Below are 72,089 nucleotides of genomic sequence, written 5' to 3' on the forward strand. Positions count from 1 at the left end.
ATGCAGTGAGCACGGGACCCACATCTGGGCCTACCCTACCCACTTAGGGTGACAAAATCAAAAGGAACAATCGATGGACGTGATTTAAGGTAGTTTAGGAATTTTGCTATCTTGTCATACCACTAAAATGTTATCATTTACACAGAGCTCTTCCTCATTGGTTCATACCCTAAGATAGTTAAAGCTAAACATAAAAAAGGGGAATCAAACGAAATTAAATCGAAAACAAGGAAGATTAGAAAAGTCCTAATTTCAGAACATGACCTGAAATGATCCAGAAAATGTAAACATTGCATAGGTTTGCTAACTTGTTTTAGGAAAGGGAGAAGAAACTCAGGGGCATATTCCAAGAGGAAATCGACACCAGAACGTCACTTTTAATTATGTTCTGGAGGCGATATCTCCTTCTCCTTATTTACTAGGTACTTAACGTGACCTAACGCTTCCTTGTAAATAAGGCCCCTTTCACGCTTTACTTTGTGTGAAAGGGGAGTACAATCTGTTTAACAGCGGGCTTTGCTTTTAGACACTGCCCCATATTTACAAGGATGGAGCAGCACCAGAAACTAAGACCAAGTAAAACCTCCTTTTTGGATGGTGATACAAGGAGAAATTCTTAATTTCTCCTCGCATTTTGCTCTTTCTATGTATGCTGCATACGTAGAAACAGCAAATCTCCTTTGCAGATTGTTTATGTGCAGAAAGGTGTACCTTCCTGCACATAAACAATCGCCACACAGGGGTGCGCCGTGTTTTTGTAAATATGGCGCATCCCTATGTTTAAAAAATGTCAGAGCGTGGCTTTACCAATTTTGGAGTAACACCGTGCTCCGGCATTTTATTGTAAATATCCCCCTCAGTACATGCATGCAAAGGGCTAGATGGATTGCCTCGACCACTCAGACATATGATATTTCTACCAGCAGTGTTTTGGAAAAAGTGATACCAGTCAGTATTTTCATCAATGCCCCCCCCCCACCCCCGACGCCCTCAACGTGTGTATTAAGGTGTGGCATCGGTTATATATCTGCCATTACAAAGTTTAAACTTTATTATTTCACATTTTCAGTACTTATTATACAGTGTATTCCAAGTCTTTTAACATCCACAATGTGATATTGTTTAAATCTGACCTGCAAGGAGGACTCTGCAGAGGCATATCTGGAGAAGACGACAGTGGAAGCCTGTAATGTGGATTGCATGCATTCTCTTCTGTAGAAATGCACTTATTGACGTTTTTGTCACTGAGAAAGTGAATTCAGGTCCTGGGTTGACTTCCAACTTGACTCTCACTTCCATTGACATATTTTTTTCTGTTTTGTTTTTCATTGTGTCTGTCCGGTGTTTTCATGTCCCCTGACCTTCAAGTAAACTCGCTGTCTTGTTTCTGTCTGGATTGTAGTTGAGGACGCTGTGGAGACCGCATAGGAACGTTTCCAACATCAAACGGACCCACTGGTCGCAGAGAACCACATGTAATGCCAAAATGCTCCATCTGCATCTCAGCGAGGGCGCCAACAGTCACCTGGAGAGCTGTCAGCATCAAAAGAAGATCACGGGTTGAAATATAGTATAGCTTGCGACGCCGGTTCGCATTCTCTTTACTATGTGTTTGTTCAGCTTCGGTTTTTGCTGGTTTCGGGTACTCTGAGCGCCCCAGCTACCATTTCTCTCAGCTATGAGTCATGTGGGGACCTACCAAATCAAAAGGAAACACTGGCCACGGTGCACCGCAGGCATTGTCTGGAGGGTGGTGAGCTAAGCCTGCTGCCCATCTGTGCTGGTTTGCATATGACCGTAGCTCGAACTTCCATCATTCTTGACTTTAAATTGTAGTGGTATGCAGCGTTCATTCTTTTGGCATGTTTCACTTTTAGCTGTACCTCGTAAATAAAAATGTTACATTAATGGGTGCAGAGGGGCAGAGTGAAAAAGCTGTTGAGACTGTCATTAATCTCTACCCTGCAAAGGTCATGCATGTGTTCTTATATAATGAGAGTGAATTTTAAAACTCTTTTAGAAATGGGATTCCTGGTTGGCTGAGGTATGCACCCAGGCCAAGCAGGAACCACCACTCTAGTAAGGGTAAGCTAGATACAGGCTAAAAGATAAACTGTGCTCGCCCTCTGGTAGCTTGGCACAGAGCAGTCAGGCTTATCTAAAGAGGCAATGTGTAAAGTATTTGTGGAACACATAGTAACACAATGAAAACACCATGAAAAGACTCCACAAAGGTTTATAAAGATAGATTATTATATTATAGCCAAAACAAGAACAAACGACAAAATTTAAATGTATAGAATTTGAGATATTGATTTTAAATGAATAAATGCAGTGAAGTGCTTAGAAACAAGTAGCGCTGAAAAGGTTACTTCAGGTCATGCTGAATTAGGGCAAAGTCAAAGTTAGAGACGACCACGATGAAGCGCCTGCCGGCTACAGGACTCCTGCTGGCCCTGGTGAACAAAGTACCTTCTTGGCTGCAAACAGCAAGATGCGTCAATGTCGAGGCCCGCAGGATGCGCTGATTTTCTCCATGCAGTGAAGGCGATGCGTCAGTTCTGAAGACAGGTGCCATGTCGAACAATGCGCTGGATACTGCCAGTTGAGGATGTGTCAATTTCACCAAGATACGCTGTCCGATTCATTCATCTCTGGAGGCAAATTGCTGGTTTTGGCGCGATGTGCCGATTTTACTCCCGCAACCAGGTCGATGCTCCGGTTCTGCTACACGTACACAGGAGATGCGTTAAAATCTGTGTTGCAAGTCTCTGAGCCAGTTTAAGTGAGCAAGGCACAGGAGTAGGGTTAGAGACTTTGATATCCCTGAGTCTCAAGCAACAGGAGGTAAGCCAGCAAGCTCTTGAAGATCACTCGGAGGGAAGGCAAATGCGAGCTCTCCCTCAGCAGAGTCAGTGAGCATCAGGCAGCAGGGCAACAAACAGGAAAGCATACCTTCCCTATCAATCATTCAGTTGAGTCCTTTAATCAGCACAGCACAGCAGTTCTTCTGGCAGAGCTTCAGTTACAAATACAGTAGTGTCAGATTGTAGAGGGTCAGAGACCCAGTACTTATACTTAAGTGTCTTTTATGTGGGGGTGTCTTCAAAGAAGCTCTCTGAAGTGCACGCGTATCACTTTTAACCCAGTCCTGTCTGCCAGATTAACTGTGGGGGGTAATTAGTCATTTGTGTGGGGACAGGACAGCCTATTCAAGTGAAGTGCTAGCTCTTTTTTTTCATCCTGCCCAGACAAGGCCATCAGAATGCAGATGTATGTAGATGGGTACCCAGACACAGCTATTATTCCTGTGTTTTGGCTGTCTAGATGGAATGCACAAAGTATAGCTGTCACCCACCCCAGATGTTTATGGGAGACAGGCAAGGCACACAGAGCAGTAAGTGTAAAAAAATGTCTACTTTCGCAAGTGGCATTTCTAAAACTGAAATGTTAATTGCAACTTCACCAGTAAGGAAAATGTATCATTACTAGGGGTGGGCGGAATTTGCGAAATTCACTTTCGCAAATTATCGCGAAAATGTTAAAAAATTCTCCGCAAACACGCGCAAATATCGCGAAGATGCGGAAGTTTTTTTCCCGCCCGTTCGCGGTATTTTCTGCGTGGTCGCGGCTCGCCAATTTACCCATGCGGTTGCTCGCGGGCGCGGCCATCTTGTTTTCACTTGTCTCACGGTGCATGATCGCGAGAAGAAAGGCGTGATCGTGCAACGAATTACGTTACTGCGGGCGCGAACTGTCGCGAGACAGCGCAAATGGCTACCAACAATCCAACATCTCGTGGAGAACGCGACCGGATCGGGAAAACTTGTCGGCGAACGCGGGGATTCAGGTAAGGCGATCGCACGCACGCGAGAATGTATTATTTTACAGCGTGAGCAAGCAAAAAATGTCCGGTAAAATGCGGATTGCGTAAATTTTGACATTTTCGCGCTCAGACGCGGAACGCGAAAATGTCAAATTATCGCAATTTCCGCGAGCGGAACGGATTTTTAACCCAGGCCTAATCATTACCAATCCAAAGATATGAAACATGAAAAGGCTGCTCCTCTCTCATCAGGAATTACCACTTAAAGGGATAAAGGGGATTTCAAATGTTAGCCTATGAGAGGGGTAGGCCTCACAGTAGTGAAAAATAAATTGACACTACTAGGCCAAGTAAAGATTAAACACACATGTCCTAACTTTTAATTACATGGCACCCTACCATTAGGGTTACTTAGGGCTTACTTTAGGTGTGACTTATATGTAATAAAATGGGATTTTAAGGCTTGGCGAGTAGTTTTAAATGCCAAGTCGAAGTGGCAGTGAACTGCGCACACAGGCACTGCAGTGGCAAGTCTGAGACAGGTTTGAAAGGCTACTTATGTGGGTGGTAAAATTAATGCTGTCGGCCCACTAGTAGCATTTTAAGTACAGGCCCTTTATATATGGTATACCACTTTACAAGGGACCTACCAGTATATAAAATATGCCAATCAGTTATACACCAATATTATCATGTATGGTGAGAAGCACATGCACTTTATCACTGGTTAGCAGTGGTAAAGTGCTCAGAGTTCTGAGGCCAACAAAAAGAATCATCAAAAACAGAAGCTAAAAGGCAAAAAGTCTAGGGGAAGACCACCCTAAGGATGCTAGGTCTACCAAACTCTCTATTTGAAAATGTGTTGTTTATGCAGAAATCCCTGAATCATTTCTCTAGCACGCCTTCATAGGTGGCCCTAGGATGAGGTATAGGACAATTTTAATTTGACAATTCCTATAGATCCTTTTCGAAGATGATCAAAAATACACCTGGAAACAATTGTAATCTGTGTGTACATACATTATAGGTCATTCACAAAAAACTATGAATTCCTAGGAGGTAAAAGCACTTGGGCCTTCATTACAATCCATGTGTTAATGGTCTTAATGTATGGATTGGGTCAAAATGCTGAGTAAAATTACCTTACTCAGTTACAAGTCTAGGCACTTTCATCACAACAGTTTTATCGCATAGTAGAAACTCTGAGACAATCTCATCCTACTGAACACACTTAGCTGTAAGTGCTGCTCCTTCATCAATATAGTCAAAGCATCTTAATACAAGACCATCATCAGTGAGGCAACCAATAGAAGAAAAGCCCTGTTTAAGGTCAGGCCATCGAACAATGTTCCAATCCTCTTCTAGAACTCACAATCCCTGCTTCAGTTACAAAAATGCACCTCCTTCAACGTTTTTCTCACTGTGAAAATTAAAAAGACCAAATCCATCCATCCACAATGCTGAGTTCAACACCGTGAAGACAAGCATTTTACTCTTAGGTACTATCCTAAAAAGGTTCACATTCCATCTTGCCAATGGATGCCAGCTCATAGAAATGGGCATCACAAGAGCACAAACCCTCCCTATCTCCTGCGGAGTAGCAAACGGCCAATCCTCTCTCCAATCAACTCTAAGCATTATATTGAACCCAGAATTTATTTATAAAAACAACAGCATTGAGATACCTGAATATGTAAATGATAGCCAAGTCTACCTTAGAATATGCTCATGCAGCGACATACATGAATTCAAATCCAACTTCAGACCTATTCAAGTTTGGTTGTCAACTAGGTTCCTGAACCTGATCCACACTAAGAATGAATTACTTCTGCTCACCCACTGCTACAAACAACCCCAAATACAAGTATGGCTCTGTAACCAAAACCTACTACGCTTCACTCTCGAACAGACAGATCTTGCAAAATCATTAGAATTCACTTTCAACACTGATATCTCATGCAGACCGCATATCGCTGGAAAGACCAAGACAGCTTGGTTCCAACTCACATTCTTGAAAACAATGAAGCTGCCTTTTCTTGAAGATAACTTCAGAACAACTGTTCAAGCCTGATTCCTCTGTCACCTAGAAGGGAGCCACGTCCTTCTTAGCTTTCACACTGACTGATCTTTAACACCTTAAAGGTATTCTTCTTACAGTGGGACGTTTGACTAAGAGCTTAAAGAAATTTGATTACAGCACCTGCACATGCACGTTGAAAGAACTCTGTTGACTCCTGACTCCCTGTCCGGGTCATCTTCAAAACGAGCTACTTCACAAAAAGGCCATCAATACGGCCTCAGCTTACCTGGCTAAAACAATATTGCCCGTAAGTCATCAGATCAGTCACCAGGATATCACCGGGCTACAGATAAAACTCTGAAAGAAACGAAAAAACAGAAGACTGGCTTTCTTCTCTACACCCATAGGCTGGAACTCCATCTCTATTGACATCAGAACAGCACTGCCTCTTTTAAAGGTCAGAAACTCTGATGGCACACCCCTTCAAGAACACTACCTCTGACCTGATAATCACCAACTATGACACAATTGACTATCCTCTGAATGTTCCCCTTTGTCTTTATTCTCCATGAGACCATTACCACTTCCAGTGCTCATTTGCTCTCCAGCTAAGTTTGTGCTCTATAATTACCAATTGCTATGTACATTCAATTTTAGGTGAATAACCTGCATGCAGTAAACTTTCAAGCGATAAAATGCAGCTATTTCAAGCCATATGGACCATAGCTAAATATGTAGAAATGCTCTCCAGGTGGTTAATGATTAAAATTAAGTTAAAAACCCTATAAAACATAATTTTCTAAAGTGAAAGCTGCACAGAAGGCAACTCCCAGCAAATAAAATGGAAAATTAAAATCATGTTTTTAGCACAAATCCATCAATGTACAACAATGTCCCAAAGTCTGCAATAAGGAAGACCTGACCATTACCTATCCATTGGTGGTTTCAGGTAACTATACAGCTCCATAAATCCAATCCCCACAAACACTCATACAATCACAAACATTAACCTTATGCAGGCATTACACTATGTCAATTCCCATTGTTTACCCGGTATACTACAGGAGGAAGAGAAGCTGGCTGCACAGCACCAAAAGCAGCTAGCAATTCCCAAAGTTAAAGGAAAAGTGCAACAGTTCCAGGACAAGGATCAATCCCTATAACAGCCTATGGTCCTGACAATATATCCCTTTGACATGGCCACTGTATAGCATTCTATGGCCATGGTCCATGAATTGGTGAAGTATATTTTTTCAAAGATATTGAATTAGTACAACAGTGGCCCAGTGCATTATATATCCTACATACAGTGTTTAATTTGAGCTGGTGTTTGCCAGTTGGGCCCACCACCACTCAGTTATGGGGATTGGCACTCAGTTCCCCTTACCAGATGTTGACCACATACAACAGAAGGATGAAGGAGGAAGAGAAAGATGCAAAGACCTATTGCCTTTGCCAGTGTTTGTTTTTGGACCCTCACTGTTGGAAATCCACCAGACTCGTCTGCCAGTGATGTGTCAATGAGCCTATTTGATTCAGTCTGACAGTTCAAAGAGAACTGAGATTGCAGGATTACTGTGAAAAATGGTCAAGATTTACAGGAATAATGTGTGAACTAGACATGTAGGGTTCATCTTTAGGTCATTAAGCATATTAAGGGAAAGGAAGACAAATGCTTAACATTTTTCAGGTGGATATAGAAGAAAAAAACAGGCCAATAAGTATTTATTGTCAAAGGTTACACGAGCATGCATGGGACTGGAAGGCTACTACACCAAACCAAAATATGACACCCAGTCAGGGCTTTCATTGTCATATTTGCATGACCAGACCTGCCCCTATAATCACTAGGGACTGCGAAATTAGCAAAATCTACAAGCAACTAAAAGCAAATTTTCAACCATAGCAGAAATGTATTTTGCAAACTAAAACATTTATAAAAAGGACAGTAAAAGATAAAGGACAACTGATCGATAACATGACAAAGACAAGAGGGAAACGCATCCAGTGTCATCAGAACAAAAACAACAGCAGCATAGAATGTATCATAAAAAGCCACAGTCATATGCAATGCATGAAAACTATCAACTCACCAGACCATCAAAACAGAGATTGCAGCACACGCACTCTTCGGGGATTATCGGCAAAAATCAAGCAAACAGGCAATGGGGAGAAGATTACTGAGTGATCACAAACCAAGGTGTAACATGGCCATAAACAACCCTGAAAAGGACTAATGCGATTAAGTAACTGAAGAAATTCACAGACCTGCACGTACACTACTTAAACATTCTCGGATTGCTCGAACAGAAAAATCTAAATCATGACAAAACCTGTTTCTCATCTCATTCATTCAGCAACAAATACCATACTTTCAATTGAGCATACATTCATCAAACGCAGATAGACTATTTTTACAAGAAAAAAAAAGAACAAACGCTAACACACAGTATGGCACAAAAGTATTTGGTGGAAAATACCGTTCGCAGTGCAAGAATGAAAATACCTAAAACATTGCATTTCGATCCAGTGCTGGAATTGGACAAACGTTCTGATGGAACACATAAATTGGGGTTCAGGCTGTGGTGGTGGAAAAGGGATGGACTTATGCGGGGCAGTGCCATGAAAAGCAGAGTCCGAGTGTGCGCTTATACATTTATTTTATACAAAATTGAAAACAAGTAGAAAAGTGACAATACATGCGTTCTGGGTTTTTCACTGCTCTCAAAGAGGCTGCATTTTAAAATATATTAAGGAGGTATGGCACCTGGTGCAGAGATCTTATTGTGTTCTACATTTTTGAGGGGATAATAATAATAGTAAGACACCTCTGGTTGTTGCACTTGCTGGAGAGATCTGTGTTTTGGCTAGACACAGTTTTGACTCATAAAATAACATTGCGAGCTAAAGTGCCTGCTGCAAAGCACTTGATTAACATGCATATCACAGACTTTGTTTTATTTGACACAGATTATTTTGTTGATTGCCATTCATAAATTGCCATCTTTGCAATATAGCAGTGACCTATACACCAGAATCAAGGGGCTGAATGAAAACTGCAAGGTGTTTTTGCACTCAATCTATCAATATCATAAGGTTTCTTTGTGTAGAAATAATGACTTATTAGTACAGATGGCTCCAAGCACTGTACTACATTTTTGAATCCTAAAACCTACATTTTAAATTCTAGTCACTCTTGGCATATAGAGGCATATTTACAGTGAAATTTCTGAGCGTGGAGCTGCGCCAAATTTGGAAGCGCCACGCTCCGACATTTCCAAAATGCTGGGATGCACCGTATTTACAACACTACGGCAAACCCCTGTGTTTTCGCTAGCGCTGGTGCTAAAAGTAGGTGCCTAGCGCCAATGCAGGCACCCTTGCGTCAGAGCCTAAGGGTGCCTGCATTGCAGGGAATGATCCGTAATGGTGATTTGTTACTTCTATGTGTGCTGCAGAATGCAGCACACATAGAAGTAGCAAATTGTAATTATGTAATGATTGCTTACGTGCAGGAAGGTGTCCCTTTCTGCACATAAACAATCATTAATGATGTTTTGCTCTTTCCATGTGTGCTGCAGAATGCAGCACACATGGAAAAAGCAAAAACGAGAAGAAATGAAAATATTTCTTCTCGTTTTGCCATTCGAACACCTGCTCTTGCATGGCGTTAGTTTTTGGTGCTGCCTCAGATTTATAGATCCTTGCAAATCAGGGGCAGCGTCAAAAAGCAATGGGTGCTGCAGGGGAACACCCAAAGCATCACCCACTACACGTCCCTGCCACGCTAAGTGATACATGTAAAATGGCAGTATTTACAAGTTGGCGTTAAGCCACAAAAAGTGGCAGGTCGCAACCAGATCATCACTAAAAGTGACGTTCTGGTGGCGCTATCCCCTTTTAAATATACCCCATAATGTCTCTGTAGGAAGGTAGGATCCTTTTGCATGGTTACCCCCACTTTTTGCCTGGTGCTAAGCTGTTTTTGACTAGTCTGACAGGGATCCTGCTAATCAGGACCCCAGTCACTCTGTTTTCTCCCCTAAGTTGTTATGTTCAGTAATTAGGTACCTCCCAGATTGGATACTGAGGTACCTTTATCAGCCCCTAGTATATGGTAATAAGGTACCAAGGGCATAGGTAACCCAGAGGTCCCCCATGGGCTGAAGCATGTATTATGACACCCATGGGAGACCATTTAAACTGTAACTACAGGCCTGCTATTGCGGCCTGAATAAGCTGGTGCTAGCTCCACCTACGAAAGATATAGGTTTCCTATATCTAGGGTCACTGCACTTAAAATCTAAAAGTCACCCCTATAGCAGGCCTTTGCAATACTGAAGCCTTTGCAATCCACAAAACTCGACAAAGGACATGGATTATCCTCCCCACTGTCCAATCCCTTCCCTGGGAGGGAACCATGAATCGTCCCAACACTTTCCTTAGGTTACTTAAGGGCTTACCTGGGTGTAGGTCCCTAGATTCGTCGTGGGACACAATTCAATTCAGACACCACTTCAACTTCTACCGTCTGGGCACTCTGGACTTCACTGGACTTTGTTTGGGCTCGACTTTGTCTCCCTTCCAGTCTGCTGTATCATCTGTGTCTGTGCACCATACAGGAACCTTCCAAGGCCCGTGGGCATCCAAGACACCTAAAGGAATCTGCCTTGGAGTGAAGGAGTCACTTCCCTGCATCTGCAGGCACCACAACTAAGCAGATGGGTCAGCTGATCCTGAGCTCCCACAGACTCTGAAAGGCTCAGCAACACAGGTGGCGGTTTCCACATCTCTCGATGCCTGCCCTCTCACCAAGTTTGAGGTCAGTATCCCTCATAGGAGCTGCAGGAACCAAACCCCTATGCACCGCGTTAACTTGCCGTTGCAAAGGGTTGTTGGCTCCCTTCCACCAAGATCTTCGTGCTCCAAGTAGCCCCAACCTCAAGCATGTTCAGTGAGCAAAGTCTTTGTACACATTGCATCATTTGCACCGTGGCTTGCAGCTTTTGGTGAGCTGCTTGAGGTCCTCTTGCGACTCCAGTGCCTCCGACATGTGGGTCCTGTTGAGAATCATCTTTGTTTCTTTTGGGCCCCACTGATTGCTCAGGGCCTGCCTTGACTCCCATGCTTGTGGTGAGTCCCCTGGACATTGCTTGTCCTGACTCTGCACCTTCTTTGACTGCCATGCTGTTTGCAGTTGCCAAGGCTTGTTGGTGCTCCCGACGAACACCAACCCCTCAACTGTCGACATACGACATGGGACAGCTCGTGCATGGCTTCTGGTCTTCCACAGCGTCGCCTCGTCCTCACAACTGCAAAGTCAAGGTCACCTTTAACTCCCCTGCAACTCCTGACATCGGTGGGCATTCGTCTTACAGGTCTCCGGGTACTCCTCAACTTGAATCCACCTTCGGATTCCATCGGACACTTTCTCCTTCTCCAGCAGTGGCATTTTCTGAAGTCCTCCATTGGGTTCGACGGCGGTTTCCAACACCACTTCACACCTATGCAACCGGCTTCCCTCTGGTAGGTAACGTGGGTAAAACGGTATCCACAGGGGGGGTGGCTCTCCAACCTTCTGTCTTCCACAGGGTTTCTTCAGGGTCCACTGGGAAGGGTCCTTAATCTTCAAAATTGCAACTGCAACTTACACGTTGATTTGTACAGAGAACGCGGTTGTGTTCCCACACTGCACACAATCTCCGTGGGGTTCCTAGTCACTCACCTTGGGTGGTTCCTTGGGTCCCTGGCACTTCTACTTTCTCTGAGCATTGTCTTGACATGTGTCATGGTTCTTATACCACTTTCTTAGTATACGGTTTGGCTCCCCCTCTGGAGTCCACTGTGTATTCCATGCTATCTACGTGATTTCTATTCAAAGTATTGTGTGCATTGTGCATATCTCTGAGTAGGAGATATCTGTATGTGTTAGTGAGTATTATATAATAAATGGATATTTTTATAAATACACTGTGTGGTTCTTTTTCACTTAATCTATACCTATAAGATTGCATTCTGGTAAAAACAAGCTGCTTTACATTCCTTCTGGCCTAAGCCTAAAGGCTGCGCTCCACAGCTACCACTTAGAGAGCTTTCTACGGTTGTCTAAGACCTCCTACATCACCATAAGGGTTGTCTTGACGGGTGCAGGGTGTCCACTCACCCAAGGTGTACATCATATACCAGGCCAGCCTCTCACAGTCTCCAGTAATGTTGATATGTGGCTCCTGTATCTTCTAACGCTGATTGTCTTATGTAGCATTTCCTGAAATTTGATTTACACACTTCTATGATATATTGTCTCTTTATAATGTGTATATGTAATGATAAGCACTCTGACACACTACTTTGAGATAAATAGCACTATAAAAACGAAATAAAATAAATTAGTAAGTGCTATTTAAATCATTTTTTGGGTAATTACTCAAACAGACCGATGCATCAGACATTCCTTTAATGTATGAAATACCTTAAGTACAAGGGTTAAACAAAGTAAAAAAATGCCTCCGAATCTTGTTTTCTCTTAAGTACTTGGAGTGATTTTCAGCTGTGTGCCTTTGGCCCATCTGCTGCATTGCCACATTGGGTTAGGCTCTAGATGGCTCCCGGACAGGATGATATTTGTAAAAAAAGGTCTGATGGCCTTTAAAACAGGCCTTTATTTTGTGCCCAACTGGAAGTTATAGCCTCCTCACCACATGCAGAATGCTACTTGGAATGGAAAGCAGGCACTGGTGAATGTGTCCAGGTGTCAACAAATGACACTGTGAGAAATGCAGCATATTTCACTGGGGCCTGCCCAGATCGATTCATTATTACCAGCCGGATCGGGCGAGATCCCCCTCATTCCCTGCACTGATTGTATCATGGTAATCCTCAGATTAGCACAGTCCATAGACATATCCATTTCACAGACACAACAAAAAGGACACCTCAGCTCACCAATATACAGAAATTACACAGTCAGAACCATACATAAAAGAAACTTGTAGTGATATCATGTTTGAAAGGCAATTAAATGTGATACACTTCACTGACCAGGAGGGAACCCATAGCTACTATCTAAAAGGGACCTTCTGAAGAATCTACCACAAATATGCAAGCATCATATCAAACATCATAAAGGACCACAGGAAGCCAATATGCTAATGGAAAACTATGATAAGCACATAATATTTAGTACATAGCCTCACCAAGACAGGAATGCTTGCAATTTGTCTATCCCCTGCAATCGCTTAGGGTATTATCCTAGCCCATTGTTCTTTTGTTCACCATGCCACCTCAGATTTTACCCAACCATATGCAAATCACCCTTAATCCTGATCCATATTGGAAGATTCCAGCCCAAACTGCCAGACCAGCACCTCACGGGATGATAACATAAGCAATTTAGGACAGGTTCTGCCCTGATAAGGGCTTATTAGACAGGTATAGCTTGGTTCCAGTGATACAGTGAGCATGGGGCCGACGTTTGTGTATACGCTTGCCTTAGGGTGGTACTCAAAATACAAAAGGTGATGGCAGAAATGCTTACAATTTGTCTAACCACTGGCAATCGTTGGGGGTAGCATCCCAATCCATTGCTCTTTTGCTCACCATAACATCTCAGTTTTGACCCAGTCACAGGCAAATCAGCCTTGGCCCTGCTCCTCATGGGAACATTCCTGCCCAAACTGCTATGATAGGTACTCACCAAACCGGGTATTCCCTGTTGCTGACTCATTGTCAACGAATAATGTGATGCTGTGAATAACGTAAGTGACATTGGGCTGTGCCCCACTAGATGTGAATCTGTCACAGTGCTTAATTTGAGCCTGTGTATTCTGGTGTTCGGCACCATCACTTAATTGTCAAAACTAGCACTTATAACAGTCTGCCACATGGTGGCACTGTTTGCCTAATTTAGAGACGAGCACAACAGCCATAGTTTATTAATTCGATACATATTAAAAATGCCTAATACCTACCGCTCAAGCCGTTCTTAAAGCTTTGGGTACCTGGAATAGGCTGAACTGTCACACTTTTGTGATGGTTATAAGTTGTATTTATATTGTAATTGGCAGCCCAGCAAGGTGAAAGTTGCAATAGCTTCCTGACAGGGCCCTGGCACTTTTTTCTTTTTTTACAAATTGTTTACAAATTAAGCACTGTATTCTATCAAGTACTATGAGCGGTGGCTGGGTGTGGTAGTCTCATTTGAGGGATGTCTTGCTGATGCCTCAAGACCAAATAGTGAGGGTTCCAGTAAGAGCGCTGTACTTCTGCTAAGTAACTGCCTAGATGTGGCATGTGGTGGCGAGTGGCTAGCAGCGTTGATGGCTTCTGGACCTCTGAGGCACATTTTGGAAGTGAGAGGTGACGCCAGCTTGCCACGCAGATGCATGAACTCAATGCAGCTTGTCTGTGATTGATTGGCTTCCTGTCACTCACAGCTCAAGTCCTGGTCTGTGAACATTGTCGCTCTGAGCTTCTTTCACATCAGAGGTTGCTGCTCTGTAGGATGACGTAATTAGTCATTCGGTAAGTATCTTTCAGCGCTTATTGACAAATAGAGAAAGGATGAGCACAACACTAATATTACATGTAGAATAGGAGCATCTCACACAAACAGAAGATCTATAGAATTCTGGGGCATATCAGCAACAACCGGTGATAATTATCACTAAGCGCACTTAGCGCTAGGATAATTATCGCCAGCTAGCGTGGATTTTTATCGCTGAGATAGCGTGCTATTAGCAACGCTTATCTCAAAAGCGATAAAAATCCTAGCGCTAACTGCCTAACGTGAGATTATCGCTGGAAACCCAGCGATAATCCCACGAAATGTGGCGTTAGCTTGCTGATAGGGACTCACAAATTTAGCCATGATATCCACCTTCCATAGGATATCATGGCTAAGTCAGTCCTGAAGCAGGCATAAGGAAAGTAGCGATAACAGGGGTTATCGCTACTTTTCCTGCCGCTATGCTTCATAGCGTGGGGCTTGATGATAGGAGAAATGTCGCTTAGCGATATTTCTCCTGTCATGTTAGGTCAGGAACGCCCACTTTGCATCTCATTAGAGATGCAAAGCTGGGCGTTAGGAATCCCGACGCTAAAGCAAGGTTTCACGTGTTAGCGTGGCCTTGCTAATTAGGCGATAAAATTATCGCCGCAAAAGCGGCGATAAATTTTTATCGCCAGCTTGTAAATATGCCCCTCTATTCTTTAGGTGTCTCAGTCAATATTTGGCTCTCCTCGACATTCTAACACGGAGCGTGCGCTGAGAACGTGGGACAAGAGAAAGGAAAGCTACCTGGAACGAGAGCAGACAGACTGACATCACATTATGCACTTGTTAAAAATTAGCGTGAGTTCATCATATTACATCACTTATGTATAAATGGAACACATTACACATTGTCTAACAAATACTAGTGTAAAAACACAAAAATAGATTGTGGAAAGATACATATAGAATGGTTCACACCTGAGGACTCATAATACTGCGTGAAGAGGAGAAAACATGGACGCCTCTATATATTGAAGAGCTGGGTTCTATGTCGTTTACTTGAGATATCTTTCGGCACCTTCTGCAGCGATTTACAAACCCTCAAAGAGAGAGAGGGAGGGAGAAAGAGAAGAGAACTAAATAGAGCAAAACAAAGAGTAAGAAAGCGAGTGATGAAATGAGAGTCCAAGAGGGCTTAAATATTTGTACACGCGTGAGTTTGTTTCAGTGCACTAAATAGACTGAAATGCCTTCCAGAACTGCTTAAGAAATGACAATCTCATGTACATTTTATCACTGTTTCATGCCAGCATATTTTGTTGTTTGTATTTTTTGAAAACATCACTTGGCACAGTTAGTTGCCTAGCAACCATGTATCATCTAAATCTACTACATTTAGATCACATTCCCCTGCCAAGAGTTTATCATAGTTGGGTGGCTCTATCAGCAATGCCATCAATGAGGTCACACATGTATGTGCATGCTACATTTCAGCATGATTGTATGAATGGTACTTCTTCCCTGCAGCATGCGCCTCAACTCAAGTTTTACGCAGGTAATTTCCAGACAGCTGAAGTAAACTGAGTGGCTGTCATCATCAGTGAAGCATAAACATATTCATGCATTTTCAGCTACGGTTTTAAGTGAGCCGAAGATGCTTTTAGAGTTATCCCACAGACAGGTATATTGCTGGGAGCCAAATGAAGTCAGAGCTGGACCAAGGCATTGGCCGCACTTGAAAGGCAGATATATCAGCCAAGTCTGTGGAACTCTTATGGCTGTTAACCCCTATAAAACTTTGGAAAAACTTGTTTAATTACTTGAATTTGGAAAAGATTAGCATTTTACCTTTGGGGCAAGTGACATTTGTGCCAGTCGAGAGTGGGAATTACAACGTAATGGCTTGGCTAAATGTTAGAACATATTTCAAAACTGGTGTCCAAATTTGGAGAAAGCAGTACCGACCAGTCCCAGGGTCATGTGGCTTGCCAGTATAATAAATTAATGTAGTTTATACCTGAGTTCAGAATTATCCTCAAGAGCTGCACCGTTTCTATGGTCTTTAACTTGCTTTAAAAATCTCAATTATTATTCCCGGTGGGTTGCTTCTTCTCTGTTGTTATAAGGTATAACCTTGAACGTGATATTATGCCACTGATATTCTCCCCGGGACATGTGTCCCTAATTTGCTTGATCTTTTGTTTCTATTTTTCTTTAATAAACAGATATTAAAATTAAAATCTCAATTATTGAAATTCCATTAATGCTTTTTAATTGAATTATGTTATGGATACCATGAGTTTATGTGCACGTGTTCTTTGTGGTAGTTAAAAAGGGGAGTCTCCTTCAAGACCAAGGTACAGATTTAACTTGGAATATAGTCCCATTAATTCTTGCATATATGGATGGATATTAATATATTAATGGTGATGTGGCAGTGATACCACCCCGAGCACCAGCTCCCATATTTGTAAGGCCGCCGCCAATACCTGCATCCACCAGTACCTCAGTAGAAGTAAGCACTGCAGAGAGAAAATCGTCGACACACCCATCTACCTCCAGTTCTTTAGTCGTTGGCAGTGGCACCAGTGACCCACTGAAATAGTTCACCTTCCCAGTTTGGGACTTCTTTACGATTACCAAGCAGCAAGATAACATTGTAATTTGCTCCATTTGCCACACAAGTGTTCGCCGATGTAAGTCTAGTTCACACAATGGTGCTGGAGGCCAAAAGGCGCATATGAAAAAACATTGTGCAATCTGCTGGGAGACACACCTTAAAAATAGCTGCAGGTGGTGGTGGTGAAGGTGATGAGAGCAAGGAATCTGCTCCGATCATGGTGGGACATGAAGGTAATGAGGAAGAACAGGGTGACATATTTATTGATATTACTACTATCAGTATCTTAGTGAGAGTACAGAGGGGTCTGCATTACTTTTTATATAATCAGCCCAAGTGAGCACTGACGAGTACGATTAGGTAGCTCCGAGCATTTAACTTACCACTGAGTGTGAGCAGCATGCGCTTTGAATGTTTTTTTTTAGCATTGTGGAACACAAACACAAATAAATAATTTCTCATCAGGCCCCACAACCTCAACTCCCAGCAGGTTGAGCAAGTCCTGCTCCCTGTTCAGTATATCCACCTAGCAGTGCATCAACTGCTGCTGCTGGGAGCGCTGGAACCCACTGCTCCGATGGACCAGGCTACTGGCACAAGAAAGGTGGCTCAAATGGGCGGCTGATCATTATTCCACTTGTCGGAGTTCCACGGAATCTTACTGAGTTTTTGGTAACTCTGTGGAATTCCGCAGAACAAAACTCTGTGAGCTCCATCCAGGCCTAGAGCTAACCCGTTTTGTCTTTCCCAGAACAGACAGACTGATCTGCCCTTTAACAAAGTAAATGTCCATGAACAAAGAAAATGCGCGTTATAAGGTGAGTATTACCACACTGTGTTAGAACGCTGCCTTTTTCATCAACAAAGTGGGAGCATGTGCATGTATAGGCTTCCTTTAGGAGCAAGCTAGGGAAATCCCCCACAGTCGAGGCACAGTCCTTGACTATGGCAGCCCATGGGGAAATCCTGGAGAGGTCCTGGGTACCTTTCAATGCTCTTCCCAAGGGGTATTCTGGTCAGTTACGTGCTAAATGATAACAAAGACCTGAGTCTTGGCCAATTTGTACATCTCTCTTGAGTCTATTTGCCCGTATGCATGCTTTGGTGGTAGAAACCTGCTCTTGGTCTTTGGAAATCCATTTATTTGCAAAGGTGTAATGTCTCATTGCAAATGAGTGAATGTCTAAATTTTAATGGATGTCGGTGTACATTCAGTTAATGACAAGGCTTCTTGGGATTCCTTCTGTACTACCACTTTGTGCCACCTGCAGGGCAAACAGACTGGATGGATGATTGCACAGTGAGCAATGGTTTGTTAATATGGCCTTGGGATGTGTAAGATGTATTATTATTTTGTTGCAAAATACCTTTGCATTTAGTGAAATGAGTATCAGAAATGAAAAAAACAAGCATTGGCAAAGCAAATTGTTTTGACTTGTATAGAGACAAATATATTTGGAGTTGTCTTAATAATGCCATAGTTTGGGCACAATGATATTTTACGCTCACTACTAAAGCCATTGTGGTATTTGATCCCATTTTTTTTGAGCCGTGATAGTCCACTGATAAGGAGTTCCATTAAAGTGTATGAGCCTGGTTTAGGGTGACCAGATTCTCAAAACAAAAAATCGGGACAGTTCATAGACATAGAAGTAGGTCTACAGTTTGCAGTAACCGTCAACACAAAAGTAGGACTATTTGAAAGCTGTCATAGACATAGAAAAGGGACTACAATGACAGTCACCTCCACAGACACAGATGAAAAATTACAGACGACAAATCAGATGTGTGACACAAACAGCAATGGATTTTTAAGCTAACAGCATGTGCATTACAGGAAGTTAGGTTTTTGCTTTAACAATGCCAAGAACTGCCTCCAAACTAGTAACTTGCAAAAATGGCTAAAAATGCTTGCCCCATGCCAGAAGTTGAGAAGAACAAGGAGAAGAAGAAAGACAAAGGGAGAAAAAGGCACTATGATGTGTGAAGGGCTGAGGAGGTAGGCCTGTCTGTGTCTCTGAGATGAGGGGTGGGGGATACGGGGCCTGTGGCATTTCTCAGGTACAAGGCTAACTCCACAATAGAACAGAAGGGGAAAAGCTCTTTCAGGACCTATATGATTTTAGTTTGAGACTATAATAAGTTCTCACCTGCCATCATCAAAAAAATATAATTAAGCAAAAAGAAACATGTATTTATTAACAAATTTTATTTATATTTTTTTTGAATTTTATCCATATTCATTAAAAAATTTTTACTGTTACTATCATTGCTTATTCACATATATATTCTCATTGAGCAATTTACAAAAACCACCCTAACACATGATCCCGTGGCTAATTATATAAAAATACAAATCATACTCTCACTCATACATCAGTCATACTCATATTAAAATATAGCACTGATCATTTGGTTGTTTGACATAGTCTCCAGGACAGATAACAACAAAACAGTTATATCAGGTATTGTCGAGTCTCTGGGGACCTCTCCTTTAGATGAAAAGGGGCCTACGCGCGTTTCGGTGACAAGACACCTTCCTCAGGGCCACCAACAGGAGGGGCAACAAGCCCTAAATGATGTAGGGGGATCTGTAGGGGGGTAGATATAATAATTTTAGAAAAGGCAGGTAATATATTTTGAAACAATATTTCTTAAGACTTCATACTATTGTTCAGGTTTAAGTATCAGTCATCAATGTTAACAAACACCAGCAATTAATAGATCTATATATATATGTAGCATACATCTTTAGAGTGGATAGAAGATTGACCCCTTCACCAAAGACGTGATTAAAAAGTTTTTTCAGTGGTAATTGGAAAAGAGAAAAGATTAGCAGTCAGAAGAATACCTTAATAGTCTGATTTCAAAAAGGTGCTTTGGCAAAACCAATGGTACTCGGTTATTGTTTTTTGGTGCTTCTGCGTCTGTGTTTAAGAAAATGATTGTAGTTGGTGCTCTGACTTACTCTGGGTAATGACAGTGTTATACAAACTCTACATACACGGAAAGTACTCACCTTTCGGTATATTCTCTTGGACCTCAAAGTATGTGCTAAGGGGGGCCTTGTGCTTAGATTTATTTCTTCCTCGGTCTTTACCGAAGGTTTATATACCAATTTTGGTTCTTTGACTTCATACTCGTAATTTTCCCAGCAGTGAGTATTTGTAGCTGTATATCTTTAGTTGGTTATGTGTTGAACTTCTGAACAGTGAGTGGATGAAATTGCAAAATTTACGCAAAAAAGCCAAAAGAATGGAATCACACGCTCATTTTATGTTAGAGTACTTAAAAGCTGGAGCAATTCCCTCAGGTCTGAGAGTAAGAAATGTGCCAGCTCTATTTGTTGAGGTACGCCAGTTCCTGGAGCGTTGGTCACACATTGCTAACCGATGCTCCAGGGACTGGATGATCCTCATTATTGAAACAGTTAAGGAGATGATTCAGACACTCAATCAGGAGATCTTAGAACTTGAGGAAAAGCTTAAAAAAAACAACAGTGTAGAAGAAGCAAAAGACAAACTAGGTAAGATCAATCAGGAACTCTTAGAATTCGAGGACTATCTCATTAAGAAAAAGACAGATAAGTTGAAGAAAGATCTTCGCTGGTTCACTCAAGAAAAGGCTTATCCCTACTTGCAGAGTACATTCTATCAAGGTGAGTCAGTAGACTATGGGGTATATAATCCACAAAATTCTAGACGCCCAAAAATTGTGAACTTTTCTGATACCAATTCATCGGACTCAGATCCTGAGGGTCCTAGTACAAGCGAGTCAAATTATAGACAACCCTCAGGACAACCTCGCTACCCATATCAACAGGGTCAGTCGCCTTTTTTACGGTCAGGGAGAGGCAGAGGACGAGTCAGATTTCAGAGATCAGAAAGGAATCACTATCCTCAAACAGAGCAAGCACATCCGCAGCAATATATGAGGACACGGAACCATCAATATTGGAAGTCATAAACAAAGAAGTCAAACCACATGACAACATTCCCATCTTTAATCTGTCTAAACATCTGCTATCTTCGGATGAGATTAATATCCTGAGTAAAGGCTTGTCATTTGTACCAAGTGCCCAACCGGACATATTCAAACTACATAGAGACCTTTTTTCTTTCTTTCGGAAAGTTAGACTGAAAAAATATATGATGGAGGTAGTGCCATCAGAATCAGAAATGAATTATTCAGGCTGTAAACCACCGTCAAAATTTACTCCATCTTTAGATATGGTGGGTCCTGAAGTTACAATCTTCGAAAAATCAGTCCTTAAAGAAATTGAAAGAATTCTCAAGTATATTCCATCCACCCATCCCAACTTATCGGTCTCTGAGAAAATTGCCCTTAACAATTTACAGAACAATGACTCCATTACGATCAAACCCTGCGACAAAGCAGGAGGTATAGTTGTCATGGATAGTGATATCTATAATGATAAAATGAAATCAATGTTATCGATTTCAGATCATTATTGTAAGGCTAATAGATCTGTCCTACCAGAACTTAAAAAACGCATTGAAAATTGCACTATCAAAGCATTCAGAGACGGCTACATATGTCAAAAAGAGCTGGATTTCCTAAATCAGACACATACAGTTGTCCCTGCTCTGTATGGAGTACCTAAGACGCATAAAAATGCAGACAATCCCCCTATGAGACCTATTGTCTCTTCCATCAATTCCTGCACAGAGCCTCTTTCAAAATATGTAGATACTTTCCTTTGTCCACTTACCAAACTGTATACCTCTTATATCAAAGACACAGGACACATGATTACGACCATAGAGCACTTACCGTTTAATAAGGAGACCCAATATCTGGTCACACTAGATATTGAGTCCCTTTATACAAACATTCCCCAGGATCTGGCTCTAGAAGCGGTGGCAGCGCTCCTTACTAGAACTCCGGGTGATAGACCAAACGGATTCATACTGGAATGCCTGGATATAGTACTCCATAATAACTTTTTTGAATTTGGAGAGGCACTGTACCATCAGATCAAAGGCACCAGCATGGGAGCTTCATGTGCCCCAAGTGTAGCGAATATCTACATGGGCGAATTCGAACTTAAGCACATTTTTAATGAAGTAGCCCCTTTTTACGAGAATATACAGGTATGGCATAGATTTATAGATGATATCTTTTTCATCTGGACAGGAAATGAACAAAATCTTCTAGAATATATTGAGTGGCTGAATCTTAGCGACGTCAACCTTAAATTTACAGCTAAATACTCCACAGAAAAAGTGGAGTTCCTAGACATTTGGATCATGGACTGTGGAGGCAAAATTGCAGTCAGCCTCTTCAGAAAACCAACTGCGAAAAATACAATTCTAGAACATAGCAGCTTCCATCCCAGCTGTCAAAAGGACTCCATTCCCTTTGGAGAATTTTTAAGGATTAGGCGTAATTGCACCAATACAAGCGAGTTCAACATGCATGCAGAAGAACTCCAAAAAAGACTCCTCGCTAGAGGATATCCCAGACGATTAGTGAGGCACTCAATGAAGCGTGCTAAATACTATAATAGAGACGCCCTAATCTCTGGCAGACAAAAACCAGCTTTGGACAAAATTGTCTGCGTAATTAACCATTCTAGTTTGAACAACAAGATCCAAAAGGTGCTACATAGGAATTGGAAGATACTGAATGTCTGCGATGATAACAGTGCTCTAGCTCCCCCCATCGTAGCGTTCAGAAGAAATACAAATCTTAGAGACAAATTGGTCCACAGTAGACCACGACGACGACAAGGACAGCAAACGACTATTGATGGACTCCCTCCCATCTTAGGCAACCACAGATGTGGTAATTGCCATGCTTGTCCCTCAGCGATTACCACCCAAATCTGCAACTATGGCTCTAAAACAGCTAAGTTGAAAAGCCACACTAATTGCAGAAGCAATAACCTAGTCTACATGATATTGTGCCCGTGCGGACTAGGTTATATAGGAGAAACAAGCCGTGAGTTCAGAATAAGACTATCCGAACACAAATCTGCAATCAAATTGGGGAAAAGACAAGCCCCAATGGTTAATCATTTTCTAGATCAACATCACTCTGAGACTGACCTGCAGTGGCTGATATTAGAGAAGATTACTCCAAAATTGGGACGAGACACAGAGAAGATAAGGAAAGAACGAGAATCCTTTTGGATTTTCTACTTCGACACAGTACGACATGGGCTCAATGAGGAAATTATATGGCTAGTTACCTAACATGAATTTTAGCCATATTTGGCTGTGTCACGAGCCTAATTTTTATTCACGCTGTTTGTATTAATTCTAATCTTACAAACACGTTGAATAGTCCATTGGTGTCTTAGCGGATGATCAATATAGTATGATGATCACACTTGTATGTGGTCGTTTATATATAAGGCCTAAGTGAGGAGCGACACATTGATACTGAGACACCTTCCCTTTACCTAATAAGTGCAAAGCTTGTGTTGCGCTAACATTTATATCTTTATTTAGCAAATAGGAAATGTCTTACCAAGCAATCTTATCTGTCTGGCTGGCACATATATATGCCCATAAAAACGGGACTCTCGTTATTCGACTCTGAGAAGACTATATATTTGCTAATAGATGATGCAGCCAACCCATAGTTATTTACATACTACAAAATGGCTGCGGTGATAGATGGCGTTATGTATCAGATTATCACTAACTATGTTGTGACCACGTAACAAACTGTATGACCACTTAAACTGTCGAACACTTCGAGCATTCCGCTTAAAACTGATGTGATCACCTATATTCTAACTGAGTGAATTTGAAATGTCTTACCAGCTAATATCATCCATTTGGCTGACATACATATGTTCATAAAAACGGGACTTTTGTTATTTTATATCTCTGAGGACTATATAATGAATACATTCGCTAATAGCAGCTATTTTACAGCTATTTACATAGCAAGAAATGGCCGCGATGATAGAGTAGTCTGTATATCAAATTGCCGGCATAGATGCGGTGATCGCGCAACATACCACGTGACTAACTAATAGACCAATCACCCCGAGCTCTGAGCGTAAAGCCCATGTGACTCTGTGTTCGACCAATCATCTGCCGAGCAGTCCGTTTAAAACCGGTGTCATTATCACAAACGCTGATCGCTCTTTGGAAATAGACGTACCAGTGAGGTCCATACTCTGCGGAAGCCAGGTAAGCTCGAGGATATACTTCGTCATTCAGACTGATTAGCTTGTAGGTTGGCTGTCGTGCCGGTAATTATTACCATAGCTAAACGCGGAGGTTTCGTCGATATTAGATCGCATTTATTTGCCAAAACTCGAGTACTTTTAATAAGAAAAAGTGGCTCCGCTTGTAAAGATCTGTACCTACAGTGGCAGTAAGTTCTAGAATATGCGTAGAAGTTGACCGCTAGCAGCACAAATTTAAACATAAGACTCAATTGCCTTACAACTAGAAAAGAAAAGACTGGGGAAGTGTTTTTTACTTAGAAGCATTTCCGAAAACAACTATAGAGTCTAACAAGGCATAAACATATATGTCTTCTCTTTAGAGACATCACGATTACGAGTAAACCGATCGCACAGCACAGCAACTTACACCGTAAGGACCCATTAGAAATTTTCTCCATTTTTTGGGATGCGTGAAACTCCTTTAAAGGTAAGAAATCAGACATATTTGCGCAAATGCGGTACTACTAAGCTAGACCCTAGACCGACCATCAATATGGTGTAATCAATTTCGTTCTACTTTCTGATATTTTCTATAGAACGCATTTGATCATATCTACATCTTGGACGCTGTGCAAAGATAGAGGTGATAGCAATTTAAAAGCAATTTATTTGCACCTCTAAATGCTTTCTACAACAGGGAAATCAAGAGCATATACCGAAAGGTGAGTACTTTCCGTGTATGTAGAGTTTGTATAACACTGTCAATACCCAGAGTAAGTCAGAGCACCAACTACAATCATTTTCTTAAACACAGACGCAGAAGCACCAAAAAACAATAACCGAGTACCATTGGTTTTGCCAAAGCACCTTTTTGAAATCAGACTATTAAGGTATTCTTCTGACTGCTAATCTTTTCTCTTTTCCAATTACCACTGAAAAAACTTTTTAATCACGTCTTTGGTGAAGGGGTCAATCTTCTATCCACTCTAAAGATGTATGCTACATATATATATAGATCTATTAATTGCTGGTGTTTGTTAACATTGATGACTGATACTTAAACCTGAACAATAGTATGAAGTCTTAAGAAATATTGTTTCAAAATATATTACCTGCCTTTTCTAAAATTATTATATCTACCCCCCTACAGATCCCCCTACATCATTTAGGGCTTGTTGCCCCTCCTGTTGGTGGCCCTGAGGAAGGTGTCTTGTCACCGAAACGCGCGTAGGCCCCTTTTCATCTAAAGGAGAGGTCCCCAGAGACTCGACAATACCTGATATAACTGTTTTGTTGTTATCTGTCCTGGAGACTATGTCAAACAACCAAATGATCAGTGCTATATTTTAATATGAGTATGACTGATGTATGAGTGAGAGTATGATTTGTATTTTTATATAATTAGCCACGGGATCATGTGTTAGGGTGGTTTTTGTAAATTGCTCAATGAGAATATATATGTGAATAAGCAATGATAGTAACAGTAAAAAAAATTTAATGAATATGGATAAAATTCAAAAAAATATAAATAAAATTTGTTAATAAATACATGTTTCTTTTTGCTTAATTATATTTTTTTGATGATGGCAGGTGAGAACTTATTATAGTCTCAAACTAAAATCATATAGGTCCTGAAAGAGCTTTTCCCCTTCTGTTCAGTTTCTCCCCCTTTCTCTTGGACCTCAAAGTATGTGCTAAGAGGGGCCTTGTGCTTAGATTTATAACTCCACAATAGATGCAGTATGTTTACTGGTGATGTCTGCTCTGTGCACGCTGCTGTCGTACATAAGTGTCTCCTGTTGAGCAGCTTTAAAAATACCTCTAGACACTGTGTATGCATCCATTCTTTGCTGTGATAAAACCCATTGCATCATAGTGCTCAAAAATATTTCCTCAAGTGCATTTTGGTGAGTGCCTGTCTACCGCTACAGTTAATGTCCAATTACAAGCCATCATTTCTGGTCATCTGGTAGAACCATCCAGCGGCAAGCTCTTCCCAGGTAGGTGGTCTGAGGAATGCGAACAAGGGTACTACCGCATGGACATGTTGTAGGTCACAGCAAGCAGAGCTCACCTCTGACCCTGTGTATCTCACCCAACCATGTCCCATCGGACAACTGCACCGCAGACATCTCACCGCTTCTACGTCACACAGGGCCTTCAGATGTAGTAGAAATACTACCCGAGTAGGCTTGGAGGCTGCAGTAACATGACCACATCACCACTCGCACACGACACACAACGATTCCCCCACACTACCTTCAACCACTCATGCACCCTGTGCCCTCCCAGCGCTCCCAAAACAAGGCAGCGCGCTGAAGTCCCATACAGCTCTCTACAAAGACAAAGTACCCAGGCTTTAAGTGGGATGAAAAAACTAGGGGTCTCTCAAAGGGGCGTGGCCGATCTAATTAAGGGCATGGCTTAAAACACATAAGCTAAAACATCTATGCTTACCATAGTGTCCTGCCTGAAAAATGTGCTGCTTCTGTCATTGTATTCAGATAAATAATACAACATGTGACATTATACCTACAACAAGCCAGGACTATTAGCCTTGTCAGTTGTTGTTAGCTGCATAAGATAACTAAGCCACAACTTTGGCTTTGTTGTACCTAAAATTGAAAATGCTTCAGTTCTGGAATGATGAGACTGTGAAAGAACTGTAACGGGTCTCTTTGAAGGCACTGAAGGGTGGTATTGCTACAGCTGTAAGATTTTTTTTTCATCCTGAGGGCAAAAATGGAGAGCCTAATAGAGACCCGTCTCAGCACCTGTGCAAAGTTAGCAGAGGTATGTCCCGGTTTTTAAATATTGCATAAGGGCAACATGTCAAGGGTTTAAGCATGTTGACCTCATTGCAGAATTGAAATATTCCCATGCAGTCATGAATGCTTACCACTATCAACTAGGAAGCCAACTAAAGGTTGCGGGTCAAATAGAAAGTAGTTTTAACTGTACCCTCATTACGCCCCCCAGTTTTGCTCATATCATTACAAAGGCATAAGAACTCCCAGCGAAGGGGTTGAGCCATCTCATGCTCGAACATCTCCACATGTTTGAGGAGTGGATCCTATGATGACGCCTGCCACCAAATGGTGGGTGAGGGCTCTTTGTCTTTTTACTCACACTACTGAAAGTAGCAACTACAACCTTTTTCCTTACTTGCCCACATATGATCTGTCAGCATTCACAATATTTTAACTTTTTGCTTCTCAAGGGCACTCTGTGTTTAGATGAGTCTCTTTAGGAGGGTGTTGCTGAGGTGTTTTTTTTACCTATATTCTCCCCTTATTGTAGTTGATAAGTGGGCTTTCTTCCTTAGATGTGTCTCTGGAACCAGCTGTGCACAGCATTGCCTAGTGTGACTGGGCCAAACTCACAATCGGAGCACACATTCTGAGAAATGAAAGGCATGATCTTTGTTAGTAACACAAGAGAAGGGACCAAGATTACCACACCTTTGTATCTGTTCTCAAGGCTCAGGTCTTTATGTGCTAGAGTCAGCAGTGTGTAGTTCGGCAAGGGTGAGATGCCTAAGTCTCTCAGACCAAACTAAGAGTTCTCCACCAATCAACATGATCTTAGTTTCACTTTCTTTCACTTTGATAAATCTAAGTGTGCAGTGTCAGGTTCTGCTGAGTGGAAATGCCCTGTATTTGGGTGAGCTTTCTATGGTTGTGTATTATCTGATTGGACTACAATAAAGTGACCACAGTGTGCAATGTTACAGCGGTCAATGCCAAACTGAACGTCAGGGCGTGCAGAATAGAAAAGTGCACAGTGTTAGTTTGGGCATGATGACTATTAGAAAGTCTAACTTTACAGTATCAGGATCTGCAGATTGGAAAGCAGACAGTGTCAAGGTTTTGAGTATTCAACTGTGCAGCTTCATTGGGTGTGCAAAAGTATTCGTCCTGCTGACAGTGGAATGTTTCACTGTGCATTGTGTGAGGATGTGCAAGACCAAAGTGTGCTGTGTGTGGGTGTTCAGTGACAGGCAGGGGGTGTATGATGAGTTGTGTCAGAATAAACACTATCAGGGTTTGCATTGGCAGATGGTCTTTGTCTTATGCGATAGGGCAGCATCATGGTTTGCACTGTCTGAATGTGCAATGTCTCACTCAGAAAGTAGTGCCAGCATATTCTGTGTCACTGTAATGGTGCAGAGAGTCAAGATCTATTGTGTTCAATGTCAGGGTCCAGTGCTGAGTGTACAGGCTGTAGCGTATCAGGGTATACAGTGTTAATGCAGAAAGACAGTCTGTAGAGTATGCAGAATAGGTGAACAGTGTTCAGATGTGGGGTACCATACTGTGCAATGTGAGATTGTGCAGAATCTAGCTGGACAGAGGTGGTGTGAGCGATGTCATTCTGCAATGTACGTCAAAAGCAGGCAGACGTGATTGTTAGATCTATGATATAACAATAGGTAGTAATGCATTGGCCATTTCCATGATGAACAGTCACAGGGTCATGGCTTGAAGAGAAAAGATGGGTAGGGATAGCATGGAGAAAGTCAGATTGAGTAATGTCATGATGACCAGTGTCAGATCACGTAGTTTTAAGATTTTCAGTGCCAGCCTGTGGAGTCTGAGTCTGCGGTGCCATGGTTTACTGAGTGGAAGTGGTAGATTTTTGGGTGTTCAGCACCAGCAGCATTAGGGCGTAGAGTGGTATGTTAAGAGTGTCACATTGTGCGTTGCTCACGGGTAGTGTCACAGAGAAGTGACAGGATGTACAAAGCAAGGGTTTTCCGTTTTCATATGTAGAATGAGAATTGCCTGATCATGCAGAATAAGAGAAAGGTACTATGATGTGCACTGCCTCAACGTGCAATATCCAACTGTGCACTGTACCGGTGGGCAGAGAGAGTTTTAGCAGTGAGCGTTTTCTGTGTGAGGGTATGAGCAGTAAGTCGTGAGTGTCAAGTCTAAAGAATTGTAAAGGGCATTGTTGTATTGACCAGTGCTTTGCAGTGGTGGCTGGTGACATTTGAAAGTGGTGAGCGTAAACTTTCTGTCGGAGTACACCACGGCCAGCGTGCGCAGCGAGCGAGTATGAACACCTTAAGGGGGGTTCGGGGTTGTTCTCCCCCAGAGAACATTTTGAAAAAAGAGTGGGTAAATGGTGCATTTTCAAGCAAATTTGAGAAACAAGAAGGTTAAGAAAGCAATTGTGAAAGTGCACTTATTACATTAATAAGGGATGTCATATAACAACATGTAGATAGAAATGTTTCTGAAGCTAGGCCCTTCCAGTGCCACGCACCTCTGAGCAATATACACGCTGTGTGCCAGCAGGGCTTAGCGTCAGAAACATATTTCTATTGTTCTGTTTTTTAAGCTAGGCCCAGTGCTGTATGCTTCTCAGAGGGGCCTCATGCGTGGCAAGGCCTGTAGCTTCAGAGTGAGAAACATTTTCTGCACCAGTCTGCGTTCTCACTCTATAAACACTAACACTCTTTGAAGTGCAGAGTCACCGTTAGTGTTTAGAGTGGGAAGTTGTACCACTAGAAACATGACTAATAAAATACTTTACAGTATTCAGTGCCCTCTAGTGTTGTGACAGTGCTCTGACTAGGCCCCTCCGGTCTTGGGTAGTACCTGCCAGCCCTAAAGAGAGAGTTCAGCATGCTCCGGCAGCAACCCAGAAACACAAGCGCTGCTCAGCTTCTAAGTGCGTTTTCAGAAACCTACAAAAATCAGCAGCGGTCCGTATCAATAATATCCCTGCTACGAATATGACACTTCTGCAATACTTTCAATTTTTCAAGAAACTGGATTTCACACACAACAGTGAGTGCAGTGTTCCCATGGCACAACTGGGTGCCATGGGATTTGTTTACATGGGCACCTTTGTTCAGAGAGGTAGGAAGAGCTGTCTGTTTGCCACAGAAACGGAAGAACCATGCAGTCTCTTTACCAAAGGGGCTTAAAAGCTGTGCTGTATATTTATCAAAGAAATGGGAGAAAAGTTAAGTGTTTACCAAAGGAAGGGCTGAGCAGTACAAGGCGTTTACTAAAGACCTGACGGAGCTGTGCAGTGTTTACCAGAGTGTGGCAGCCCTGTGGAGTGTGCTGACCAGGGAAGGACGAACTGTGTGCAGCGTGCCGATGGGGCCGAATTCCTTGGCAATAGTCAGATGATCCTGTGTCCCTGCACAGACAGCTCTGCCCCGGAAGTATTATCTGGTCATAACCAGCAGCCCCGGGACAGGCGAGCGGTTAGCGCTCTAGTAGCAATCTTCACGGGGCTATTTAGCCACCCGTCGGCCCTAGCGCGCAGCGGTTGCGCGCAGTGGGCGCCATTGACGGCGCCGAAGACAAGCCAAAGACCTGCCCGTCTGCGTCCGTCCGCGACAGGACGGGGCAAGGGGCCATGGGGACTGCTACACCGGGTACGCAAATATCGCCTCGGGGGCGGCTCACCTATAATTCACAGGTATTATGGGGATTCAACCCAGGAGTATCAAAGGATTGCAAGGGTGGTTACTGCCCCGAGGTAGAGGGGCCATTCTCATGTCGACAATGTAAATACCAATGCACCACCCAAACGCGAGTCATGAACAGGTGTCCGTATTTTAAACCATCGGAACTTGCTACGAAGAAAACTGCTGCCGGAAGCAATCGTACACCTGTTGAGTTAAAAAGCTTCCTGTGCAACATTAGATCGCTGCCCAAACATACTGCTGAGGTGTGGGACTTAATTTCCTCTCAACAACCCGATATATGCTATTTTACGGAAACGTGGCTCAAACCACATACTATTCCTGCCATAACTTTAGGAATTCCAAACAACTATAAAATTGTAAGACTTGATCGTCCTACGAAAATAGGTGGTGGGATTGCCATCGTGTACAAACAAGAAATTAGCATTCGGGTCTTAGAAGAACTAAGTACTCCTGAACTCGAATTACTAATTTTTCAAATAAAACTGTCTTCTAAAGAAAATATAAAGGGTGCTTTAGTTTATCGCCCTCCGGGACCTTGTAACAATTTTTCAAGCACACTGATGGAGCTACTTGCCCCATATGTTGATAATGACAATGATTTTATTTTGGTCGGGGATTTTAATGTACATAGTGACAAATTGGACTGTAATGAAGCACAATCATTATTGCTTGACATGGCCACCTTAGGACTGTTGAAACGTAACTGTGGCCCTACACACCAGGCAGGTCATACCCTGGACTTGATTTTATCTAACTTTTCATTGATTTCCTGTTTACCTGCCAAACAGGTTAGTTGGACTGACCACTTCCTGGTTGAATTTCGTACTCAGCATTTGAAGTATATCTCCTCGCGTCCAGCTCCACTACCTAGGATATATAGACAATGGCACAAAGTTAATGACAGCAGTTTTAAGAAAAGCTTTACCTTTTCTTCCTACCCTACACAAATATGTATTGAATCTGCCCTCACAAAATATAATAGAGCCATTATACAAACAATAGATAAAATCGCCCCTCTGAAACAATTTACATCCAGACCGACCAAGAAACAGGAAATTTGGTTCTCGGATAACCTAAGGACATTAAAACTCAATGCTAGAAAATTAGAAAAGAAGTGGAGTCTTTCTCATTTGTCAGAAGATAAAACAAAATATTGGGACTCACTATGCACATATCATAAAGCTATTCGCACTGCTCGCAAAAACTATATCACCGCACAAATCACAGCTGCAGGAAACTCTTCTAGGGTTCTATATCAAATTCTACAAACCTTTACCAAACCTGCAGCATGTGAATCTATCGAATTAGGCTCTAAACAGCTATGCGATGAAATTTCATGTTTTTTTGCGAATAAAATTGAACTCATCTATGATAAAATAATATATGCCAATAAAAGTGTTTCCATTGATAGAGTGTTACCTGAAATGGATGATGAACCTAAGCAGGAAAAAACATATGTTAACCTGCTTTCCATCTATTTCTTTACAAGAAACACTTCTATTCACATCTCAGATTAAAAGTGGCAGTCCTGATGATAACATTCCAGCCAGGATTATACCTGGCCTGAGCGAACAGCTTTGTCCTATATTTGAAGGATTGGTGAATCTTTCACTTAGTTCAGGTACTGTTCCAAGAGATTGGAAACGAGCTTTGGTTAGACCCATTAGGAAAAACACCTCCATTCCATGGACTGATCTAACCAACCGTAGGCCTATATCCCTACTACCATTCTTAGGGAAACTGGCTGAGAAACATGTCAATCACCACTTGTCCAATTACATCGAACTTGTGGGGGCTCTGGACTATTCTCAGTCAGGGTTTAGGCCTAAACACAGTACGGAGTCTACTCTCCTGTCTGTCACAGATGACCTACAGATGTATCAGGACAGGGGCTTTTCAGTAATCCTGGTGCTTTTAGATCTATCAGCAGCGTTCGATACCGTTTCACATGCTATTCTTATTGAACGGTTATCGAACGCTGGCATCAAGGATAGGGCCATTGAATGGCTGAAAAGCTTTCTCCTCAATCGTTCCCAGAGAGTTATCATGGACTCCTACCGCTCAGCGGAGATTGGGATCTCTAAGGGGGTGCCCCAGGGCTCTTGTTTGAGCCCAACCCTTTTTAATATATACGTGGCGCCACTGGCTAGAGTGATGCGAAGATATGGTTTTAGTCCAGTATCGTATGCTGATGACACCCAGCTCCTCTTTCCTTTTTAAACTCTCTCCGCTGAAGTGAAAAGTTCCTTTTCTGCTGGCATGAAGGCAGTGGCTCGCTGGATGTCTTCCAACTTTCTCCAGTGTAATGTCAGTAAAACGGAGGTAATGTTGTTTGGTGAGGCAAAGATGTTGTGGACCCCTGACTGGTGGCCACTTGATCTAGGAATTGTTCCCGAACCTAAACAGGTTGTGAAGAACCTTGGGATTCGTTTGGATCAAGACTTGCTTTTTAAACAACATGTCAATTACACTTCAGGAATCTGTTTTCATACCATCAGTTTGTTACGGAAAATTCTTCCCCTCCTACCAGATTCCTGTAGAAGAACCTTGGTTCAGACCTTGGTTTTAAGTAGGATTGACTACTGTAATGGCCTGCTATTTTCTGCCAACGAAAGCATCTTGAATAAACTTCAGGTCATTCAAAACACGGCAGCTCACCTTGTTCTTAATGCTCCCCCTAGAACTGCTTCTAAACCCCTCCTGGATCAACTACACTGGCTGTCGATCCGTCAGAGAATAAAATTTAAGATATGTTGCCTTATCCACAAATGTATAAATGGCCAAGGGCCCGTTTATCTTCAAAATAAATTTGTTCCCTAAATTCCACTTCGTTCATTAAGATCTAGCAATAACCTCCTCTTAGTGATCCCACGTGCAAAAAAAGCCAGACATGGGAATAAAGCTTTATCAATTACAGGCCCCACATTGTGGAATAAACTTCCTTTATCATTAAGACAGTGCAAGGAACATCTTACCTACAGGAAACTCCTTAAAACTGTGCTGTTTAGGAATGAGATCTAGCTCCTCTTTCATCTTATCCTTGCTTTACCGATTACCGAAAAGCGCAGAGATACTCCATTGGAGTCGATTCTAGCGCTATATAAATCAATAAATAAATAAATAAATAACATCTGAAGCAGTATGAGCCGGTGGAAGGAAGGGGCTTTTAGTTTCTCTGTGTGTTTGTGTGTGTGGAGGGGTGATTAGAAATTATGTAGAAAGTAGCACTGGCGATGTATACACAGTTATGGTAACAGATACCGCAGGAGTCTCTTTTATCTGTGAGTGTGGGCTGCACGTGTGCCAATACTACAGTTTCTCACCGCATCACCGACCATCTTGACTCTACCAGCTGCCCCACTGCGTCCTGGCTAACTTTTCTACTTCTCTTCTCTCGTCATCTCTCTGCCCTTCTGCCCTGCACCTCACCAGATTCTGCTATGTATGTATGTACCAACACTACCCCCACCTTAGTATCATCCAAGCACCTCAAGTCTGCCTCCTAAAGGGAGCACTTGCTTCCTGGCTGAGAAGGGGCAATCAAGTAAGCGTTGCCCCAGCGCAACAAGATCAAGGTAACTTCACTGTACATTTTACAGTTCTGGGAATGCGGGTACACCATTGAAACTCATTATTCCCCTGAAAGTTAGAGAACACTACAACGAGAAAGGGTGGTGTGGGGTGTTAAGCACAGCTAACCCCTTCCTCAACAATCAATCATGCAGACCTGCTGTTTGCCCGGATACTTACATTTTTGCAAAGCATGTGGGACCATGAACAACTACATAACACTCACCAAAAGTCCCAAAAATCATTGGTACCTTAGCCTGACTCTGAAGTTATCACCCGCTTTTCTCCACCGAAGGTCGCGTTCACCGTCTGTGATACGGAGCACTCAACGTACTACCCTGGTGCCGTCCCAACTGTAGCGCTGGAGTAAGGACAGCCCTCTAACATTACAAAGCACTACACATGAGGGACTGTTTGCTCCCATTTACTGTCTCCACACTCATCCTAAAACCCCAGTCAACCAGCCCCATCCACAGCATAAACATAAGAATATCTGTTTAGATAGCCACTGCAGATGTGTGCCTATCTGTTGTTTTCTCATAATAAATCTGCTCGACAAGTGCCGAGAAAGAGTTGTCAGCCATAAGGTTGGTTCTGGCTAGAGGTGTCTCACTTGTCAAGGGATATGCAGCTGCTTTGTTTTTGGAGTCCACCTTGCATGTAATCTTTTTCAATAACATCAACTTTGAAATTCATCAACATGGTTATCGAACCAGCCTCATCTGAAAAGGGGGGGCTCTTGGCCCCCCCGCCCGCATGGCGGTGCGGCGACCGCCCTTACTTCCTGGACCTCTCGGTGGGGGGGCGCGTCCTCTGGGGGCGCGCCCTGCCACCGATTGGTTGCCACCCTCCCTTGACCCGGATGACGCTAATCGGCATCCGGGTCGGGGGGGAGGGGGCGGGCTGCTGAGGGATAAAGAAGCGGCGAGCGCCCAGGTGACCCCCTTGTTGCCTGGACGCTCCCCCACACCGGACGTGCCCTGCGCTTGGGGCTTCTTGTTTTTCTTCCTTCTGCAGGTTTCGTGTTGGCGGGAGCCTTCGTTAGCCCAGCTATTAGAGCGGAGGACCGTTGCGGGGAAGCTGGTGCAAATCCGGCTCGAAGGGGCGTTTGTGTCGAGGTCCGGTGCAGGGAAGAGGTATTGCGAGGCAGTGGGTGGGGTGCGGCAAAGAACGCCGGCAGAGCGGTTTTCCCGCCCATTCTCCACTGGTGCCGGGGTAAGTTTCTGGCGGCACTCCTGGGTCCCCTTTATTTTCTGCTATAGATACGGCAGCTCCCCGTGGAACTCAGACAGATAAAGATCTTCTGCCCCCCCCCCTGGTTCTCGCCCGAGCTCCGTCTGGTAGTGGTCAGAGAGGGGCATGGTGGAATGGTCCGAAACTGCGGGCGAGACCCTCGTTTCAAGCCTTCGGCACGAGGGGAAGCTTCGGCGTCGTTGGGGAGCTGTATTCATGGAGGTGGAGCCTGCGAGAGCAACCGGAGCATGATTTTTCGAAAGTTAAGTTGCTGGGAGTTGAGATGTCGTGGTACAACAGGCACGGGCAGTTTTATCGTGTTTTATGGATGCGCAGGAACGGATATTTTCACAGTTGGTGTGCAGTCCAGGGATAGGGGGGCTGTTGGGAGAAATGGTAATTGCATTGCTTGCGTGTGTGTCCTCGTTTGAGGAGTACTGGTATTTTAGTCTTAATACCGTTAGTCGGGGAAGGCAGCCACCTCGGGGCGCGGGTTGGAGAGTCACGCTTTCCTTAGGCTGGTAGCCACCCCGCGCTCGCATACTCATGACCTCACCGGATGGCGCAGAGTAAGGGCCCTCCTTTAGTGGGTAAATGAAGTTCACGGCGTGGACCGGGTTAATTACCGGGCCCGGCTGCGCATGCGCACATCTTTAGGGGAGGCGCAGCTAGTAGGACCTGACACCGGTTAGCGACCTTGCCATATGGCCCAGAAATGTTAGTATACAAAAATGCAGAGGAGGATGTTAGACTCCGTTAGGAAACAATCTGTATTAGAGTTTTTGTTAAGGATAGTCACTCACACCTGTTGACAATAATGTATCTAATGTCCTGCTGATTTTTGTATAACTGTTTATCGTGCAATTATAAAGTTTATTGTTTTATAACTTAATAAATACGGCTGGGGGGTCTTGCGACCTCCCGCCTTCCAAAGATACCATGTTTTTATGTTCCTGTGTCCGGGGGTTGGTGAGGTCATAGGGAGGGGGCGGTAGCCAGTCACTGACCATGAGTGCCCCTGCACTAGTAACGCTGTTCAATGTCCGTAACGTGTCTAACAAAATGAATGCGTCCACCTGTAACGCAACTGGTGCTCATGTAAAGCACTCTGATACATTCGGGTTGAGTTTGCGCTATATAACTTCGCCCCCCCCTTACCCTCCCCAAAGAAATGTATGGTTCCAAGCCATCAGCAATCTTTGAGATAAACAATGGGTCTTTCTGCATCTGTTCTTTCCAGTAACTGAGAAATAACAGAGTACAGACAGAACTACTTTTCCGCCACCCCCAAAAATGGGAGCAGATTTGATTGGTTGGTTTATCAAAGAGTTATTTTGGCAGTAGATTGTCATATACCCCATAATTTCTGTTGATCTGCCGGATATCCCTCTTCACCGAAACAGAAGAAGAAATAAGGCGATGGCTGATTACCTGCAAACACGATGGGTTTACGTTTCCCTGCAAGCTCACGAGACTTAAGCGGCAGCAGTTTCCAACTTTACCACTCTCATGTTTCCAAATTTGTGAACGACCCGCTGTCAAGACAATTGGCAGCAAGTGGGGGCAGCAGAGTTCATGAGACTGCCACAATACCTGCTCTGTGCCAAGGTTCAATCGCTTTACAACTCTGAGCGAACAACTGAGAAAAGAATGCATGTGCCTGGGCGCTGGCCTGCCAGGCTGCCGCATGGATTGTTGGGCCTACTGTGAACAATTTGGCGAGGTTTCATAAAACATACTGCACAGTATACCGACAAAGGAAAGTGAACCCTATTGCCCATTTACTTATAACTAGCAGCCTCTACCAACAGCTCTCTTGATTCCTGTTTTCAATGCCATCTTCTCTCGTCCCACTCTTGTCGCCTCTCCTTCTTTTTTCTCCCTTGCACCTTACATATTCTTTGCACGCATCCCATATAATTTGTTCTTCATTTTTCCCAATCAGCCCTTCTTACTCCCTCCCATACATGACCCCAGTCGCAGCTCGCAATACTCGCGGAAGGGGGGAGGGGTGGTCGCTCGGGGTTTCGCGCGGGGGTTACCGCGGGGAAGGAAGTGGGGGAGGACGTTAAAATAAACATTTTTAAAACTTATCTGACCGTGTCCGCGTCGCCTCTACTCCTGGGCCGGGTCCTGCGCTGCCTCTGCTGCGCTGCTCCTGAACAGGAACAGGCATGCTCCCTCCCCTCCTGTAAGCCAATCACAGCGCTGCAATGACAGCATTGTGATTGTTGGGGAGTCCCAGATGGCGCACAGCTGGGCACCGGTAGGGACGCCATTTTCTCTATGTAGGCTGCAGGCAGCCTACATAGAGAAAATGTAGAGTGCTTATGACTGCTTTACTCAGGGCACTCAGAGTGGTGCAAGCCACTCCTACCCGACCTGCCCACCCCCCTGCCCCCCAACGAGGCATACCCTCCCACCCACCCCCAACCAGGCAAACCCCTGCCTTCTGCTTTCTCGCAGCGCGAGAAGCAGAAAATAAAATGGTATTTAAAATACCATTTAATTTTCAGCTTCTCACACTGCGAGAAAGCAGTGGGCCGGTGCTACAACACACTAATGGAGTGGCCGCCACTGGTGCCTTGGAGGAAAATGTTAAGGTGTATTGTCAGGGCTTGCAAGGTCAGGATAACCAGTCGAGATGGATAAAGTGGCATTGAAATGTGCCTGGATGTTCAATGTCAAATTGTGTAATGTCAAGGTTTGCAGTGTGAGTTTAATTTTATGTTTGTCATGGTAAAGATTTATAGGAGAAGAGTTGGCTTTTTTAGTTTGTGCAGTGTTAGATATGTAATGTCACAGAGGGTACAGTTTCTCTAGGCAGTCCCAATCTGCAGTGCCAAGACATGCACTTCAATGAACAGTATGACATATCAATTCTCTAGGTCAGGTAGGGCAGTATGAGTGTATTGGAGTTAGGAGATGGACATCATCATTGTGCTTTGTTAGATTGTGCAGTGTCAGGGTTCGTAGCATGAGTGTGTGGAGTGCTGCTATCAGTCAGAATCTGCAATACCAATGAGCAATATCAGAATATGCACTATAAAAATGTAAATTATCATAGTTGATCAATGCAAACACAAGGAGATGATGGACGGAGTGCTGAAATGTTTCAGACACTCTCCCCCAGTCACAGAACTGGGTTGAATATATCAGCGTTCTTTAGCTCACTTCGCCAGCCCAGTTCCGACATAGCTATATACAAATCAGTCTTGACCCTGTGCCTCATGGGAACAGTCCAGCTCGAACTGCCAAGCCATGTCTTCCCTGGACCAGAAAAAAGCATCCTGGGAACAGTTTCGGGCTAACAGCCCTCATCAGTCAGGCTAGCTTGACTCCAGTGGCAAAGTGAGCAAGGGACCCATGTCTGGGCATACCCTGCCAATTTAGGGCGAACAAAGCAAACACATGGAGATGATGGACGGAGTGCTGAAACTTTTCAGACACTTACCCCATTCATCACAGATCTGGGTTGAATCCATCATCGTTCTTTAGCTCACTTCGTTACCCCAGTTCAGATATAGCTATATGCAAATCAGTCTTGACCTTGTGCCTCATTTGAACAGTCCAGCCCGAACTGCCAAGCCATGTCTTCCATGGACCGTAATCAAGCATCCTGGGACCGGTTTCGGGCTAACAGCCCTCATCAACCAGGCTAGCTTAAATACAGTGGCGACCTGGGCAAGGTATCCACGTCTGGGCATACCCTACCAACTTCGGGTGAACAAAGCAAACACAAGGAGATGATGGACGGAGCTCTGAAACTTTTCAGACACTCAACCCCAGTCACAGATCTGGGTTGAATCCATCATCGTTCTTTAGCTCACTTTGCCACCCCAGTTCAGACATAGCTATATGCAAATCAGTCTTGACCCTGAGCCTCATGGGAACAGTCCAACCCGAACTGCCAAGCCATGACTTCCCTGGACCGGAAACCAGCATCCTGGGACCGGTTTCAGGCTAACAACCCTCATCAGCCAGGCTAGCTCGAATCCAGTGGCAAAGTGAGCAAGGGACCCACGTTTGGGCATACCCTGCCAACTTAGGGCGAACAAAGCAAACGCAAGGAGATCAGTGTCATATGGCTGCAGGTTCCTGGTGGGCATTATAAGTGGAAAGTGTTAGTGTGCCGTGTTCACCTGTGCAATGTCAGGATGTTCAGTGACAGTGGAAATTGTAACTCTGTGCAATATCAGCTTGTGCAACTATAGGCAGAGAAGTATGAGCAAATGAAGCAACAGTCTACAGTGTCAGGTAATTATAAGAGAAGGGTATTTATGAGACCTGGCATGCTTGGCATGTTTTTCCCCTGTGTTTTTTTGCTTCTGACCTTCTGTTTTTGACTGTGTGCTGCATTTCGTTTTTGCTGGGTTTTGAACTCTGGGCACTTAACCACTGCTGAACAGTGCTAAAGTGCAAGCGCAGCCTGTGAAAATTGTGATTGTAATTAATTATCCATGATTGGCATATTTGATTTAATGGTAAGACCCAAGTAAAGTGCACTGTTCATGCCCAAGGCTTGCAATTCAAATGCTGCTAGTGGAGCTGCAGCACTAATTATGCTACCCACACGAGTAGCACTACAACCATGTCTCAGACTTGCTACTGCAATGTCTCTGGGTGCACTTTTGAACCACCAGGTCAACAAGCCTGTGCCAATGGTAAGAACATGACAGAACTTAATACACCTTTTGGGAAAAGAATAAGAGTGAGGAAGAGTCTGATGTGTAAAACAGAGGAGCATATTTACAAACCCCTATCACCACCAGAGCATCTCTTTTAGTGACACTGTTGTGGCGATACAGGCTTCGCCTCATTTACAAGGCAGCGGTAAGCCACTTAACGTGGGTTAACACTGCCTTGTAAATAAGGCACCCTTTCACGCCATACTTAGCGTGAAAGGGGAGGGCAATGGATGATATAGTGGTGTTCCACTGCTGCACTCATTGATTTTGACAATGCCCTGTATTTACAAGGTTGGCATAAATATGGGGCAGCGCCAAAATTAAGAGCAAAAAAACCCTGGTCTTACCCTGGCGAAATAAGGAGAAATGCTTTATTTCTCCTCGATTGTGTTGTTTCTATGTGTGCTGCATTGTGCAGCACACATAGAAACAGCAAAACACCATTGATGTGTTTGCCTTTGCATGTCTAATTCCATGTGTTCTCTGTGCATTTATGGAATTGTGACCGAATGGGCAATTCAACATTCTACAGCTCTTACTTATATGTTGGATAACTCAGTGTGTTTAAAATGAGTTTGAAAATGATACAAGTCACATAAAGAAGTAGTGAGACATGATTTAGTTTCTCATGCTGTATATTACCAGGAATTTGGCAATTTACAATGCACAAATGTCAATTAAGTGCAGATGTTTTGTTGACGTTTGTTTAAAGCTGGCCAAAATATGATTTCGACCACACATCAGAAAAGGAAGGGCAGTTTTGCATGTAGAAGCAGTTTGTGTGACCAAAGCGGACGGAACATGTTCCAAGATAGATGCATTAGAAAGGAAAAGTCACATATTTCGTATCCCATATCCTCCCAAAATACCACACGCTGTAAGTGGCTGGCTAGAAAAGGTTGGTTGACTGGAATCCATTTCACGTAAAAAGCGCTGAGGAAAACAACAGGACATATGAAGAAACAATTCAGTGAGTATATTGTCTTCGGTCTCTAGTGCTTCTTTATGAAGAATGATATCAACAGAGCCAGGTTTTTTTAGGTGTTAACAGTGGAATGCAACACATTTTCATACCGCCAAAAAATGGTGACGCTATAAAATGGCGTTACATCCGAGGAATAAACGAATTTGTTTAACGTTGTATTATAATGGCAGGTAAAGGACTGAGAAGGATGTAAATGTAAATTGATACTTTTATAGCGCACTACTCACCCCCAAGTGTACGAATACCGCTGTGGAACCCATCCTGGCTTTCCCTGTGAGGTGTCCACTCCTGGGCACCCCCAAGGTGGAGGCCAGGCATCCTTAGCATTGTGGAGGCCGTTGTGGAGATTAAGCAAGCTATTGCCCAGAGTTGCAGAGTGGGACTCCATGATTGGAATAGGTACCGAGGCGAGAATTGTCAGGTCCGTGGAATATTTTTGAGCCCAAGACCCGCCGAGGTGGGGAATTGAACCCTGGTCCCGGGCCAGACCTCTGCTTCAAGGTCTGCCGCTCTAACCATTGAGCCACACTTCTCCACCGGTTTATTCAGTATTAAACACAATTTCAAAGAAACATTGGCAAAGTCAACAGCTGGTGCGAGCTCCAGTAAACACAGCCATTCACAAATTCTGCTTACATGTGTTGCAGGCACAAATGCTATTGGTTTGAATAGTGCTGAGATAAAGTTGAAAAAAGAGATGTTTTTTGTTAGAATTCACATACAAGGTGAATAATTGAATAGTACAATTGGGGCGATGGTTGAGTGTACTTTTCAGATGTGAAATAGTGCTTCATATTTTCTGCCGAAGCAGTTCCTAAAAGGCGCATTCATACCCCGCAACAAACAATAGCATAACAAGGTGAGAAAGTATCACTCCGCTGGGTGGGGCCAAAACCACCCAGAGTAGTGTTACGTAATAGGTAAATGTAAATTGATACTTGTATAGCGCACTACTCACCCGCAAGGGTCTCAAGGCGCTTATACGAATACCACTGTGGAACCCATCCTGGCTTTCACTGTGAGGTGTCCACTCGTGGGCACCCCCAAGGTGGAGGCCAGACATCCTTAGCATTGTGGGGGCTGTTGTGGATATTAAGCAAGCTATTGCCCAGAGTTGCACTCCATGATTGGAATAGGCGCACCAAGGCGGGAATTATCAGGTCCGTGGAATTTTTGAGCCCAAGACCCGCCGAAGCAGGGAACTGAACCCTGGTCCCGGGCTAGACCTCGTCATCAGGGTCTGCCGCTCTAATCATTGAGCCACACTTCTCCACACAATAGGTAATCAGACAGCTGCATCTTCAAGTCGTATCAATACAGACAGATAATATGTAGACTCACTTTAAACGGAAAGTACAGACACAAGTTATGTGCTGCATGGTTGTATTTCAATTCTTTCTTTATCGAGGTATTTCTCAAGCACAAAGGGAGAAGCGAGGCCAATTGGTCATTCATAGTAAGGGTCAGATGCCTGTTGTAAAAGGGTGGGAGAAGGATCAAGGGTGTAGCAGGGTGCCACCGGCCCTAAGGCAAGAGAGGGAAAAGGTTCCTGTTTAGGTAGTAACAGATAGACATTTTAGGAGTCTGACATACTCCCACAAGACTGGGCCCGGAGCCACTGCACCTGCTGCACTATTGATAGCTGCGCATCTGGATGGTTTGATCACGGAGCTTTTTTTTCACTGGGCGCAATAGACAATTCTGTGTCAGTTCAGCCAGATGTTGACATTTGGCAGAACACGTCTGTTTCTTTTAAGTTTGATCTGTTGCTTGGGGAGCACTGTTGTCATTTATATAAATAGCAAAGATCTTAGCTAGAACATGTGTTCTCTTGTACAAGGTGAATGTAACTTGGCATGTCTATATTTAACTCCACAGGATTGTGAAAGTGCACGCTGGATGCATGTCATCCATAGGTGCACCGAAGAAGCAAGCACACAATGCCTGTTAGGAGAAATGTCCCGCTAAATGTTTCGAGCACATTTCAGTTCCCAGTTCTCACTGAAGGGGCGGTGAATCAGCACATTCGCCAGGGGAACACGCACTGTGGGGAAAGTGTGAGGAGAAGTTAGCCACATGGAATGTCAAAAGAGCGGCCCTGTGGATGTTCCAAACTTGAGTCCTGCACGTGCCTGCTGCCATCTTGCTTGCAGGTGAGGAGCTGGAATTCCCGCCCGAGGGCTGCCAGCGCTTTGTTCCCGGAGAGGAGAACGAAGTGATTGCAGACATCTGTTTAATTGGCACTGCAATAGAGGAGCTCTTGCACGTGTAAACGTGTTAGCATTTCAAATAAGTGTTGCGAAGGCCACAGATTACAGAATGTTTCCCCAAGTACAGAAATGTGCTTGAAGTCAGAATCCCATCTGTTGCGCAGGAGACAGTCATTCAGAGCGGCCTTGTTTACTCGTTAAGCATTTGTGGCTAAAGATTGTTCTATCTGTGTAGAAGAAACTCCTAAGCCAATAAGTGAATCAATATATTGTATTGGACGGTTTTAGGATATAAGGGACAGGGCTTAATTTGTGGAAATGAATGTGCCAGGGCCCAAGTTATTTCACAGGAGACCACTGCAGCTTGCACCAGCCACTGTCCGTGTCAGCGATGCCAAATGCCAACTCCTTCAAATGTGAGCACTAGGACTATTCAAGGTCACCCAAAGCTGTAGGAACACCCTGGATGCACTTGGGTTATATATATTTTTGCTATATAAGAAATTCATAAAAGCTCTGATGTGCTGTGCTTAAAAATAGTCTGGCAGCACCCTCATATGGCAGCTTGTCATAAACAGGTGTTGGTGTTAAGAATTAAATGCAGGTCAGCCCCTTGCAAACACTGGCACAAGTTAAGCACTGAGAGTAATCAACCGTTCAAGAAATGCGAGTTACTTTTGTTCCAGCCAGCATGCTTCGCGGTGTGAAGAATATGTTGTTAATATGTAATAGCAAACACAACAAGATGATGGACGGAGTGCTGACACTTTTAAACCTCTCTGCCCCAGTCAAGAGATCTAGGCTTAATGCACCGTCCTTTTGCTCACTGTGCCACCCCAGCTTGGACCCAGCCATATGCAAAAAAGTCTCGACCCTGCTCCTCATGTTCGCTATGTTCACCCTAAGTGGCCAGGGTATGCCCAGACATGGGTCCCTTGCTCACTTTGCCACTGGATTCAAGCTAGCCTGGCTGATGTGGGGTGATAGCCTGAAACCGGTCCCAGGATGCTTGTTTCTAGTCCAGGGAGGACCTGGCCTGGCAGTTCGGGCTGGTCTGTTTCCATGAGGAGCAGGGTGAAGACTGATTTGCATGTGGTTGGGTCTAAACTGGGGTGGCTTAGTGAGCAGAAGAGTGATGATGTTTTCAACCCAGATCTGTGACTGAGGGCGAGTGTCTGAAAAGTTTGAGCACTCCGTCCATCATCTTATTGTGTTTGCTATTTTCACCCTAAGTGGCCACGGTATGCCTAGACTTGGGTCCCATACTCACTTTGCTGCTGAATTCAAGCTACCCTGGCTCATGAGGGATGATACCCCGAAACCAGTCCCAGGATGCTTGTTTCCGGTCCAGGGAAGACCTGGCTTGGCAGTTTGGGCTCGACTGTTCCCATGAGGAACAGGGTCATGATGGGTTTGCATATGGCTGGGTCCAAACTGGGGTGGCTTAGTGAACAGAAGATCAATGATAGATTCCCCCCAGATCTTTGACTGAGGGTGAGTGTCTGAAAAGTTTCAGCACTCCGTCCATCATCTTATTGTGTTTGCTATTTTCACCTTAAGTGGCCAGGGTATGCGCTGATTTGGGTCCCATGCTCACTTTGCCACTGGATTCAAGCTAGCCTGGCTGATGAGGGATGATTCCCTGAAGCCAGTCTCAGGATGCTTGTTTCCAGTCCAGTGAAGACCTGGCTTGGCAGTTTATGCTGGACTGTTCCCATGAGGAACATGGTCAAAATTGATTTGCATAAGGCTGGGTCTGAACTGGGGTGGTGAAGTGAGCTGAATAATGACTGGGGGTGATTGTCTGAAAGTTTCAGTGCTCCGTCCATCATCTTATTATGTTTGCTTTGTTCGCCCTAAGTTGGCAGGGTATGCCCAGACGTGGGTCCCTTGCTATCTTTGCCACTGGATTCAAGCTATCCTGGCTGACGAGAGGTGATACCCTGAAGCTGGTCCCAGAAGGCTTGTTTTCAGTCCAGGTAGGACCTGGCCTGTCAGTTTAGCTGGACTATGCCTATGAGGAGCAGGGTCAAGAATGATTTGCATATGACTGGGTCCAAACTGGGGTGGCATAGTGAGCAGAAGAACAATGATGAATTCAACCTAGATCTGTGACTGGGAGTGAGTGTCTGAAAAGTTTCAGCACTCCATCTGTCATCTTATTGTGTTTGTAAATATGTAATATTCTTCATACAAATGTAGTTTGGATGTATTATTGTTTCTTTTTCATTATTGTGATCATGTAATGCACAGCAATCGAAAAAAATGTTGATGATCATGGCTTTAAGAATAGTAACCGGCCAGAGTTAGAACAAAGGGAGGTTTTGGTGACAAGTATGGCTGATGTTTTTTTCTGGAGAAACCCTTGTCAGCTCCATGAGCTCAGGGGAGATGGAAAGTTGGGACGGACTATTATAGTATTTTTTATATAATGAACTTTATTCGATATGTAAAAACAATATCATAAAAGTACATACGCATGAATATAAAAAATCGGGTAAAAACAAGTAAAAATACAATTTAAAAATGCAGGTATACAATCAGAGCATGCAAGGCTGCATTGATACCCTCAATCTCAGGGTCATATTCAGATAAGATGAAATGGCTGCCAGGGCTAAGGGTGTTTCCAGAGTTTTTAATTTGTAGTAGGCCATTCTACATGAGCGTAATCCCCATGATATAAGCAGAGGTTTTAAGAAAATAGCCCTTGGCAGTTGATAAAATCTGCAAAATAAGATGCAATGAATATTACATTGGGTTGATAATCCATCACAGGGGCATTTCTCCAAGTCGCTAGACCAGCAGTTTGGATTTGGAAAAGTTAATAATCTAAAGAAAGTGTCGGTGCGAAAACGGGTCAGGAGCATGCGAATGAAAGGCGAAGGTTCTAAGAGTAAGTATTGTTGTATTCCATTCGTAATAGTCGATTGTTGATATTCAACAATTGTGCTCTTTTGTTTTTCTAAGGACCGTTGTTGGCTGCACAGATGGTTAAGGACGAGACGTTTTAGCGTAACTCTTGCTATATTAATTAAGGATGAAGAGTCAGTGAAAAATTCCGGGTGCCCTAGGTCAGAGGACAGCTTCTTGACATAATTCAGCCATTTAATATTCTTGACCCCATTCAGAGTAAGGCAGTCTGTAATAATTTCTCTATTAAAAGGTGTCTCTTCATTTGTCCAAACTTTGTGCCATAAAATAAGGGGGGAGGAATTGATCGTATCCGCAATGTGTGTAAGGCCTAATTCAGTGTGCACCATATAGGTGGAAGTGCTAGGTGGAACAGCCAGGAGATAGCGTAAAAAAGCGTTCTCGAGGCGTTGAATTTGGTCAGCGGGCTCGATCCCCCAGATCCCGGAACCAGAGGTGCCGGCTGAAATGCACTTTGCCCGGTAGATCTGGAGTAAAGGGCTTGTCGGGCGACCCCCAAGTTTTTGGGAGAAGTTGGTCAATGCACCTATAGCTTTGGACAGTGCTAAGCCCCTGGCTTGAGCCGCAGCTCGCCAAGTGCCCCTCTTGTTAAAAATAATACCCAAATAAGGGAATCTATCAATGCTGTCCAGTTTTTTGCCATTCAAAAAGATGGAACATGATTTTTTCCCAATCCCTAGGCCACAGGACATGGTTAAGGTTTTAGAGGTGTTAACATTTAGGCCTCTCTTTGACATAAAGTCAGTAAATTCGTTAACTGCCCTTTGTAGCCCCATTCGGGTCTGGGACATAATTGCAGCATCGTCCGCGTAGAGCAGAATAGGTATGGGTTTGCCATTTATAGTAGGGTAGTCATTAAAGGTTCTGTTTAGATGGTGACCAACAGAGTTAATATAAAGGGTGAAAAGTAGGGGCGCTAATATGCAACCCTGTCTGACACCTCGCCTAATAAGAAACCTATCAGAGCATTCTCCACTCCTACCATATCTAACGCGGGCCGATGCGTCCCTGTACAGCTCTTTAATGAATAAGAGAATGGGAGGATCTAAGCCTATCTCTACAAGAGAATCCCATAACAGCTCATGATCAACACAATCAAAAGCAGAGCTGAGGTCTACAAAGGTTATGAAGAGATTTCCCTTTTTAGCCTGGGTGTATTTGGCTATGATGAGAGTCAGATTCAGACCTTGCTCAATCGTACCCTTGCCTTGTCTGAAGCCATATTGCAGGTTAGAGATAATGTCTTGGTCGTTTATCCAATCATGTATTCTGTTTAAAATAATTCGCCCGGCTACCTTCATGAGGGAGTCTAAAAGTGAAATTGGGCGATAATTGGCGGGATTACCCCTTTTGCCTTTTTTAAAAATCGGGACTACGATTGCCTCAGGCCAGGTGGAAATAAAACCTGTAGTATTCAGAGAATTCAGGACATTAGTGAGCAGTGGGGCCCATAGGTCTGGCTGTGATTTAAAAACGTCTATTGGAACGCAATCCGGACCTGGGGCCTTCCCAGAGGGACTTTCTTTTAGTGCCGTTAATACTTCGGCATGATCAAAAAGGATGTTCAATGGGAAAGAGGTAGGAGTATTTAATTCTGGGAGGGAATTAGAATGGCTTTCCTGCTGGCTCAGTCGGTCAGCCGAGTCAAAAGGGTTATATAGAGTACTAAAGTATTTAACCCAAGTTTCGGCAGTTATGGCGGAATCCAAGTTTGGGGACTGGGAGTATCGAAGGAAGGGAGCATTAACTGCCCTCCAGAAGGCGGTATTATCCCTTTTACTAGATGCTTCCACAAGAGCTTGCCAGGCCTCTGACTTCAGCTGGTTTTTCCTAGCCTGGCAGATAGAGCGGTAATTATTTCTGGCTTGCTGGACTTCCAGGCGGTTTCTAGGATTAGATTTTAAGGCAACTTTCAAGAGTCGCAAAGCTTTAGAGCAATTCCTATCAAACCAACCATGGGTAAATGGGGAAGATTTCCTTGGGGTGCGTGCAAGCAGTGTTTTAATTTCCGACAAAATTACGGAAAAAGAGTGACTTATTGCCTGCGGGTTTTCTGTGAGTGACAAACAAATTTGGATATGGTCATAGGTATTCTTGACCAAAGAGTTAAGAAAGGTGAGGGGGACTACTTTGTCCCATTTTAGGTAAAGGCCCATGGTGGTTCCCAGCTGTAAGGGTGGGGAGTGAGGAAGAATCTGCCTAACCTTGTCCTTGGCATGCGGAGTTAGTTTTAAAGTCACCCCGATTGGATAATGATCACTGATAGCTGTATCAAGGGTCTCCCAGTTAAGTATAGACCCTGAATACCTGGTAGATATGAGTATGTAATCGATTGTGGTGTGACAGCCTCTCCCGTTAAAAGTAGGTTAAAGGACTTCGGTGGAAGGCATAATTCATTAACGTAAGATAAGTTAAAATGAGAAATTAAACCGTTTGAAAGATCTCCTAATTTAGTGTGGCAAAAATGGCTGGAAGAATCGTCAATATCAGTTACCAATCCGCAGGTGCCTTTAATGCTCTGTGGGCACAAAGGACAGTTAAAATCACCCAGCCAGATAATTAACATGTCAGATTTATTTTGGGTATCTATTTTAATTAAATTGGTTTTTAGCCCATTGAGCGCCTGGTCCAAGTGAGAACTTGGAATGTTGTTGTAAAAGTTAACCAGGACGATGTTCTTGAAAGAGCCACCGGTTAAGCTAATAAGCTGGTAATTTAAAGTCCCTATGACATGGGCTGGTTTTAATCGGCTCTCAATGGAAATATAAGTCGAAAGTCCCCCCTTGTTTCTGCCATGGAGACTGGGAGAAGCTGGGGTATGAAAGGTCTGATACCCTAGGAGATGAAGCTCTGTAGTGGTCCAGGTTTCCTGTTAGCAAATAATGCTATATCGGGAAACACTTTGCACTCATGCAGGGTTGGTCAATTTGTCAAGGAGACCTGCCACATTCCAGGAAAAAAGACTATCACCCAATAGGGGTTCATCCATGCAGGTATGACCAGTCGTGAAATGTGTTGAAATCTCAATGATTTCTTGGGATTGCAGGGGAATTTGAAGGAGGGAAGTATCCCTGATGGGGTAAGTAATCGGAGGAGAATTGGTTGATGAGCATCCAGATAAGCTGAATAACTCAGAAGTTAGGGAATGGGGGGTAATGCCATAGGTTGACTTCCGCCCGGGGTTGTCAGTGAACAATATATTTTTCTTATATTTGGGATTGTCAAGTTCTGGGGTAATTAACAGAGTATTCATATTAAGGGGGTTATCAGTCGAAAATGCAGAGTTGGTGAGTCAATCTTGTTCATCCAAACCAGAAAGAGTGGCGTATCTGTTTGAAGTAGGGAGGGTGAAATGATGAGCCTCTGTGTTAAACTTCGGTAATGAATGTAAAAGAATGGGGTTTGACAAGAGGGAACGAGGGTAAAAGTAGCTCAGATCGTACGTTGAAATTCCCGCGCCCCTGCTCGGGGTATACCAATCCACAATATGGGGTAACACCCTGCGGTCCCTGAAGTTAATTATGATAATGTCACCCTGGATGTCCTTAGGTCTGGGGCCCAACCATTTCAGTCTTCTCACGTGCAGTATCTCGCCATTAATTTCGGGGGGGGGGGGTGGCCTATTTTGGCTTAGCCAGTGTACTACTTTGTTTTTAAGATCCTGATGGCTCTCCATTTTCCCCGGGGCAAGCTCTGGGACACAGGTAAGTATCACTACATAGGGAGCTGCTTCGGGGGGCAAATCGATATGAGAGCTTTTTTCCAGTTTGTTATCCAGGAAGGGCTGCCGATTGGTGTTGTTACCCAAGGGCTCTGCAGAATGGGAGAGTTGACCTTCACTTGAAGCCCCTTTTGTGGTAGATTTATTCTCTGCTCTGGGCATGGGAACAGATATATTCTCCATGTGATTCAAAGCGCTAGGCTGAGTGGTTATTTGAGTGGGTGGAGGAGGCAAAGTGACCGGGGTAAGATTTTTAGATAAATGAGTATTCATTTTGTGGTTTAATGCGGTGAGTGATGCGTGTGAGGCTTCTAGAGATGTTAACTGTAGTGCAATGTTCTTAACTCTCTCCACCAAAGGTGAAAGTAAAGATTTTACCAGGTGCTCTATATCAGCCAGTAAGTTGGAAAAAGGTGATATAGGGGGCTGAATCGGGGCTTTTAAGGGCCTTGCTCGCGTAGGATTCGGTGTTAATTGTGGCGTAGGTTTAGGCAATTCAGGATGAAGGCCATTTCTCCTATTTTTGATTGGGGCGGTAGATTTTTTTTTTGCTGCGAGCTTGGGAGAAGGGAGTCTGTTTTTTGCAGCTTTTCTCTTAAATGCCTTGACAGTATGGCATGGGGTTAGATCCTCAAAAGAAGTGTCCATTGGTGATTGCGAGTTGGGGGAACATATGTCAATGGCCTTTGGAGTAGCCGATATATCCATTGTATCGTGGGACTGCACGGATGGGCCAGCGTCGTCCGTGGGGTCAGAGCCAGTGTTCCTAGTTGAAGGTGAGGGAACCTGTTGGATATGGCCCAAGGACGAACGCTTCTGATAGATAGGGTCCAGTGATAGACGGCGCTCCGTCATGGCGATCTCTTGTTCTAGGACGGTGGCAGCCCTAGTGATAAAATGATCTAATGTCCCCCTAACTGAGCCTCCCACCAAAGAGTGCCTTGATTTGGTAGAGTGTGTGGCCATGATGGTTAATTGTGTGTGGTGTAACACAAATAATATATACACAAATGGAAAATAAATGTGAACAGATACTAACGAGCAGTAAACCAGGTATGACAGATGTAACTAAAGAATGCAGAAAAGACAGACCCCCGTATGCCCAAGGGGAGCAATATAAGTGTCAGTCACCTTACTCCGGGTCGAATTGTAGCAGCTATGTGGCCAGCAACAAGGGGGGTGGCCCAGCCCAGCCTCGATCGGCCTTGGACGGCTGTAGACGGCCTGCCCTTTGCCCGGGCTTAGCCCGGCGTGTCCCGCTGCGCGTCCCGCGAAGCGGGAGGCGCGAGTTCTTTTGAAGTCCGCCGCCAGAGGGAGGGAGGGGCTGCTGATGGTGACACTGCCCCCAACGACTTCTGGGCCAGGTAGTTTCACGTTGATCAGGTCAGGAAAGTCCGCACTCCAAGCGCTGCGCGTCCCGCGAAGCGGGAGGCGGGAGTTCTTTTGAAGTCCGCCGCCGGTGGGAGGGAGGGGCTGCTGATGGTGACACTGCCCCCAACGACTTCTGGGCCAGGTAGTTTCACGTTGATCAGGTCAGGAAAGTCCGCACTCCAAGCGCTGCGCGTCCCGCGAAGCGGGAGGCGCGAGTTCTTTTGAAGTCCGCCGCCGGAGGGAGGGAGGGGCTGCTGATGGTGACACTGCCCCCAACGACTTCTGGGCCAGGTAGTTTCACGTTGATCAGGTCCGGAAAGTCCGCACTCCAAGCGCTGCGCGTCTATTATAGTATTCACATAAAGGAAGTGTCTGTGGGCTTTTGATGGGTGGTCCACCAAAGAGTCCAACATAGATTGCAGCATAATTTAAAACATCTCACACACATTCTTTTGAAAACCGTTTTAAAATCATTATGCATAGTGTCCTTTGCTATTCACCAACAGCAGCAAAGACCCTTTTGCATTTTATTGCAGTTGTATTTTATTAGCATTTAATAATCCTGATGGGGCGCGCAGCACGTTGTCAGGTGGGTGGCACTTAACATGTTGAGGAGTGCTTGGTTGGAAGAGTTTTAATTTGCTCTGTGGCCTGCTGGAAATTATTTAGCGAGGTGCACAAATGCCTTGTTTCTCCTGTCCTCGCATTGTTTGATGAACTTAGGTGAGTATTGGGGCAAAGAGGAGATGGATACAACACTTGTACATTCTATTCATATACTGTTTTCTGATTGGAAGTGTGAGGTTTGATAGGTATAGAGTATGTGAAAAGTATTTTTGTGTCATCCATGATGTAAACTGATATGTACTTCTCCTGTTCATGTAGTCGCATTGTCGCGCTTATGGCTGGAGTAAAAATAAGTAGTGCCAGCGATAGTTGTACATGTAATCATGTCTAAAATTCCTAAGGGCAAGACGTTTTGGGTCTTCATTAAGTGGGTAAATAATTAACCTTAAATCTAACCCACATGAACTCTCATTCCAGTCCTAACCATATTAAACACCTTCCCTTACACTATTCCTTCATCTAACCCTAACCCAAGTCTCAAAGATATTCTTACCCTAAACCAAGTCATTGTATCAAAAATGGTAAGACGATTAAATTTGAAAGGATGAATGACTTAAAGGGAGGAGGGATGGATGAGTGAAATAATGGATCGATGGATGGATGGCTAGGTTTGGATGTGGATGGGCACACGGATGGAAGAACAGAGAGCTCTTCCATCCATCCTTTCACTCAGCTATCTATCCTTTCACTACTCCATCCACCCGTCAACCTATTCATCCCCTCATCCATCCATTTCATTCACCCATCCATCTATTCTCCCATCATCCATCCATCCATAAACTCTTTCACTCAAGTCAAGTCAAGTCTAACTTTATTCGGTCATTCCGGCCATAAAAGTGCAAATGCTTACAATACTGTTTTTAAAGTTTGATTGCATGACAATGTTCATTGGCGAATTCACAATAGAATATTGATCGGCAAAATAGCAAACATGATAAAAATAGTTAAAAATGATCGATTAAAATGATAAAAGGATAAAAAGTATAGTTAGCCAGGGGGAAGACCCTGTTAAAATGCATTTGAAGTCCCACTATTAAAAAATTCCCAAACAAATCGGACCAAGCTGTTTTAAAATTCCTAATGTTGCTGGCATGATCTCAAATAGTGAGTTTAAAAAGGTTGAAAAGAAGGACGCTATGGCTATCAATATCATTCTCAAGTGTGTGCCTTCTGACTATCCAAATTTTTTCGAGAAACTTACCTACTGCATAGGCAACAAGTACTCTTAAATCTGATTTTAAAATACGCAGCGCTTCCTGGTGGCATCGTTTTCCCAGCAGCCTACTATCAGGTGCCAACCATTTGCGTCTCAGAGAGGTATATAATGGGCAGACAAAAAAAAATCTGCGATTGTCTCAGTGAACTTGGCGCAGCAAGGGTAATGTAGCTGCGCTGGCACGGGTCGACGCCACTGAGCTGTGAAGGAGTTCACAGGAAGTGATCCAAATCTAAATTGGATATAAAGATTTCTATCCTGTGGAATTGTGATGGCCTCCAAATATTGCTTGTGTTCTCTATGGGTTTTGAAGTCCAAAAATTCAGTTGTGAGGCGGTCACCGTGTGACTGTGTTTCATTAGTCTGAGCCACCCATTTCCAGTATTGCAATTGTGCCGCCTTTTACTGGGTAAAGAGCAACGTTCATTGGCATTCCAAGAACTCCCTAAGCCTATCGCTATGAGTAGGAATCTGACTTTGGTAAACCACCTGATTTTTTTAAAACAATTGAGTTTGCAAACTTCATCAGCCACAGCTGCATAATGTGAAATTTCAGGGGTTTGTTTCAGATGCAACCAAAAAAGCAAATGGCGAAGTCGTGCCTTATTCTCAATGGATTGCCTGCCCATATCAAACCTATAAGCAAGAAGTGGGGTACTTTAGGGAAGAGAACAGAGGGATTTCAGGAATTTATTCTCAGTTATTAAGAGGCCCTCGAAGTTCTCAAACCCCCATAGTTCAGCCGCATATAAGGCAGAACCCACTACATAGTGGTTGTAAATCTGTAGTGGCGCTGCTATTGGTTTTGACTGGGAGCGTCTATACTCCTTCAGCAGTGCCCCAGTGGTCTGCTTCTGCTGAAGAGCCTGCTTTCCTGTGTGGTGCTTCCAGGCCATTTCCTCTGAGAGAGTCAAAAGTGACTCATCCACCCATTCACTAGTTCACCTTTCCACTCATTCAGTCATCCTTTCATTCACCCACCTTCCCTTTCACTCATTCATACATTCTTTCACTCATCCATCCTTACATCCACCCTTTTACTCGTCTGTCCATCTATTCACCCTTTCACGTATCCATCCATCAACTCATCTATCATTTCACTCATCCATCCAACATTTCTCTCCATCCATACTTCCATCCATCTTGCCTTTCACTCATTCATTCATCCACCCTTTCACTCAACCATCCATTCTTTTACTCTTTCGTCCTGCCTTCCATTCAGCAGGGAGTTTGCGAGTCATGCATGATTCAAGGGCTAGGATGGGAGATGACGGTGACATGGCATTGTGGTTCCTTTCTTTGCAGTTTTATAAGTCACAAACTCAGACTAAAGTCTTTGGAGCACTTTACTCGAAGACCAATAATACTACCAAAAGTCCCTTTTTATTTTTTTTATTTATTTAGGTATGGGTATGTTTAATGATTTTCCCAGAATCTTAGTGTCTAGACCAGATGCCAGAACTTGTACTTGGTTTACCACTTCTATTAAATTAATCCATGTGCGGCTGAGTCTCAGGGGAGGGAGTTTGACCCCTTGGGCTTCGAAGCAAAAGTGTATCATTGAAGCCAAGGAGAGAGGGCACTCTGCCCTGGGATTGACAGTCCTGTTTATGGGTTGCAATGCCCAGGGAAGGGGGGGGCATACTTGGACCTTGCAGCCCGATGCAGAGTTCCAATGCCTAGGGGAGTGCACTTTGCTAAACACTGTCTTGTATTTGCTGGCTGCCTCATTCCCCAACCCACCTCTCCTTACCTGATAATGTCCAGCTGGTCCTAGAAACAAAGGGACCCTTCTGCTGGCTGGCAACAAAAAACAGAAAACATCGGCAAGGCTTCAGGGCAGGTATTTAAGAGAGGCGCTGCCCCACCCCTTATGTTGTGAGCCAACATAATTGTTGGCTTTGCTTCTGGCCTTTCCCCATCCACTGTTTCTCTTTCCCACCCTTCCACCCCCAGGAATGCCACAACGCCCTTCAAACAGCGAGGTACAGTTAGTGAAAGAGGGCAGTACTTGAGTTATGCACGTGCATTTTTAAAAAACTTTTAGCCTGAGAGGAGTTTGTTAAAAAACATATTCTGCATATACATGCACAAAGATATATTCAGTGATAAATTAGCAGCAAAAGCCAGAATCATAATCAACACTACTTCAGTTAGTGAATTAGACAGTATTACTGAATGTAAAATACATAACCAAGGTGTGAGCAAACTACTTATTGGACCCACATATAAGTTGAGCAAAGTGGGGTGCTTCATTGTTCATAAAACTCACTGACATTTATAGAATTCACCATATGTTCCCTGAGATGTTGGAAAAAAGAGTACAGACCAGAATGCCACTGATGAATTCCAGTGCTATGATGACCAAGTGGCTGATTATAGCACAATAAATGTCACATTGGACAGGACTAGATACATTTAATGGAGGAGAAGGTGGAATTAGGAAAATGTTTGATCAAAAGAGACATGGATGTCCAGCATCCATATGGCTCTGGCACATCTGTCAAGAACTAATGATGACAGTGAAGTAAATGAACCATTCAATTTCTTTAAGTCAGTTAGACTGTTTTAGACAGTCTACACAAATAGTGCTACATAAGCAAAAATACATAATAGGGAATTCACATCTACTCTTAATAAGGAAAGTTCGAAACTTATAATGATGCCTTCTCTCTTTGGCTATTAGAAGTGGAATTAAGGCAACCCTGAGAAGAAATGAAGCATAGAGTACACTTCTTTGCTAAAGGTCCATTGAACGTGAAGAATTAGATCAAGAATAGGATGTGAATCCTGGACAATAAATAATTTTCTTTGGTGCAGGATAGACACCACTCATGTGCATATCATATGTGCCCTTGTTATCAAAGCAATAAAAAGGGATTTTTAGTCGTAGCTTTGCAAAGTCCCTGCTGCCACGCTTTTCATTCCAAAGTGGGTGTAATTTTTTTAGTTTTCGCCTGCACTGCACTTACGCTGTGCTTGTAAAATCTATTGCATTTAATATAAATCTTAAAAGGGGCTTACACCCCCCCTTGCTTTTCGTTGGTTCCTCTGCTTGTCACTTACTTTTGCTCCATTTATATTAGCTGTAGCATACTATTTCTTGTTGTTCCTCTGTGTGTTTCTCTTATCAGTTTCCCATGGCCCAAATACTGTTTTCATCCACTTTGTGGGACATTTTTAAGCGTTTGCCTGCACAGTGCTTTCCCGTGCGCTTGTTTTTACTTTCTGCCAAGTGCATGGCTCTACAGGTCATCTCTGTCCTGTCACTTCGATTCATGTGGTTTCAATTCAGTGACAGCCCTGCATCACTTAATCACTAGGTACCCTTGTGTGAGGGCAGTATAGAGGGGCCTACTGCATGTGCAATCTCTTGTTGAAGATGTGTCAGTAAATTTTTCTGACATGTTGGAAAAATGTCCACAGTGTGCATATAATCACTATCAAATTGTAGTAATATTTCTATGCGCACGGTGCGACCCTGGTCGAACAAATGGAACTACCGTATGAATAGCTTTCACTATTCCGACAACAAACATGGCATTTATTATTGCTTCCCTTTTGTTCGCCATTCACAAAGAAACATTAGCACTCTAGTTCTCCACTAAAACTCTGGCTTAGACTCCTTAAATCACATTTTTCCAATGTATGTATACATTCCTACATAAAGAGCTGAGAAGCAGCCGTTCTTCATTCTCTATGGTCACTATCAGTAATGGCTTGTGTACAGAAAATAACATTCGTCCGGCGCACTTCCAGGGGGGTGAGTTACAGTCAAGCTGGCTGCCTTATTAAATTATTCGTATTCGATTCTCTGGGAATCTCTGATCATTAGGGTGCATATTTCTGACCGGAGTTCTTTGGGGGGCAGGGGAACTTGTGCTTTTCAGAGATAGCATTCAATGTGTACTTTTCTGTGAGGCAAACAGTCAAAGAAGAAGACTTTGAGAGGATGGGTTGTTAAGAACCTATGTTTAGGGGTGGGCGGAATTCGCGAAAGTTACTTTCGCAAATTATTGCGAAAATGTTAAAATTGTCCGCAAACACGCGAAAATATCGCGAAGATGCGGAAGTTTTTTTCCCGCCCATTTGCGATATTTTCTGCGTGGTCGCAGCTCGCCAACTTACCCCTGCGGTTGCTCGCGGGCGCGGCCATCTTGTTTTCACTCTTCTCGTGGTGCATGATCGCGAGAAGAAAGACGTGATTGCGCGACCAATGACATTACTGCGGGCGCGAACTGTCGCGAGACAGCGCAAATGGCTACCAACAATCCAACATCTCGTGGAGAACGCGACCGGATCGGGAAAACTTGTCGGCGAACGCGGGGATTCAGTTAAGGCGATCGCGCGCGCGCGAGAATGTATTATTTTACAGCGCGAGCAAGAAACAAATTATCGCTAAGCTGCTGAATGCGGAAATTTTGACATTTTCACGCTCTCCGCAGAACGCGAAAATGTCAAATTATCGCAATTTCCCCGAGCGGAACGGAAATTTAGCCCAGGCCTACCTATGTTACACTGACACCAAGGTTCCTACCACGGAATGTTCAAGTAAGCGCAGTTCTGTTTATAATGTTACTGTTCTAAACATGCTTTCTGATGCTCTTTCTGTTGTTATTTTGGCTTCCTAAATGTGAAGGATGTGGGCACAAAATGATTTAATGTGCGAGATCCACTTAATTTTGTTAGCACAACTACATACGGCTGATAATTTATGAGCAGTGTCTGGCTTCCCATGCTGTATTGAGATTTATGTTCTATGTTCCTGTTTTTTGTCCATACTGTAAATCATACTTTTTTCAATATTGACTGAAGATCGTGATTGTGACTGAAGCAGAAACACTAGCTGCTGCTCTGCTTTGTATTATATTAGAAATTAATGTACCACTTCTAACTCAAGAATACTTCAAACTTACTATCTGGCCTGGTAGGTGAGGCCTGTCTACGGTGGCAGGAAGATTTTCATATTTGTCATTTTAACCTGACTGTTAAGTAGCACTTAATTTACTCTAACTCCTTCCCTTGTGGACCTGTGTATGTAGTTTTCGCAGACCTTGAATCAGGACTACCAGAAGTTGCCATTATTATATACAACAGCTTCTGTATGGGGCTTAGCATTAAAGTTCTGTAATGGGGGAATGTGTGGTTTATTTTTTTCTACTAGGCTAGGTTTCTTTCTGCTTCAGTTCTAGGTTTTGACAGGTGAGCTTTGAAGCTTTCTTTTCCCCTATATATTTTCACTAGTCAAATTGACGAGCAGCAACTTGATAATTTACATTGTTCACAGGGGCCTTAGCTTGACTTGTAATCCTGAAAGCAGCTACTTTTGGAACTGGCTGCACAGAATAAGTGAGCCGCCTCACTAGGCAAGTACTCCAGGCTCTTCTGCTGGGTTTTTGTATAGCAACAATTAATTGCTTGTTAGCCATTCCACATTCTTTTTTTGAATATATATGTATTAAGATTTCAAGAACCGCACTCCCTCGCACATGTGTGTATATCTGTAATAGATTTTATTTTTAAGCAAACATTGCTTTAGTAGCACAATAGATTGCCTTTTTCAGTTAACAAGTCATAACACTTTAACAGAGTTTCAGTAACTTATATTGCACAACTGCTCACCAAGCTACAACTTACAACAAAAATACATCTTATTATTAATCACATATGCACAACCTATTGCATTTGTTTTCCATACTAGTCAAACAAGCAGTGAGTGCAATCCTATGATAATGAGAATCAAGCACAGGAATTAAAGTTGGGGTTCCACATGTGGCATCTATTTGTTTTCGTAAAGCTATAGCCCTTGCATAGAATGTTGTTTGGACAGAACTCTGAGGATTACATTTTTGCACATCAATAGTCCCCAAATACTAAACACACTAGTTCATTTTGAAAGACAAATTATTTTTGTCATAAAAATGTAGCTGAAGTAGTAATTTGTAATCTTTTTTATAGTGATCATTGTGCGCAATGAAATACATTGAACTATGGATGATTCATCTTCATCAGAGGCTATGTTTGAACCATAATTAAAATGATGACTGAGTAATCGCCATCCATTTCATCCAGTGCTTCTGTTGTCGGTTTCTCCTAAACTGCAGGAATTAAATGTTTGTTCGTTCGGATCATGGTTAGTCACTCACTTTTGAGGAAGCAGACTGATCCATCTGTGAGAGACACTTGCTTAAACTACACTGAAAGTGTGTTCTGAGGTTAAAGTGGATGCAAGACTTGTTAGATCATTTTTTGAAAGAAGGCTGAATTATGGCCACAGCTACATGTCCCCCAGTCTATATATCAATGACTCTTGATCTCCTGAACATGTAGTTTGTTCATTCAGTACTCCTGTGTGATGTTTATTATTTTCATATTTGTGTGATCCTGTTGATCTGTAACTGTGAGCTTTCTGTTAGTCATTGGAACATCTATCAACTAACCCTCAACTGAGGACAGATATATTGATGCTGATGGTGTTGATTTCAGTCTGCAGGTTTGAACTGAGAAAAAAAAATTGCTTCTAGCAGAATGCACTTATGGTGATTGCTTCTGTGGCATGTATGTGATGCTCCCGAAACCACCACAGTGCTTCACAGGGGTAGAGCAAAAAAACATCTTAGGGGCACATTAACAAGGCAGCGCTATAAAATTATTGCCACTTTTGCGGCCGTTTTCGGCTGAAAAGCGGCGATAATTTTATCGCCTTATCAGCAAAGACACGCTATCGCTTGTTTTGCTGACTTAGCGCCCGTTTCCAGCTCGCCTAACCTTGCATCGCTAATGGTATGTAAAGTAGGCGTGGCTGTGAAACTAACCATGGAAAATATCGCGAAGGCAGCTTCGCGATATTAACAAGGAAGGGTAGCGATTATTTAAATTTGAATCGCGTTAAGTATGCCTTAACGCAGGAATTTGACGTCTGTTAAATTCCTGACTAAGGCATACTTAACATGGGGGATGGATTCTGTGGCTAAGACCACAGGCCCTATCATCTAGGATATCGCCGTTTTCCACCATGGAAAACGGCGATATCCATACTAAATCTGGAATTTTCATCGCCTGGGCGATGCGCGTTGTTGATAACGCGCTAACTAGGTGATAAATTCCAGAGATAGCCAGCGATAAATATGCAAGCGCTAAGCACGCTTTGCGATATTTATCGCCGGCCCTTATTAATATGCCCCTTAGTTCTTTGTTTTACAAGCTGTTGTCTTTCATTTTCATCTTCATGCTTTTTCCTGATGGTCCAGTTACTATACTAAGAAGGCAAGTTCCAATATTAAGCAGTATTCTGATATAGAAATGAAAGTCAGTCCAGGTTCTTATCATGGAACCTGAACAGTAACACTGAATTACTCTTCAGAGGATATTTTTATCTCCTTTATCATCCTTGTTTTTTTTAATAACCAATTTTATTGTTTTTTGCAGCAGTAACAAAGATACAAACATAACCACAGTCCGTCAATCTAACGCAGTCATGCACAGTACACAATATCATTTAGGCAGTCCCCATGTCCAGTCTGTAGTAAGCCCACCTCCTGCTCCAAATCTTCTCTTGTTTATGGTGGCAGCATTGAGCCTTGTAGATTGTTTATTTCTGCTCAGCAAACCAATTCAACCCGCTCCGCCTCTCCATCATCGATGGGAGATTTGGGCACCTCAAATTGTGGGCAATTATTATCCTTGTTTTAAGTGTTTGGTCTACCACTTGTAGTTTGGCCTTCAGCAATGGAATTTCTTGACAGATAGTAGCATCGTTCATGATTATGTCAAAACATCAAAGTGTGCGAACATTTAGATAATGCACTCTTTGAGCTCCCCATTCATCAATTACAAGGCTGTGGCAGTGTGACCAGTTTTTGTTTGCATGATATAGGTGCTATATGCCTATCACAAACAGGAGGTGCAGCATAGAATAGATGGAGCTCCAAAGTGTCAATTCCAGCGTATAGAGAGAGATTATCAGCTCACTAAAGAAAACCACTCTGCTGCTTCCAGGCTTTGGACACATGGCTAAAATATGTGCAAATTCTGTAACAGATGATTGGTATGTCTTGCAATATTTTTCCTTTCGAAGAAGTACTGTGCAACAAGGGTCATGTGATGGGCAAAATAAAACACTGTGATGTATCCCCAATCCGACACAGTATGGATAGTGTTACTTCCATTGTCAGTGACAATGAATCCATTCATGTCAATCCTCAGTTCAAGCACTTTGTAAACCTTGGCAGCAGGTTGACAGCAATGTGTGCTTTCTCCATGAAGAACATTGCAATTGGTGCATGTTAATGATTGTCCTTCAATATTGTAAGGTAATATTTGCCCTTTTATCAAGCCACTTGAAATTAGCTTAGGTTTCACTGATGGAGAACAAATGGCAATGTACTGCTCAGCTTCCATATTTTTTAAATGTGGTATAAGACTTTTTGGTGATACAGCTATTCAGTGATAAACAAAGCCCTTACAGACTATTTATGTGGTGCCACTAGAATTGACCTCAGTTACATTGCAGAGCCTGGGCCAAAATGTGTGACTATAATAACCCTCTACTTGTGATTGGTAGAGATTAATGATGATGCATTATCACACCTACCCTTAGGTGTGATAATGCTTAGTGTTCTGAAAACTGGTTGTGGGCCTCCTCTCGCACCAGCATCTTTTACATCATCTCTTTTCTCCACTCCAGTTGTGGGGGCTGAATGAGGAGTAATTTGTTTAGGTGCTGTGCCTATTTGTCTTAATATTTGCTTTTCACATAGGTCACTGAGGCCTCCGTGCCAAGATGTCCACCCAGTTTCCTATGACTCGCTGCAGCCTTGCAAACTGTACACACTGCAATGAGACTTGGAAACAGTGATTAACAATTTGTAAAGATAACATCTTTCGCATACAATAAAATAAGCCCTGTTCACACAGGAGTTTTTTCAATAAATATTGGGAAAAGTGAGAAGAATATGTAATTATACTGAATGGGCCGGACCCATTAGATCTAGACCTTTTTTAAAGCTGCAATTCGATGGTTCTTTTTCGCTGCATGAGAATGTAAAGAGGAGAAGTCATTAACAGACAGTCAATTAGCCAATAATTCTCTTTGATACATAATAACCCATGGGTAACTACGTAAGGTTAGTTTGTTTATTCCAAACACAAAGATTTCTGAACATAAAGACACATCAACACAAGGGCATAGAAATATCTAAACATCCAATTTAGAATTTGCAGCATGAACAAAACTATTGATTCAAGAAGTAGGATACAGAAAATCAGACAGCATGAGTCTCAATTTCCCTGCATTGAGGGTTGATGAGTGAAAAGCATTCAAATCTATCCCTACACTAACCCTACATAAGCATTTACAAGAGGAAGAAAGTAAGGTGTCAGTGCCTGGAGTCTTCCTAAGACGCCTCTCCATCCTCAATGGTTCAAGTAGCTTAAAGCCACCATCTCAAAGTAAGAGCACGTTCTAGGATGCTCTCTCTCTGAAGGCAAGAAGGAAGTGGGGCTCTTTCGCTAGTTCCACAATCAGTTATCCATAGGTGGCGATCCCATCATGCTCTTTGGTAATGCCATCCGCTCTGTGCACAGTTCTGCATGTACTTTTCCATGGTGTCATCCAAGTACCTTTCTCACAACAATTTGTTCTTGGCTCCTAGGTTTTCTCCTTTGTGAATCGTACCGTCCTTCTTGATCGATCCAAGTCACACGATTGTAACTGCTTCTCTCCTTGCCTAGCTAATAATACAAATATATTATTCTGTCTAAAAGGGCAGTTCTTGACCTGCAATACAGAACATGAGAAAGAACAGATTCCACAGCGCACATGAAATGAAAACTATTAATTCAAAAGCGAGAATTTCAGTTAACATAAGAATGCGTCATTTGAGCTTTTGCAAATTCACGTACACATTAATACATTTCCAACTAATGCATTTACCTATGTATGTAATGTCACAGTTAATAAGCATATTTAGTACATTAATATTTGTCAGTTTCACAACATGATGTCTCCATCTTAACTTTTACTGCAAGTTACATCGATTTTCTACGTTATTTCTCCATAACACTTGTCGATGACCTAAAATACGTCACATAGTTACATTAATATATTTCACAGTTCTAACACTTCACGTTAATACAGTTTCAAATTATGGCAGGACTCTGCACCTGATTATGATACACCCCTACAAATGGTATAAGATTTCCACGCAATCAGTTGGTCCCTTTGATGACGTTTAGTCATCTTAAAACCCTTCAAAACATCTGTGCTGGTAGACCGATCTAAACAGATGTCATAGCTAATTTTCTCTGTCTGAACTTCTCCATTTGCTTCAAATTCTCATAGTGACTGTCCTGCAGTCTTTCCATCCTTCTCTCTCTTTCCCTTAATGAGCTCGCCACTTGCCTCGCTTTATATCACTTATATGCCCTTATCATCCATAATTAAGATAACACGATAGAGGGGCATTAACAATTGTTCCATGACACAGTGCATTCTCAGAACAGACACACATGATATTTAAGGCAAAGAAGTAATCTTAAGTTGTAACCAATTGACACACACCACTTCTGTTGAGTGGGAGGCTGATATTGTGAAGTTTCTATATTGGGCTACTAACTTGTGCATTTTAGGATGTTTCATCCTGTTTAAGAGCTTTTATAATTAACATGCTCTTTTCATTTGTTCTTTTACTCGTGAGTGAGGATAAGCACGAGTTGTATTTTAATTATTGAAAGTGATACTTGAACTATTATTCTTGACAAAGGTTTTTTGCTGTTCTTGCTAAAATGTTTTTATGTACCTGATTGGCCCACTGAACCCTAGTCATTGCTGTATTTTACTACCCATGCAGCAGCCATATCCCTCCATTTTCTTAGCTTGTACTAGGGTCCATGAAAAGCCACTGGTCCATAGGGATTGGTCTAAGGTCCTACTAGCATTATGTGACACTATAAATTGTATTTGTAAACTAAAATAATAAAACACTAAACTCGTAAATTACGATATTTTTCAAATATATGCTACCTCGTTGAAAATCTGGGAATTTGTAATATTATTTTAAGAGGATACATTTAGAATTCTCAGAACATAAATGTTGTTTAATCCAGGCTGTTTTCAGAACATCTGCCTCTCTGTTTTGATGGATGGTCGTAGAATGCTTATGTTGGAAAACTGATTTGTTAAAACTAAAGCTTAACCAACACCGTTCCGACTTAGCTTTGCAGCACCACTTGTCCCATAAGGCCAGTCTCATTCGTACATTCACTGTTAGTTGTGATTTCTGTTCATGTTTTTCTCGTTGCTGTATGTTTTTGCTTGGCCTCATTATTAACGCTTGTTTCTGCATTTGTTTTCGCATAGACTGCCAAATGGTGGACAATGGGTGTGTTTTGTAGAATGTTTTGGTTGACATGGTATGTTAGTAACTGATCTTCAGTTTGACGTGAACACAATCTGGATTACATTGTTATTTCTAACAAGACACGACCGCAAATCAAAATAGCTTCTGCTTTTTGCAGAGTCTAGGAGAAATTGTATCAATCATTGAGTTATGTGTATGCCTAGCAGCATCAACCGTGTTCCGTTGTGTCACATAGGATGTTTCTATGAAATATGTGTTGGGATGTATGATTTCGAACAAAAACGTAAACAAGCAACATACAATTTGTACACCGCAGTTTTTCATTCGAACCGCAGTTTTTCATTCGAATCAAATATTTTAAACATGTTGGCCCTGTCCCACGAAGATTTTTCAAGTGTTAGTCAAAATTACGCATAGAAAACGTTTCAAACTCTGAATGAACTACTGTGAGTTGATTACAGAAATATCAATCAAGAATGGGGAGTTTCTTTTGTTTAGCCAATTTTTCACGAAGGCCTTAATTAGAAATGGCCTGGTGGGGCATAGGTTATCAGTGTAGATACATACCTATTACAAGTTTTCCCCATACAAATGAAAAATAACGTGCACATTTGGGTGCTTTCCGCACAAAAATTACTTGCCCAGAAGTTTCCTGGGCATTTTTTTCCTGTTAAAGTTTCAGGTTTGCACGGTAGAAATGTAACTTGTTTGATCGAATGTATCACACCCTGTTAGTACTGGGTATGGTAAATGTAAAGTTCATAATTGCGACCCTTGTGCAAATGAGGGTATCAGTAGTTTAAAAATACAATTAGATTGCCTAAGGGCCTATTTACCAGGGCAAGTCACACTTGTGAATAAGTTACATGTGCAACTTTACAGTTACTCTTTTGAGTGACTTTACTACTTTTGGTTATTCACCTTTTCTGAATGTAAAGTTACTCAAAAGTGTAGAGCTACATGTCTCCACTCCCTCAATTTAGGCAGTGATGTCATAATATTTGTAAATTACAAATGTATAGTTACCATGAGTAACTTACTACCATATTTTATATGTGTTGGGACCACCAAACTTGGGGCAGAACTTCCGCACTTGGGAAGGAGACCTCCACATCACAATGAATAGGGGAAACTTGGAGAGGTACCTCGACCTATTATTTCTGATATTATATATTGCTTTAAAATGACCTTAAATTTGGAAATGTAGGGGAAGCACTATAAGGTATCTATTAGTCCTTGTTTTATCTTGCACAATACCAATCTTTGTGGCTTTCAGAATGAGAATTGAAACCAAATACCCAGCTTCTAATATTATTTGCACCCACTTACTTCACAATGTTCAGATCCCTTTCTGTCAACTTCCATCTTAAAACAGCATTGGCGTTCACCTGAAGAACAGCCATAACAATGGCATCAGGGGAAATCCAGGTGCTGCTACCATTCATCCCTCAGGTAATCCTGGAAACCTATGATCTTAACATCTGCATCTCATCATTAGGACTTTTACTAACTTATTTTCTTCCAGTTTGTACGTTTATCAATTGTTAAAAGTATATTTTCTGGTGCTGTATATTCTCCTGTAGGTATCTCTTATGTGTCTGCACTTACGGTCATGGTGACTTCTATAGATTTTCAATAATCATTAACCCTAAATCCTATCTCTAAAGATAGACTTTGAGATAATTTGAGAAACAGCAACTGCAAAGAACCAGGCTCAGCAGCTGACCTCATGGGGGATCTCCAAAAACGATCTTGTGGCTCGAGATGATGAGGTCAGATTGTTGAGATATAATAATTTCATCTACAGGACAACCTGTAAATTAATATGTTGATTTATGCTCACATGATACTAAGTTTATTATATATTTGCAGAACAAAGTTTGGTACTGTGTTGAAATGTAGGTACAAAACTAGATTTGATGTACCTCATCTGTTGCTATCCTCTTTTTCCATGCACGGCGATATTGGACCGGATAAGCATGCCGACCCATTCACAAACAGAGGATGCCAGGCAGTCTGAGAAAAAAAAACAATCCTCCTCTATGCTAGGCTACAATATTGGGGACAGCAGTACTCAACAAGAAAAGGAAGAGGAGGAGCACTAGCTGGTCAAGGAGAAAGAACGACCTTGATTAAAAAGAGGACATTGTTGCCCTCACACAGAACATCTTCAAGAAGGCAATTTCACAGACTTGTAGCAGTGTAACTCCTATATTCCTTCTGAGTATTGACAGCCACCAGCCATTATCTAAGCAGCACCATATCCTAGTTCAGCATATGCAAACGTCATCTCCACATGACCTCCTCCCACAGGTACCTCTCTACACACTCCTCTCATTAAGATTCATCTCAGGTCTTCCCTCAATCATCTGAGCAAGAGAACACCCTGGTGAGGAACAGGTATACCCCATTCAAGATTCTCCACCCATAACTTCTCAGATGCCACTCTTCTCTGTGCTGGACAACCCTCTGATTATGTCACATGGCCACACATGGGCAGGTAGCATGGGATAATGCTGCTCACTGGGAAGATCTGTTTTATCAACAATCAAATATGTAGGAAGATAGTCAAGCTATGGACGCTACTCTCCATGAGATAGCTGACTCCCTTAACCCCTTCAGTGCCCATGACGAGCTGGACTCGTCATGGGCCGCGGTTGCGCTGTGCCCATGACGAGTCCAGCTCGTCATAGACCCCGCCCGCTAATGCAACGGCCGGCACAGGGCGGGGAAAGGGGCGGGCACTGAAGGGGTTAAAGGACTCCCTATGATGATTGACAGGCAGGCTTATGCCTTGGATAATGTAGCAAAATGTTATGAATCGATGTCAAAGATGCCCCAAGAACATCTACCATTTTTAGGGAAGACGGTGCAAGGCACCATGCTTTAGCTATGAAGATGATGGAGTCAATAGGCAAAATATGCTAATGCTAAACTTCATGTCAGTGTATGCAGCAGAGCGACCTCGGTGTATGAGGAGCACAACACCTGCCAAACTTACACCCTTGCCACCTCCACCAGTGCCACGGATACCTGAAATGCCTCCAACTGCACCATCTGCAGCAGCTCAACCTCCAACACCACCAACTCAACCATCCCCAACTCACCCGCCCCAATACAATCACAGTCTCAATCATACTCTCCACCAGTATTGGATAGGGGGAATAGAAGAAGAAAACCTCAAAAATAAATCTTTTTTTGTATCAATCACTGTCCCTCACATATTTATTGCAAGCATTTCTCACTATTTAAAATCTATACACTCATTGGATCACAAACTAGTGTCAAACTTTCATCTGTGTCGAATTTCTGATGTTGCATTTACTACCAAGGAGAGTCTTATTCGTGTTTTGTTCTTTGTTGATCATCAAAGTGCAATGCATCTAAAATGTGCATTCAGATAAAAAAAAGAATCTTTTAACTAACTAAATATTTCCTTTGGCTAACATACAATGCATTATACACAGACATTTGGAAAACACAACACATTTTTATTAGGCCTGGGCGTAGTTCGCGAAGTAGCACTTCGCGAAGCTACGCAAAGTGAAGTTCGCACTACGCGAGCTACGCGTAGCACTTCGCGAACTGCGTAGTACCTTGTTCGCACTGTGCCAGATGTCGTTTTCAATGATTGCACAGTGCGGACAAGCAACCGGCACTGTGCAATCATTAAAAATGGCATCTTGCACAGTGCGAGCTGTAGTTTTCTGCTGCTCGAGTAGATTTTTACTCGAGCTTCAGCTTTCTCAACGCGAACTGGTAGTTTCTCATCGCGAGCGGTCGCGAGCATACGCGACCACTCGCAATGAGAAACCTGACCTTCTCGCGTTGGGAATCTCGCCGGGAGGTTTATTTTCCATGCTCGCGATCGCCAACTTGAAGTTGCTGATCGCGAACAAGGAAAAAGTCTCGCCGGGATGTCATTTTGTTTGCTCGCGGTCGCCAACTTGACAATGAGGATCGCGAGCAAGCAAAAAATGACCGCAGCACTACGCAACACTACGCTACGCGTGTTCGCACTGTGCTACGTGCAGTTCGCGTAGTGCGAAGTAGCGCGAACTTCGCAAACTACGCGAGCGTAGCGTAGTGCTTCGCCCAGGCTTAATTTTTATTTGAGATTAAATGAAAAGCATTTTTCGTTTCACTAATAACTTTAGTACCATATGACAAATCTTCACAAAACTTTCCAGAAAAAGTTTCATTCACCTCAGCCTCTTCCTGGAAAGTTTCAGGGTGATCCAACAATCAGGGGCTGAAAAAAAGAGTGGGATTGAACACTGATATGGCAAAAACTGGCTGAACAGAATTATGCCATATTTGCTAGAAAGCTAGTTATTGGCACAGAAAGCACTCCTTTAGTGATGTGGATTAAATGTGTTATGTGGTATTTGAGTAATTAAGATTCAAAATGTATGTATATTTCACACCCCTGAATATTCGTGGATCCACCAGTGAGGATCTGCGGATCCTCCTGTGCTGCGATTGGTTGCCCATTATTAAACAATGGGAATCTCATAATCATTCTGATTGATTCGTCGTCAACACCTTGATGCTCAGTGAAGCCCTCGAAAGATTCATGGTGGATCCACTGTGCTACCAAAAAACAATAAGGTAAGGGGGGTGGGGCTCCCGGGTGGGTTGGGCTCAGAGACTGGCTGCAGCAGGGCCAACGTGGCAATACCCCACGATGTGCACTGTCTTTGGGAAGGGAACACAATGAAAAAAGATGTAGTCTGTAATCTGAGGTGAACACTAACTCAGAAGGGGTTGGATAAATATTATAAACATTTCAGCAAAAGTCAAGGGAACAAGTCTATAAAAAAGAGGAAAATAAAAATTCGATAATCCACCAAGAGTCCAAAAACAAGCATTCACTGCACCACATTATAATAAAGTCATACCAACAAGTCAGAGGGTGTGTCCGAAACATGATTCTGGTTTACTGGCAAAGGTTCCTGACCATCCTCACCTAGATCTTCACAACAGCATTCAAATCCCCTTCAGATGTGGACAACAAATGACTTACCAAGGCAGGACTAGGCACCTGCACTGCAAGAATGAAACAGAGGGATAGCAGGGGAAACAGGATCACAGACAAACTTGGAGACTGGACAACAGAACATGGGTTTGGTTGGGGAGGCAGATGAGACAAATGACCAACTATCCAGGAGTTCATAATGAAACATAAAGTTCAGAACTGCCCAGTGACCATTTCTCGGAGTACCTCATCAACAAAGTGCAAAACATCTAGGGTGATCACTCGCTGAACCTCATCGACTGACCTTACACCCTCTTTTAGAGCATTTAAGAACCTATATTGAAGGGAACAGGGTTCGACTACACACAATGTTGTGGGTTGTCAATGGCAGAAGTGTCCCTCCAGTCAAGTTCTTCTCAGGCAGGCACTGGGAAGAGGAGGTGATGCACAGGCATAAGGTGCAGCTGGAGGCTGGGCTAAGGAGGGGCTGGGTGCAGGCCCAGATAGTATGGGGGGCCTTCTTTTGGGACATTACAGGTTGATTTTCTTCATGGCCAGGATTAGTTGGCTCCCTGATTTATATGGGAAGGCATTGCATTAGCAGGTTACCAGTATGTGTGGTGCTGGACCTAATCCAGGTCTCAGCTGGAGTACATTTACTACGGTTATGGTTACTTTTCGGCTGTTAGAAGTGTAGTTTGTGAATAGGAAATCCCTTACTCTTTTGTGGGTGGGTCTTCAACCATCATTTAACCACTCCTCCACTTAACCACTCTGCTTTAGTAATAAGAAATTTCGCATTCCCACTTATGTGTTCAGAGACTCTGCAGTCATCCATAAAGGAAAAGATAGGGGAGGTAGAGTCAGACACTCTGCATGTAAATTTGTGAATAACATGTTGTAGTATGTTTGCAGTACTATTAAACATACTACAAAATGAAGATTTTATAAAGGCTCCACAGCAGCTACTCAGTACTCCCACTCAAGTGCACTATGGGCCAGATGTACGACCAGTTTTTGCGTGCGCAAAAAGAAACTCTTTATTGACAAGCAGTCCCAGACGAAGCACTGGCAGAATATCGAAGGTCAGAATATCGACCTACAAAAATATCGACGCAAGAATATCGAAGTCAAGAATATTGACATCCTATCTACATTATTGTAAGTACAAAAATATCAGAAAAAATGTATAGATGTCAAAAATATTGTCGTCAAAAATATAGGGGTCAATTATGTTGGCGGGCGGATCGCCACCGCCCACATGGTGGTGGCGATCCGCCCGCCAACATTCACCACCCGCCTCCCATTTCCCCCAGTCACATTATGATGGCAGAGGGACCCCGGCGGACTCGTTGACTGGGCGGAAAAAGTGTTTAATATGGGGGCGGTGTCTACAAGACCCCGCCATCCATATTACGATGACTGCGGAGATCAGCTTTCAATGGAAAGGCATGCGGATCCTGCATTTGGGGGTCTATTGCAGGCCCCCAGGGTGCTAGGGGGGTAGGGGGTGCACATGGGAGGTACCTATGGTACCCCCCAGCATTTGCATGCACAAGGTGACAGGCACCGCGCGGTGCCTGTCACGTTGTGCATTCAATGCACAACATGCACTTTTTACCGTGCGGCGGGTGCTGCTTGCAGCACCACCCGCCGCAATGTAAAAAATACGGGATGCGCCCACCAGTGTGGCAGGCGCATCTTAATGCCTCCGGTGGGACCACCGCACCTATGGCGGGCGGTCCCTTTAGCCGTTGTGGTGGCCATTGCAATAGACCCCATAGTTTTTTATTTAAGTTAAAAAATAATGTAAAATAAAGTAAATAATACATATAATTAAAATGAACATAGTCAAAAATACTTTTAAATGTTTAAAAATTATAAGTTAGATATATATAATGTAAAAATAAATGAAACATATATATTCAATACATAATATATATACTTACTAATAATTTTTAATAATTATTTTAATAACTTATACTTTAAAAAAATATCATATACATTATAAATACATCTGTACACATAAAACAATAATATAAATACAAATTAAATAAATATATATCACAAATTAAAAAAACAAAAATATTTTTAATCTTATTAATATTAATTATATACTATATTAAATAAAATAATACAAAAAATATTAGATAGTGGAGGTAATAAAATTACTATTCCAACTCTAAAGAGTGCAGCAGTAGGGAAAATGTTGGATAGCGTAAGGGTAAAAATTACTATTCCCACCCCAGTGAGTGCAACAGTAGGGAATGTGTTGGATAGCGTAGGGGTAAAAATTACTATTCCCAGTCCAGGGAGTGCAACAGTAGGGAAAGAGTTGGATAGCGTAGGGGTAAAAATTACTATTCCCACTTCAGTGAGTGGAACAGTAAGGAAAGTGTTGGATAACGTAGGGGTTAAAATTACTATTCCCACTCCAGAGAGTGCAACAGTAGGGAAAGTGTAGGATAGAGTAGGGGTACAAATTACTATTTCCACTCCAAGGAGTGCAACAGTAGGGAAAGTGTTGGATAGTGTAGGGGTTAAAATTACTATTCCCACTCCAGGGAGTGCAACGATAGGTAAAGTGTTGGATAGCGTAGGGGTAAAAATTACTATTCCCACTCCAGTGAGTGCAACA

Source organism: Triturus cristatus, chromosome 6 (genome assembly GCF_964204655.1).
Source record: "Triturus cristatus chromosome 6, aTriCri1.1, whole genome shotgun sequence".
Lineage (NCBI taxonomy): Eukaryota > Metazoa > Chordata > Amphibia > Caudata > Salamandridae > Triturus > Triturus cristatus.